This window comes from Mus musculus, chromosome 5 (assembly GCF_000001635.26).
Source record: "Mus musculus strain C57BL/6J chromosome 5, GRCm38.p6 C57BL/6J".
Lineage (NCBI taxonomy): Eukaryota > Metazoa > Chordata > Mammalia > Rodentia > Muridae > Mus > Mus musculus.
The window spans coordinates 5,434,046-5,506,134 of NC_000071.6; the positions used below are offsets into that span (position 1 = coordinate 5,434,046).

The following is a 72,089-nucleotide window of genomic DNA, read 5'->3' on the forward strand; positions in this document are numbered from 1 at the left end:
ATGTTCAGGGTCTGGAGAGATGGCTCAGCGGTTAAGAGTGCTGGCTGCTCTTCTAGAGGACCTGAGTTCAATTCCCAGCACCCACATGATGCTCTCTTTGCAGATGTACAGGCAGCAGAGCACTCATACATAAAACAAACTGTATTTTAAAAGTCATGTTTAAGTTGCATAATTAGAGAGTGATTTTGACAGTTTATTGAAGGTGACATAACTTATACCAGATAGCATACTTATTTTGAATGAAAATACTTACTTGGAAATTTTTTTATAATGAAAGGACAGAGAAATTTGAATTCCCCAAAAGACATATATTAGTGAGATTTTGAAAATGACCATATGAAGAGAATTAATTTCAAAAGGATATGCTTTTAACATCCTAAAAGTTAACGTATTTTATGACTTCTTAAAAAATATATTTAAGCCTTGCAAGAATAATTTTATAAATGCACAAAACTGAATAATCCTTTTATTTCTTCTTCTTTTTTTCTCCTTATCAATAACCTTACCTTTGCCTAGGATTTTGAGAAAAAAGCACTCGTTTGTGGCAAACTGAATGAAGCTTCACCTACCTGGACTCCACTCACCACATTTCCAAATGAGGGCTGAGGCCACTTGGCTTATACGACTGGCACAGACTCCAGGAATGCTTCTGGGCCCCACGCATAGGTAGCAGATGTTCAGCTTGGTCTTCATGTGGGTGCCCAACAACTGGATCAGGGGCTGCCTCTGACTCTTGCCTGCCTGTGGATCCTAATCCCCTAACTGTGATGCCTTGCCTGGCCTCAGGGGGAGAGGATGCTCCTAGTCCTGCAGTGACTTGATATACCAGGGTGGGTTGGTTAGGTGGGAACCTCCCCCTTCTCAAAGAAGGGGAGAGAGAGGGCGAGGGGACTGGAGGTGGGGGTGGACTGCGACCAGGATGGAAAGTGAATAAATAAATAAATAAATAAATAAATAAATAAATAAATGGGAAAAACTTCCCCCAAAGGAGCTATAAAGACTAACCGAGAGCCCTATGATATTCTTTGACAGTGAAGATTGGGATTCATTCTGTGACATCAGACACCAGCGTACAATAGTGCAAAGAAATGAGACAATGGAGAGGCTACTTCAGTTGACTAGATGGCTTCTTACTCAGTAGGGTAGAGTAAGCCCCAGGATTCTGGCTGAACAATTTACTTAAATTCAACTTGCATGCTTCAATCAGTCAAACAACATCAAAGTTCCTGCCTGTGCCTGCTATAATTTGGATCTTGCATATAAAAAGTGGGATTACCAGACTATACAGCATCTGAAAGGTGGTAGAATTCATACAAGGTGGGGCTTCATGGAAGGTCCTTGTAGAGTATTTTCTAAGACACTGGGACATGGTGCCTCATCCAGGAGTGAACATCTTTCTTCTAACACATAATTCCCACCATGATGTTCCCAAGGCAATAAAATCATGTGACCATTGGCTAAGGACTCTAAAACTGTGAGATAAAATAATCCTTTTCTCCATTTAAGTACAAAATAATAATTATTATTTTTAGATAATTTGTGAGACAGCAACAGAAAATTGATGCGTAAAATAGCTAGTAAAAATCCTGTGAAAGAGTTGGGGGTAGGACTGAGCAAGCTACAGGCATCAAGGACGTCACAAGAAGACCTATAGATCAACTAGCTTGGGCCATGGGCGCTCACAGAGACTGAACCACCAACCAAAGGGCAGGCAGTTGCTGGACCTATGCTCCCTACACTTTTGCAGTAGATGTGCCGTGTAGTCTTCATGAAGGTTCACTAACAATTATGCTGGAGGCTGTATCTGATTCTCTTGCCTGCCATCAGATCCCTTCCCCTAGCTGGACTGCCTAGTTGGACCTCGATGGGAGAGGATTTACTTAGTCCTGCTGCAACTGGATGTCCTAGGGCAGGCAGGTACTCAAGGGATCTCCCCTTTCTCTGAGGAGAAGAGGAGGGGGAGATGGATTTGTGCAGGTGGGACTGGGAGGAGAGGAGTGAGGGGGCTGCGACTGGGATGTGAAGTGAATGGATGGATGAATGAATGAATGAATAAATAAATAAGTGGAAAAAATAGTAAAGCCAGTGGTACACACCCTTAATCCCAGCCCTTGGAAGGCAGAGATAAGTGTGATCTCTGTGAGTTCAAGATCAGCCTGGTCTATCCAGGGCAATATAGAGGAACGCCACCTCAAAACAAAAACAAAAACCCAAACAACTGACCAACCAACCAAAAAACAAGGAAAAAATGCTAAAAAATGGTGCATAATAAAGAAATTTGTCTTTGATCCAGTGCAAGACACGTCTTGCTTCACGTGCACAAACTTCATGTTTTTTCTAGCTTAAAAAGCCTAGCTTCATCATGTTGGCTAAAATCTTAGAACATACACAGAATCAAGCTTCATTCTTCCCTTTATTACAGCGGGTAGGTTTTTCCCGTTTTTAATGCTCCATTATCTCTACCCTGAAGCTCAGCTGAAGCCTGTGAGTTTAATACTGAAGTAGTATTGTAAGCAAAAAGAATTTCAATTTTTGCATAGTTTGCCTAACAAGTGGAAGATAAATAAAATAAAAAACCAAAGAACAAAACAGTTGTTGCCTTCAGTCATAGATTTGTTATCATTGTAGGCATCCAGTGCCCAAAGGATACCATGCTATGAGGGACATGGGAATTTTGGCAGCAGAACATTATATATGGTGTTGTGGAGACTAGAAGCTACACTCCTCCCAATTATGTCCATGGCATGACTACCTTGGTCAATATGGCCTCTGTCAAGCATCTATCATCCAAGAAGAAAACTGGAGGACAAATGAGAGTCTTCCGAAGAAGTTTATCAAGGCATGAGAGTAGGATTCAGTGTGAGCGTCACATAGATAACAGGGCATCGATGACCAGCAATAGGTTGTGGGCACAGCCATGCTCCTTGAGGGTCTCCCTGCCCAGCTGTGATCTCTGGGAGAAGCTCCACCCACACACTGACAAAGGGTGGGTGGCTGTGCAGAGAAAGATGGCATGTAATATGGTCAGCTACATCTCAGCTTCTCTGCCCAGTAGGATTTTGGGAAGGAGGAGGAGCAGGAGCTGTCGCTCATTCAACTGCCACTTCACACAACTCAGTGCTTTTACTGGAAGCCACCATGTCATTTACCTCTCAGAGATAATAAGTGACCAGCTAAAGTGGGAAAAGTTCATGAAGCAATTTTTAATGGATAAGTGGAGCATTATCAAATGTTAATGAAAGAACTATTTAGTGTTAACACTAACCTGCTATGGTATTAGTCCATTAGAAGTCCTCTAATTTGCTAAATTGTGAAGAGCTCTCATACCTTGTATTTTGGAAAAAAGAAATATATGTGTGTTTTTAAAGGCTATTATTGATTTGATAAAAAGTTCATCAAATTCTAATTATGTGAATTATTTAAAATTTACTATTAGAAGAAGGGAAACTTTGAATAATAGAGCCCTTTTATAAAAATGAATGTGAGCAAAAATAGAGTATTTATTGTTACTGCAATGATGGGGGAGGAAGCCAACAGAGCTGAACCCATATGAAAACCGATGTGCCAAATGTATGGATAACTAACATCTACAACACTTCCTGTCCAAAAAGCAAGACTGCAAAGCTTAGCAAACCAGTCTGGATGAAGATGACTCAGAATCTAAAAACAAGCAGAAAAGAAGGCCCAACTCTTTTCAATAATGACAAAATCTTGTTCAACCCAATCTTAAATTAGTAGACAAGTCATAATGTCTAAGTAATAAAATACTCTGCACAATATTCAATAGAATTCAAGGTTTTTAATTTAAAGGAATTTTGATGTTCAATCATTCTCAAAGTGTTTGTAGGCATCATTAAAATCACAGTGGGAGCCTGAAAGGAAAAGGACACAGTAATTACTGGACACATCTAATACAATGTTAACTCAAGTTGTGTGTTATTTTTGGGAGAAGTGTAGTATTTTCCAAGCCGGAGTTTATCACTTGAAAAGCTTGGGCATGGTCACAACAGTTACAAACTTAAATTAGTCACACACAGTGGAGCAAATTGAGGACGTAAAAGTTCAAGTACGCAAGCGAACACGAATGATTTCCTTTCCTTCTGCCAACATGACAAGGATCAAGTTAAGTGACTGTGAAGGATTTACTCAACCCACCCTGAAGTGTGAGTGCACACTCAGTATAAAGACTCCCAGACTGCCGGGCGTGGTGGCACACGCGCCTTTAATCCCAGCACTTGGGAGGCAGAGGCAGGCGGATTTCTTGAGTTCAAGGCCAGCCTGGTCTACAAAGTGAGTTCCAGGACAGCCAGGGCTACACAGAGAAACCCTGTCTTGAAAAAACAAAAACAAACAAACAAAAAGACTCCCAGAAATAATCAACATGGCAAAAGAGAAGCCATCTGTTTCAAATGGATGCAGTGAGAAAACCCAGGAATGGGTACACAGCAGCAAAACAGCCATGGCGGCCCCTGAGCACACAGTCTCCCATCCCAGGGCAACTGCGCAGCCTCATTAACTGATTTCTCATCTCCCTGAAACTGTTCTAAACCATGACCGCAAGGCTTTCCTTTTCCACCTGAAATGTCTGCTTCCACACAGTTCTCAGTGCAAGTCCAGCTGGACAATCACGCACCCTATCACGTCTGGGGAAACCTTTGCCTCTGAACCACACTGCCTGCTATGCCCTTCCCAACTCCTCTGGTTCACCCCCCCCCCCATATCATAGTTTGGGGTGTTTTCATTATTGCATATTGTTTATATGTAACAATAGCTTTAATTATGATATTTTTCATACATATATACAACAATGTTTGTTCACATTTACCTTTTATTGCACCCTCCTCTCTCCCACAGTTCCCTAAGCAGTCTTCTACCTGATATCTTTTTGAAAAGCTAGACTTTGCACATGTGAGAAGACACAGGGTATGCAGTATTCTGAGTGTTGATTAAGCCCCACTCCTCCAGGGACACCTTCCTGCTGATCTCAAGTAGAGCACCTTATCTGGGCCCCTATTTCTGTCCCTTCTTTCCTTCCAATGCTGCCACAGCTTTCAGGCATTTTTCCTTGCACTTTACTCTTTCCGATCCACACTAGAAGAGATCTGCTCCCTGAACATAAAGAGTTTTTCCTGTCTTGTCTAAGTTGTATTCTTTTTTTTTATTATTAGATATTTTATTTGTTTACATTTCAAACGTTGCCAGGTGGTGGTGGCGCACGCCTTTAATCTCAGCACTTGGGAGGCAGAGGCAGGCAGATTTCTGAGTTCAAGGCCAGCCTGGTCTACAGAGTGAGTTCCAGGACAGCCAGGGCTATACAGAGAAACCCTGTCTCAGGGAAAACAACAACAACAACAACAACAACAACAACAAACAAAAACAAAAACAACACAAACAAAAAAACCCATTTCAAATGTTATCCCTTTCCTGGTTTCCCCTCTGCAAGCCCCCTATCCCATTCCTCCTCCTGCTGCTGCTTCTATGAGGATGCTTCCCTACCCATCCACCCACTCCCTCCTCACCGCCCTAGCATTCCTCTACACTGGGGCACTGAGCCTTCACAGGACCAAGGGCCTCCCCTCCCATTGATGCCAGATAAGGCCCCTTCAGCTCCTTCACTCCTTCTCCTAACTCCTCCTTTGTGGTTCCTGTGCTCAGGCTGATGGTTGGCTGCAAGCCTCCTCATCTGTACTGTTCAGGCTCTGGCAGAGCCTCTCAGGAGACAGCTGTATCAGGCTCCTGTCAGCAAGCACTTCTTGGCATCAGCAATAGTGTCTAGGTTTGGTGTCTGCCTGTGGGATGGATCTCCAGGTGGGACAGCCTCTCGATGGCCTTTCCTTCAGTCTCTGTTCCACTCTTTGTCCCTGTATTTCCTTTAGACAGGAGCAATCCTAAGTTGTATTCTTAATGCTTGACATACAGAAAAGAAATCAATAGCTACTCAATCAATTCCATTCCACTCTGATCTAGCCCATGCCATCTTCCTTTATTCTTATCAATTGCACAGCAAAACAAACTCACTATCTACTCGGTTTCATTATTGATAGTCAAATCAATATGCAGAGATATAGGCCAGGGTCTGGGAGGTGCTGCTGTCAGAGCTATCGTATGCTCACAGCCTCTGGTGTAGAAAGTATTTATCGTGCTTTGCATGTCACCACTTCAACCATGTGGGCACGCAACTGTCTTAATCCTGATTTCATAGGCAAGGAAATGGAGACTGAGAAAGGTTAACAATGTGCTCAAGACATCACAAGCAGTGAGAATTCTGTATCCTACAAGGAGAACTGTAGTGTTTATTCCACCATGAGTACCAGGAAGGGGGTGGGGGGGCAGAATAACATGAGCTGGGCATTCAAGAGAAAAAAAAATGTATAGGTCAGGGAGGCCAGGGTCATTTGTAGGAAGATGAAAGTTGAGTTGAGCTTTGAGAGAAAAAAAGATTAGGGTTTTAATGAGTGAACACCCAGGAACTGCTTTAAGGGCCCTTATCAGAAAGTAAACAGTGAGAACAAACCTACACAGGAAAAGATACTAAAAGAACATGAGGAATGTAAAACAAGAAAAAAGACTAAAGATGAGTTGAGGTTTGAAGGTTACTGTGATAACAACAGTTGACCTGTTCTCTAGTAATACCCCTTGTTTTTTCTATCTGCTTCTGGTCACTACTACCAGTTATTATAAAAGCTTTTTGATGACAGGCACTATCAAAATTTCATACTGTCATAAGCAGGGCAATGAAAGAAAACTCCGACAAAGTCAGCAGGTGAGAAAAAGATTAGCCAGGGAGAGCCGAGAGAGGCCAGGCTCAGGCCCAGTCAACGACGATGGTACAGAGAGAAGACAACCCTGGCCTTTAAAGTCCTTATGTTCTTAAGCAGACCTGACTGCTGCTATACAGTACTGCAGCAGAGAAAAAGCAAAGGGTCACAGCTCTCAAATTCTGCAAAACAATTCTGCAAAACAAAATTATTTAAGAATTCATGCTGGGGTTAGGAAGATGGCTTGGCTGGAATACTGCTTAGTGTGCAAGCATGCCTATCCAGTTTAGGATTCCCATGCCTACAGAAACAGTGGCACATACCTAAGCCCGGTGCTAGTGGTTGGAAGGGGCAGGGGGATAGACAGATCCTTGAGACTCCAAAGGCCAGCTAGTCCAGCTGCTGTCTCAAAGACCAACGTGATAAACAGTAGATGAAGACTCCTAACATTGACCTCTGGCCTCTACATATGCACACTCAGGCAAATGCACCCATGTACACCTGAGCACACATGCTCACCTGCCATACACACACACACACACACACACACACACACACACACACACAATGTTTAAAATAAAAATTAATTCCACAGCTAGAAAGATGTCTCAGCCATGAAAGGTTAGGCCCACAACCCAAAATGCAAAAAAGTAGTTCCAATAGTTATCTAAGTTAGTCATATTTTCGAAGGCATTTATATAAACATTTCAATACTAAAACTAGTATTTTCTAAGATAAATGAAAATAAAATAGAAAATAAAAGCTGCACATACTTATTTATATAGAGTAGGGAGAAGGGCACCTGAATTTATTAATGTAACTGGGAGAATCCCCTTGGTGAATAATCCAACTCTGAGTTCGTTTTTCCTGGCCCCTGTCTGCGGCTTTCTGTAATGAAATTTCTTAACCTGAAGAAACTTAACTTTCGCCCTCTTTCAGTAGAAAGCGATTACCTCAATTCTCCTTACACACACCTACCATTTTCCCTTAAGTATTTCCCTAATTTCCTAAATAGGTAAACACACACACACACACACACACACACACACACACACACACCACACACACACACACAGTGGGCGGGGTGCAGGAGAGAGAGAGAGAGAGAGAGAGAGAGAGAGAGAGAGAACCCAGTGCATAATTCTGCTGTTTACACAACCGAAGACAATGATTTCCACTCCTGTACTTTAGAAAACTCGACGTTCCCCTGTTTATGGGAAGTGAGCACTGGAGAACTTCACAGCTGCAAAATTATAGAGACTTGCTGCTCTCCCTCTTTGTCCTCTGTCTTCTCTCTCTCTCTCTCTCTCTCTCTCTCTCTCTCTCTCTCTCTCACACACACACACACACACACACACAAGTCAAAAACGTGTGAATGTACTATTAATAATCACACAACTGTGGAGTGCAAACAGTACCTTAGGAAGCATCAAAGTGGGGGGGGGGGGAGGTGTGACTTGGTGGCGTGTTCCCTAGTCTACCACCTCTAGGCACATATTGCTAGATCACAGTATTCCTTAGCACAGACCATATGCATGGCTTAGATTCCTTTACTGCCCGATGCTTCAGGTAGCCACTACGTTTTAAGATAAAACATTTATTGTGCATGGCAGCCATTCTCTTAGTGCACAAGACGCACCCTGTAACTCGAGGCGCTCTAGGAAGCTCTAGTCTATTTTCAGCTCCCATAGAACCTATTATTTGGCACAGTGCTTCTTAGTAGCTTGAAACACTACTAGTTTAAAAGCATTACTGCAGTTTATAGAATAGACTGTATAAACAGCTCTTGCCTGGGCTCTGGGCTCTTTAGCACCGTGCTCTGGCTCACACACTCCAGGCATGCCACCTCCCCATTCCCAGTCCCAGCAGTCTCTACAGCCTCTTTCTGCATTTACAGATTAGGGGCCTTGAAGGACACACTCCCATCCTTTCTATCTCTGCACAGTCCACACGAATTCTCACACACATTGAGGACAGCATGCATTATTTTTTCATGTAGGCCCACAGCCTAAACGTCTCCAGCTCCAAACCATCTACCCCAAGTCCCGATTGGAGCTTCAATTTGCACATCTTTCTGTTACTACAATTTCAATGTAAAACTTTCATTCATCCTTTTGTCTTTTTTTTAACCAGGAACTGACTTATAGCTGCTCGTGTGGAATCTGCATCTTTCCTACCTTTTTTCAGAGCTCATTCTGCTGCTTCTTACAAAACCCCACTCCTGTCAGAGATGGAATTTTTCCTGTTAATATGCTATGCCCTTCCTTGCTTAGCTGGGATGCCAGGACTGCCTGCTCTAAGCCTTACCTGATCCCAGATGTATATATTCTCTACCCTTTAACTTACCCCTTGGACACCTACCAATCTCAGTCATGGGACTTCCCAGAGTACATTTGGTACTATATAAATTTGTCCTCAAGTTTTATTTTTCTTGAAGGGTCTTAAATGTCTTTTAATGTTTGAAAGTTCTCACAGAATTACGGTGGCATAATAGGTTCAGAGAGCTAAAATAGGGTCATTTATAAAGCACCTACTAAGAATCAGTTACTAAAACAGTATTTTACATATAGTGCTCATTTCTCAGACAACTTTTTCAACATTTTCTCCTTTCATCCAGGGAGAACTCAATAGTTTAAGTAATTATCTTAAATAGCAAACAAAACAAAGAAAAATGATAGAAGCAAAAGCCATCTGAGATCTTCCTGGTTCAGAGTTCTTCCTATTCTGTGCCAGTTAGTACCATGCCTGGCTCTTCCCCAATCTCAGAGCTACCCTTCCCTGATTGTGTGCTATATTCCAGGGGATATTCTTATGTGAGCTCCATCGAAGATAAGAAATCAAGGCCTGGAGACGTTGAACAACTGCTTCAGGTGCCTCAGAATTAGTAACTTCCACGTGTAACTTATAAGCCTGATGCTAGAATTCTTCTTCATTAATAGGATCAAACTGATTGTGTAAATGTGTTAATATGTAAACAATTGATCAAGAACACGAAAGATTTGCAACTACCATTTTTCATTATTAACTTCACTAAACCATTGCATTTTATTTTATACTTTATTGTATACAAGTGACTTGGAAAAGTCAGGATAAAATGCACCCCACAGGAATAAGTAGCAGTCTGCTCCCCCAAAGGAATATTAAACTAAACACATTCACAAGGAGCAAAGGGAGAAGAAAGATGCAGGATCAGAAGTAACCACCAGCTTTTAATTTACTGTAAGAAGATAATTTCAGTAAAGAAAAAAACGGGGAGAGGCTTAATGAGAATAAGTATGGTGACGGCTGAGGAAGACTGTGTTCTGACACATGAGGAACTACAAAGGTAATGAAAAGTCCTTAAAGTAGACACATCATTTAACCTGACACGATTTGAACACTGCTTTTCAATTTTGTCAAGGACCATTAACTTGATTAGAAAAATCCCTATTGCTTTTTAAATATATATATGTGTATATATATATATATATATATATATATATGTGTGTGTGTGTGTGTGTGTGTGTGTGTGTGTGTGTATAATGAAAAATATTGAACAAATTATTTCCAAATAAATGACTCTAAAATTGTCCTGCTGGTTCTGACAGTGTTAGTTTCTAGAGCTCCCAAAGTCGAGCTAGCCTGCAATGCATTATAAATGGGTAATTAACATTCACATGGAGGAAGGAAGCTGGTGAGTGATGTAAGGAAAATCATTTTATTACAGCTAACCATAAAGCAACCATTTCAGACAATAATAATCTAATTTACTGAGCCCCATTAACAAGGCTATTGTTATGCTGCCACTCACCCCATGTCTTTAACTGGCACCGTCTACCAGAGAAAACAATAGGTTAGATCTTTCTTCATGATTTTCAATCACAATTTGTTCATTAGGTTCTGGCACGCTCAGCGTATAATTTCATAGGGTTTGTTTATCAAAAGATAGCCAAGGAGTGGAAAGGTTTCTCTTTAATTCTATTTCAGAGTAAAATTATCAAGTTATAAGATCACATCTAAATGATTGTTTTTGATCATTTAAACAAGGTGTCCACAGATCATGGCTTATACGCCAAAAACACAGACCTTGTATGTATTTGTAAAACAAAGAACCAAAAAAAAAAAAAAAAAACAAGGAAGCAAACAAAAATCTTGATTGGCACACAGATACGCATCCATTTTTGTTGTGTGTTTGGGGCATTCTCACCACAACAACAATGCAGTTGTATCAGGAATTAGAAATCTCCCAAAGCCTGAAATACCTACTGGTCCTTTAATGTAAACAGTCAGCCAGTTTCACCTCTTGTTGTTCTAGGTGAAACACCATAACTCTGGATAGCCTCATCTGTTCGCCATTCTGATTCATTAGTCTGTTTTTAACTTACTTTACCCAAAATTATTCCATTTAAACATTTTTGTTTCCTGGTAAATCTCCCATCTCCTATTGGTGTATATTTACCTTTTTAGTAACTAGCACAATTAATTCTATTCTAAAATTTATTAAACTTGAATATTATAAATGTCAAATATGTCCCAGTTTCTGCATGAGATTGATTTTAAAAATCAACTCAATAATGATAAAAAAAATAATTGGAAGAAATGTAAAGCTTTACTTAGTGCCCTAGCTAAGGTTTCTACTGCTGTGATGAAACACCATGACCAAAGCAACTCAGGAGGAAAGGATTTACTTGACTTAAACCTCCACAGCAGTGTTCATCATCAAGGAAGTCTGGACAGGAACTCAATCAGGGCAGAAACTTGGAGGCAGGAACTGAAGCAGAAGTCGTGGAGGAGGAAGGCTTACTGTCTTGCTCCGCCTACTTTTCTCAGCCTGCTTTGTAGTCGAACCCAGAACCACATAGGGTTTGCCCCCACACAATGGGCTGGGTCGTTCCATGTCAATCACTAAGAAAATACACTAGGACTGGAGAGATGGCTCTGTGGTTAAAGGCACTGGCTGCTCTTCCAAAGGTCCTGAGTTCAATTCCCAACAATCACATGGTGGCTCACAGCCATCTGTAATGTGATCTGGTGTTTCAGTAACAGCATGCTCATATACATAAAATAGACCAATACATTTTGAAGGAAGGAAGGAAGGAAGGAAGGAAGGAAGGAAGGAAGGAAGGAAGGAAGGCAGGAAAAAAAAGAAAAGACTATAGGTTTGCATATAACCCAGTCTTATGGAGGCATTTTCCCAATTGAGGCTCCCTCCTCTCTGGTACCTCTAGCTTGTACCATGTTGACATAAAACTAGCCAGCACACTTAGGCTTTAAAGAAAATACTAAAGAGGGGGAAGAAAACACTACCATCACCCCAGAACCATTGTCCTTCACATTCCTCGAGAGAATGGTTTTCAGCCTAATGCTGCAGTTCCTCCTCTCTGCTTTTTAGGGATCACCATCCTGGTTTCCATAACAGTTGGTCCAGCTTGCAATCCCACAGTCATCCTCCCAGCATCTACTAGTGCTTGCTTTCTTGGGCATTTCCAGCCTCTGTGATTCAATCTCATTCATTTTAATTTGTATTTCTTTGATGGCCAGTAAGGATGAACACTTTTCCATTAGTTTGTTGGACATTTATAGTTTATCATTTGAGAGTTGTCTATTTCATGAGAGCATGCATTAGAGTAGGTGGGTGTTTTGGTATTTAATTGGTTATATTTTAGTTATATAATTATAACTAATTATAAATATAGTTAGTACAATTATCAATCTTCCGTCATCCAAGACCATCTGATTCAAAACAAAATACTCTGCATAAGCAGAAAGGATGAGAGATACATTTTAAACTCTTAAAACTAAGTTAGTAAAACTAAGTTAAAATTCAGTTTGTTTAGCAAACTTTTGGGGAGGATATGTTGTAAAAGAGAGAGGGGATGGAAGAAAATGGAGGTGCAAAAAGAAGAAAGGGGGAATAGAAAGCAAGAAAGGAACCAAAGTGAAACAGATCTTAAAAAGATACTGTTAATTCATGCTTTTGCTTTGTATACAGTATCTCTGAGAGCTACTGAATGGATATATCCAGAGACTTTGTATTTAGCATTGAAATAACATTGGAAGAATATAAATAGTATACGTGAAATTAAAGTTAATAAATGGGGTATAAAACTCCCATGAAAGGAGTTACAGAGACAAAGTTCAGAGCTGAGACAGAAGAAAGGACCATCCAGAGACTGCCCCACTTGGGAATCCATCCCATAAACAACCACCAAACCCAGACACTATTGCATATGCCAGAAAGATTTTGCTGACAGGACCCTGATATAGCTGTCTCTTGTGAGGCTATGCCAGTGCCTGGCAAATACAGAAGTGGATGATCACAGTCATTTTTGGATGGAACACAGGGCCTCCAATGGAGGAGCTAGAGAAAGTACCCAAGGAGCTGAAGGGGTCTGCAACCCTATAGGTAGAACAACAATATGAACTAACCAGTACCCCCAAAGCTGTGTCTCTAGTTGCATATGTAGCAAAGAATGGCCTAGTTGGTCATCAATGTGAGGAGAGGCCCTTGGTCTTGCGAAGATCATATGCCCCAGTACAGGGGAATGCCAGGGCCAGGAAGAGGGAGTGGTGGGTTGGGGAGCAGTGCAGGGAAGGGTATAGGGGACTTTTGGGATAGCATTTGAAATGTAAATGAAGAAAATATCTAATGAAAAACAGAAACAAGAAGGATAATGTAAGATATGGGATAGTTTAATTCCATCAAAATATTTAAATTATGCAGGGGCTTCGCAGTGTGACTATCATGGTACTAGGGAATGATCAAACAGATAAGGGAATGGCAATGAATAGATGTGTTAAGAAATACGGGGCTGTGGAGATGGCTCAGTGGAAAATGCTGGCTGCAGAAGAATGAGACCTCAGCTTGGGTCCTCAGCTCCCACATAGAAGCCAGGTGTGTCAGTGCTCATCTGTAACTCCTGGACTGAGAAGGACCCAGGCTGGCAGAGACAGGGGGATCCTAGGGAATCACCGGCCAGCCAGTCTAGCTAAAACCACAAGTTTCTGATTGAGTGAGGAACGGTGTATCAAATGATGAAGTGGAAATTATGGAGGAAAACACTATTGTTCACCTCTGGCTTTTTCAGGGAGTATACAGGAAAACACACACACACACACACACACATGCATACACACATACCATACATGAACACTATATATGTGTGTGTATGTGTATTTGTACTAAAATGTGAATAGAAATTATATTATGAAAAAGATTCTATCTCATGTAACTGATATAAAATAGACTTTTGAAATAAAATCATGTTAACATCTTTATTATTACACAAAGAATACCTTTGTCTCATCTTACAGTGCCTCCTTTTTCTAGGGTCGCAGGTCTCTTGTACTGTATGTTGGCCTTAAACTCACTATGTAGCTAAAGATGAATTTCCAATTCTACCTCCATTTCCCAAGAACTGGAATTGGAGACATGTATCCCCACACCCAGTTTATTCAACATAGGACTAACCTCAGGGCTTTGTGCATGGTAATCAAGAATGCTACCAAAAGAGCTCCAATACCAATTTTAGAGTTGCATTTTTTTTTTACTAAGTTCTCTTTTGTATGGTTTAAGTATAGTTAGCTTTGTTCTCTTTCAATTTCCATTTGCATGGAATATCTCTCACCACATGTTCTTGTATCTCTAAAGGGGAAATGGGTTTCTTGTAAACAGCTGATAGCTGGGGTTGTTTTTAAATCAATTCAATACCTTTTGAGTGTAGAGTTTATTATATTTATTTCATGATCACTGATATTATCTTGATTAGTGTCATTGTATGGTAACTATGTAGTGACAAAAGAGTTAATTCACCAGGAAAGCATAAGGATTGTTAATACACAAACATCCCTCATTGGCATATCTGAAAATGCAAACAAATAATAAATAAATATGAAGTGAAAGAAAATAAAAGGGAATTTCAATATCCCAGTTTCAACAGTGTATACAGTATGTATACAGAAAATCAATAAGAAAATGTGGGGTTTGAATAATATTTTAAACTATGCAGACATGAACAGAACAGTAGCAACAGAACAGTCATGGTCAAGAACCCACGAGACATTTGACAGGATAATTATGTTTGGGCACAAAAAAAAAATCATATCAATTATCTTTTCTGACCACAATACTATGAAACTAAAAATCAAAAAAGAAAATTCACAAGTATGAGAAAATTAAGCAACATGTCCCGAACAATAGCAGATCGAAGAAGTCAAAGGGAAATCAGATTTATTGAGAAAGAAACATACAGAAACGTGTAAGGTCAGCAAGTAGTTCTAAGAGAAAAGTTAATAGCAATGAGGGACCATTGCTCTAAAAAGGAGGCACCAAGAGTAGACCACTAAGGTTACACACGAGGGAAACAAATGAAGTAAGCATGAAGTTAGCAGGACATAATATAAACAAACTCAAAGACAAAAACCACATGATCATCTCGTTAGATGTAGAGAAAGCATTTGACAAGATCCAACACCCATTCATGATAAAAGTCTTGGAAAGATCAAGAATTTGAGACCCATACCTAAACATGATAATCTACAGCAAACCAGTAGCCAACATCAAAGTAAATGGTGAGAAGCTGGAAGCAATCCCACTAAAATCAGGGACTAGACAAGGCTGCCCATTTTCTCCCTACCTATTCAACATTGTACTTGAAGTCCTAGCCAGAGCAATTAGACAACAAAAGGAGACCAAGGGGATACAAATTGGAAAGGAAGAAGTCAAAATATCACTTTTTGCAGATGATATGATAGAATATATAAGTGACCCTAAAAATTCCACCAGAGAATTCCTAAACCTGATAAACAGCTTCAGTGAAGTAGCTAGATATAAAATTAACTCAAACAAGTCAATGGCCTTTCTGTACCCAAAGGATAAACAGGCTGAGAGAGAAATTAGGGAAACAACACCCTTCTCAATAGTCACAAATAATATAAAATACCTTGGCGTGACTCTAACTAAGGAAGTGAAAGATCTGTATGATAAGAACTTCAAATCTCTGAAGAAAGAAATTAAAGAAGATCTCAGAAGATGGAAAGATCTCCCATGCTCATGGATTGGCAGGATCAATATAGTAAAAATGGCTATCTTGCCAAAAGCAATCTACAGATTCAATGCAATCCCCATCAAAATTCCAACTCAATTCTTCAACGAATTAGAAAGGGAAATCAGCAGATTCATCTGGAATAACAAAAAACCTAGGATAGCAAAAACTCTTCTCAAGGATAAAAGAACCTCTGGTGGAATCACCATGCCTGACCTAAAGCTGTACTACAGAGCAATTGTGATAAAAAACTGCATGGTACTGGTATAGCAACAGACAAGTAGACCAATGGAATAGAATTGAAGACCAAGATGGAAGTAAATTAAATACTAGCCAGGGAAAAGACAAAAGGATCCACCAAGCAAGCTGGTTTTGTGAAAAGACACCCTTTACCAGCAGCCCTTAGATAGTCTAGGTCCAGATTAAAACAGAAACTCCCTCGTCTCCACCTTCTGATGCAGTCTGTGTCCAGAGATTGAGAATTGTCCATAGAATTTATATATTCTATGTTTCTTTCTCAATACTAATTATATATGCCTGAAAAGCTATTTTATAGAAACTTCAGGCACAGAAATTCCCTGCGGTGTTCCTGAGACTCTTACCATGGAAGAACATTTCCCTCTCCCTCTGGGAGATTTGTCTTGTCAGCTATTTATCCGTAATATGCTATGGAAATGCAAAATAAATTCACCTTTTAAAATGTTTTCCACAAAATTCAACAAAAGCATTAAATGTTTAACCTTTAAAATATTAACCATACAGATGGTAAAAATGTGCTTACCCAAGGCGACAGTCCTCTGAAGAACCCAGTTACAGGTCACCAGTCACCTGAAGATTATAGAATGTTATCAGAACTATATTACAAATTATTGTCACAGAAGCTGGACACTCTAAAAATATTTACTTCTACTTTACATGTGGGTGGAGTTTTTTGTTTTTGTTTTGCTTGTGTGTACATCTCTGTAAAGCATGAATGCAGAACTCAGAGAGGCCTGAAGCGAATCCCCTAGAGCTGGGGTTACAGATGGACAGGCGTTTCCATATGGGTGCTGAGAACTGGAGTTGGGTTCTCTGCAAGAGCACTTGGTGCTTTAACTGCTGAGCGACTTTTTCTTTTTTTCGACTTTCCTAACAGGGTTTCTCTGTACTGCTCAGGCTGTCCTGGTACTCACTCTGACCAGGCTGGCCTTGAACTCAGAAATCTGCCTGGCTCTGCCTCCCAAGTGCTGGGATGAAAGGCGTGAGCCACCACTTCCTGACTGCTGAGTGACTTTTAAGTCAAGATGTAATCAAACTTAAGATTTCCTTTTTTTTTTTTTTGAGGTTCAATAAAAATCTATAAATTAAAAAATATTAACCATAAAATGTACACAGATGTCATAAATACACTAAGGATTTGTGTGCTGTGATTTTAATGTTGCTGCTATTTTAATATCTAGGGGTCAAGAAGTATAAGATGTCATTTGCCTGGGTGGAAATTGGACAAAGAGGAAAGGGCTAAATGTTTGAGGAAACCACAAGGCTAGTTGTCCTCTGTGACAGAAAATCCGTGGACATTCAGTGACTCTCTAGGCCAGGAAATCATCCAGATACATTTTTAGGAAAACAGTGTGTGCACCAGAAATCTCTTTCCCACTGTCTTTGTGAGAAGCGCTGTGCCTAAGCCATGCTGTATAAACTCCGTATTTTCCTACTCCACAGACCACAGGCTTGCTTAGTCTCTGCCTTGTATAAACAAAGGTCACCAACCAGGGAAGCCACACTGAGTCCTCTGTAAAGGAGAAAGTGAGAGGAAGCTGGAAGAACCTGGGGAAGATTTGGCTAGCCTAGAGTACTTGGTGAGATGAAGGGCAATGACCACAGGATTCCTTAAAACAAAGGTCTCCTTGAGTTTCCTCAGTTAAGTGGGAAGGAAGGAAAAAGAGAAGTAATTAAATCCCCAGGTGAATTGAAAATGTTTAATAACCCACTCCAATGTTCCCGATTCTTATTAGAATTACTATTTTGCAAATCCCAGTCTAACTATTAAGGATATAGAAGTGTATTTCAAAATGGGGATAAAATCTGCTGTCGTGTTTCCCACATGACCTTTAACTCTGTGGTCTGCAGGAAGAGCATGAGTTCTGGCTGTCAGTCACTGAAAAAGCCTAGGAGCGCCTATCAGACGGATGAAAGCACTTGCCTGGAGCATCCCAGTTGTAGACGGGAACTTGTCCATGTCTTGCATAAAGGGCCATATGCCTGTTCAAAATGACGGTGAATATACAGTAAGTTTTAAAATGGTTATAGCTGAAGTTATCCTAAGTCATTATGTAAAGTACAGTTATATGTTAGCATCTTCGCTTTATTAACTTGAATTCTTTCATCTACTCATCAGGAGAGTTAGTACATTTTATTAAGAAAAATACAACTGAGTTAAATGGAATGCCATCTAAAAATCAATTAACAATAAAAACAACAGTTGCTTCTTTACTCATATCTGTCCTACATAAAGGCAGAGTATTGGACTTTTCCTAATTATGTCTCTAATGACAGAAACATGCACTGCACAACACATAATTATTCTGACAAAGAAGAGATGCATTCAAGAAAATGTTAAGTATAATAAATATCTATATTTTATTAATATTTAAAACATTTAAAAAGTCATTTAATTTTTATATGCTAACAAAATTATATCAAATTAAATAATAAACATTTCTAAAGTAAAGACTGATGTACTATAAGAATTTCTTTTCAGTGCTGTGACTTGAACCCAGGGCCTTATGAAGGCTAGACAGTGCTTTTCCACGGTGCCACACATCCAGTGATGCACTAGAACCTAGAAGGATGATTAGATTATCAAGAACGTCTCCTTGGAAGAATAAAGTTCTCTCGTAAGTCCTATGGCCATGCAGTTAACAAAGGCAGAGAATGCCCATGCTAGAAATTTAAAATGAAGACGGACACTAAGCTAAATTACAACTAAATACAATTGTCAGAACATGTTTACAAATCTTTCTTTTACACTGTCAATGAAAGATCTTTCAGCAGTGGTTTTTGCTAAGGCCTCTACTCTTATGAGTGTCATTTGCTGTTTTGTACATAGTGACTACACAAAAAAATAATAATGTAATACACCATAATCTTTTTAAAAATATAGAAAATAGTCTCTTGCCATGCAACTACTGTGCCCCACGAGTTCTCCTCTCTTCATTGTTCTGTTGTTTCTTTGAGAGGAAAGGAATATGAACATCTTACTCTGTCTTTTACTGATATGTTAATAAACCCCTGATACCAGAAAAAATACAATTTTCTAAACAAAGATGCTAAACAAGCAAACTTTAATGTATATATGTACATATTACATATTTTTAAATATATGTATATTTAATATTACACATATTAAATATGTATTAAATATTTTTAAAAATTTGTAAACATGCTCTAACAGGTATACACACACACATATACATATATACACATATATACATATACATATATACATATATATGCATATATGCATATATATGCATATATACATATATACATAGTCTCTTGCCATGCAACTACTGTGCCCCATGAGTTCTCCTCTCTTAAGTGTTCTATTGTTCTGTTGTGTGACAACAGAACAATTAAGAGTATTATCTTCATGTATATATATATATACATATACATCTTCATATATATATATACATATATATATACATATATATATATATATATATATATACATGAAGATAATCCTATCTGTGTGCATCTATTTATATTTGATTCTACCTATCTTATCTAAGGATTCTTCTTATAAAAGACATAAAAGACATACAATCTGACAAAGGAAACACCAGGTTATAAAAGAGAGGGAAAAGACAGGTTGGTAAGAAACTATGAACTATATGATTATTTTTTAAACTCTGCAATGCCCCTTTGGAAAAGGACACTTTATTCTACAGGAAAGGAAAAAGGGAGTGATCTCAAAAGAAGACAGGAAACCAAAATACTCTAGTTACGTTATGAAAAGAAACTTTTTGTTAACTAAAGTAGGGTGCTGGTGAAAACACACTGAGGCCTATTAGATACATGGAAGGGGAGCAGGGTAAGGGAGACAGAGGACAGGGGCGAGCATAAGAACAAAGTATAAGAACATACTTATAAAATGTCATAGTGAAAAATTACGTGTATGCCAACTTAATTAAAAATTCGCAATAGGATGTCAGCAAAGTTGTTGAAGAGTGACTGTAGGAAAAAAGATTTTATGAAATATAAACTTAAATAGTTAGAATAAAAATACTTGTTGTTTTTTTGGTTTTTTGGTTTTTTTTTTGGCTTATTAAGACAGGGTCTCTCTATGTAGTTCTGGCTGTCTTGGAACTTGCTCTGTAGATCAGGCTGGGCCTCGAATACACAAAGATCCCCCTGTGCCTTCAAGTGCTGGGATCAAAAGCATATGCTACTGTGCTTTGGTACATGTTTTAATAACAAGAAATAATGAAGCTATTTTGAAAATCCAAGGGGGCCAGTTAAACCCCTGGAAATACAAAGGTAGACTAAGAAAGACACAGTGTATAAGTGAAACAAGCTAATAATGGTGTGGATTTAAGAAGTGGGTGTAAAGAAAGAGAATTCCATTTAGAAGGCCACTGGTAATTCTCTTTCAAGAAACGTGGACTGGTGGCACATAGAATTATATTTTCTATTTCCACTTTGAGTTTTTTATAGAATAGTTATACAGTTGTGTCTCTTGAATAGTTACAAGTTTTAGACTTAAGAAGTGAACATTCAGGGATATAATTAAAGACACAAAGTCGTAAAGGACAACTACATTAAGTCACATGAACGAGAAAGCTTACAGAACTGGGGGTATCCAGAAAAGGGGGAGAAATGACATTAAGTATCGGGAATCAAAAAAAATTTGAGGCACGGTCTCTCTATGTGGATCAGACTGGACCCTGATTCAGAGATGCCCCTGCCTCTGTCCCTGAATGCTAAGGTTAAAGATGAAGATTACCACTTCTGGCAATCAAATTTTGTATCTTAAATAAGAAGAGAAAGAGTCAGAAAAACAGGATCCAAAGCACTGAGTGAATTCCAAAAAATAAGCAAGATGCAAATATCAGTAACCTTAAAGTTACTGATGGCACACAGGAAAAATAACTAAACATCACAACATAACATGTAAAATAGCAGAATAGCAAAACAAGAACAAAAAAAGGCCATCACAAGTCAAAAGTTCTAGTCTTCTTGATGGGGAGCTAAGGGTAACGTGTCGTGTCAGTGTGTCAGGAATGATTCAGTCATCCAGATGAGCTACATGGAGATCATCAGCAGAGACACAAACAGCCACTGAAGGATGGCTTCTACAAAGGACAAGCTAGAGGTGGAGGGGGGACAGGAAAGTAAGTCATGCTATCTTTTCATCTCATTATGTTGTATGCTCCTTTTAATGCTTCCTTACCATCTGGATAAAGTATTTGCTCTTTTTTCCAACATAATATTTTTATTGATTATTTGGGAATTTCACATCACACAACCCATCCCACTGACTTTCCAGTCATCCCAAGTCTAACTCTCCAGTTTTGAGGCCCCCCATCTTCCCCAGTAGAAAAAAAAAAAAAGGAGAAGGGGGAGGAGGAGAAAGAGTAGAAGAGAAGAGGTAGGAGGAAGGGAGGAAGATGGGGAGGAGGAGGGGGGGAAGATGGGGAGGAAGGTTGGAGGAGTGGGAGGAGGAGGAATAGAAGAGGAGGAGGAGAAAAACAAACCCAGTTTTTGTTGCCTATATACTCACTGGAGCAAGGTCAAACTCCCAGTGGCCAGCCCTATAAAGAAAACCTATTCCTTCCCCACCTGCACCCCCAACAGAAACCATCACTTGTGGAGAGCTACACTTCAGCATTCTTACCACAATTTTTAAGAGTTCTCTTTGATGGATTCCTGTCTAGGCTGTTACTTTTTGGGGGGTGGGATGAGATGAGGGGTTGTAGGGATTTTCACAGAAGCCTTCTCTGTCCCGCTTAGACTCTTCCTGTTAACTTAGTATTTTTTTAATGCTACCATCCCTAAGTGAATTCTTAGGAAGAATAACATGACATACTGTTGCATGTAGAAGTAATAGGCGAGGCAATACCAGAGGAATGCTAGTGCTAATATTACAATCAGTATCAGCATCACGATTCCAAACAGGTCAACTGAAATTGAAGAAAAGAGACATAGCTTAATGGCACATCAAAAGTTTTCTTGTGCTTTTTTAACTTTTCTAGTTTTATGAAGTCTTGATTCTTGCCTATATCTTCTCAGATCACTGTTGAACATAAGGCCACAATAACATGTACAGTACATTCTCATGAGACGACCAATTAGTGCAGCAATCACTGCTGTGAAATTCATCTAGATTTAGAAGAGGGAAACAAATCTTTGCATCTTTCTTCTCTCTTCATCTTGCCTTCTATTTAATTGTTGGTACTTTCTCCACAGGTGAGGCAGCTGTGGAGGGACGTGTAGCCAACACAGGGTGGCTTATTGTATGGGTGCCAACCTTCTTATTAACAGAAACAGACCACACTTGCTGAGAAAGTCTGGTGAATCCCATCCCCCTCCGACTAGATAATGACTTAGCCTAGTGTACAGTGGAACGAACTAGGAGGGAAAACATCAAATAGAAGATCGGAGTTTCTGTTCAGACTGAATGCAAAGTTTTTCTTAATAAGGTGCAAATACAGATGATGTAAGATCTATAGAACTTGAAGCAAACAGAGATTCAGGGCAAAATTAAATAGTTTCACTTCAATTGAGAAAAAAAATATTAGACAACTGGTTGATAGATGGAATTTTCTCATAAGAGTAACATTCTCTTGGAAAATCCCCTGTTTTAGGTTCTCTGGAAATTTCACTTAAAAATACAAGAACATTTTTTTCTACTTTGTTAACTACCCTATAATATGTCCAAATTTGACATTGCAAATGGAAAGGTTCGTTTTGGTAAATGGTATTTGCTGTTTTAAAGCGTCACTATTCTTAGTGATAATTCTCAATATAGACTACAGTCACTAAGGAAAGATGTTACAGGACCACCACTGGACTCACTACATGTGTATTTCAGAATTAGCATGTACACACCCAAACACACACATACACACACTTGTGCACACATACACAATACACTCTGTCTCAGTTTCTACAACATTAGAACATAAACATCCCTTAAGTAGATTATGAGTATCATACAATAGACATTTTTACATATGAATCTCTAAACTATCAAGTATTAAGGTAAGAGCTCTACCTGACTCAACTTATATCAACACCACCTGGCACAACCAATGTGCTTAGATCAGAGGGCAACAGTGAACCAAAGCCCTGAACTAGAGAATTTTATCAAATTCTCTAGCAGATATAGTTGTTTACAATCCTTTGAGTGTAACAAAGTTCTAGTATTTGCAAGCCCATTGAAATGAAGTCACAAAAATTTAAAGGAGAACTCACCATTACAGTTTGCCCAAAATATAGAATTGAATTTACAATCAGAATATGGAAAACAGTACTTTTTGCAAACCTTTTCTTCTCGGCACCAAATACACTGTATGTGGGAAAAAAAAAAAAAAGCAGTGACAAAGTGTAATAATACCTACAGCAAGGATTTGAACTAGTGCAATACGTATTCAATAAATACCAGCCATTTTCAACATTGTTTTGGTTATAGTAGACACCATTGGTGGTCTGTAGATGCCATTGGTGTGCTGTGGAAGCCATTGGTGGTCTATGGAAGCCATTGGTGGGCTGTGGAAGCCACTGGTGGTCTATAGAAGCCATTGGTGGCCTGTGGGTGGCTTTTTTAGACTGGGGTTCTCAAACCACAGCAGCAGTGAATCCTAGCTGCCAAAGGCTCACAAATTCCCCTTGGGCATGTTTACTTTGGAGTGGCCAGCTTGCTCTTGAGGTTGCTATCCTCATGGACCAGTAACTGACTAGTATGGAGTTCCAAACAGTGACCCAATGAACTTCTTTGCTTTTAGTTAAAGGGCAATTTTGGCATGTGATTTTTTTCCCCCAACAGGTGACCCGTCAGGGAAATGTAGATGCAGAAACCTCATCCTTTCATGGCTCTTGTCCCTTATCTTCTTGGAAACCATTTATTTCCATGGGATTTCTGCTATACCTCAGTCACACCGATGTCCCCCACATGGAAATTCCTTTCTCTGATTCTGCATTTGGAGGACTCAACCCAAAACTTATGTCAGGAAATAGTATTGAGAGCTGCTTGAGATAGGATTAAAATGTCTCTAACGTCTTTCTGAAGTTCCTTTTCTGAATCATCTACGCTGTCTTCCAAGGGAGCCTTCCTATGTGACATATGGTTCTGGGGGTGCTGTCAATCAGTCTTATGTCACTTCCCTACACCTGTTCACTGATGATCAGGAAGTCTGTGCTCAAACCCCGTGTCAACATAAGGCAGAAAAGCTCAATGAAGACAACCACGCTGTGAGACAAGACCAGGAACCGGAAGAGGTGGACAAAATGTCAAGAGTGGAGCTGGAGAGATTGTTCAACCATCAACAGGCCAATGAAGGAGCTAGAGAAAGGACCAAAGTAGCTGAAGGGGTTTGCAGCCCCCATAGGAGGAGCAACAATATGAACCAACCAGACCCCTAGAGCTCCCAGGGACTAAACCACCAACCAAAGAGCCACATGGAGGGACCCATGGTTCCAACTGCATATGTAGCAGAGGATGGCCTTGTTAGACATCAGTTGGAGTAGAGGCCCTTGGTTCTGTGAAGGTTCGATGCCCCAGGGTAGGGAAATGCCAGGACAGGGAAGCAGACATGGGTGGGTTGGTGAACAGGGGAAGAGGGCATGGGATAGGGGGTTTTGGAGGGGAAACCAGGAAAGGGAATAACATTTGAAATGTAAATGAAGAAAATATCTAATTAAAAAAAAAGGAACTGTTACTCTTTCAGAAGGTCTAGATTTCAATTCCCAGTACCAAATCAGGCGGCTTACAGCCAACCACCTATAATCCAGTTCTAGGGGAGCTGACTGATAAACTGGCTGTCACATAGGGCTTAGCCTGTGATGGGGAGTGTTCTACGTCTTTCATATGCACTGATCCATTTTGGAATCCTGTAAGCTAGCTGCTACATGGGTGAGGACAATGAAGCACAGAACAGGCCACTGACTTGCACAATGTGATCACACAGCGAGTTAAGATCAGCCCAGTTCTGAACTAGGGGCTGATCCTGGATACACTTGTGCTATTGCTTGCTGCAGAATCCCAAAACTAGCAAAGGTGATGATTCGCCCACTATAAAGAATCACCTTAGGTGGTGCCTGAGAACAGGAGGTATACCACAGACCAGCTTTTGTTCCATACCTGCCAAGATCAAAGGTCAAGTTCAAGCAAAGCAAGTCTAAGACAGATGCCACTTAGGACACTGAACCTGTTACCTTAGGCTATGGTTTAAAGACAGGAACTACAAAGGCCAGGTCTAGGCTCAATGAAAAGAGCCTGTAGCTAGCCGTAGCCGTTAGTTCTTAAAGCTCCTAAGAGTCAAGCTCATGGAATATGAGAGAGTTTTAAGAGAGAGAAAAGGACAGAATAAGTGTGAACTAACTTGTTATTCAAGTGCTAAGATGATTGACAGGACCCAATAGAATGACTGTCCACAAGTGAACTCCTAAAGTAGTAACTCACTCCTCAAATGAGACATCCTCTCTCTCTCTCTCTCTCTCTCTCTCTCTCTCTCTCTCTCTCTCTCTCTCCCTCTCTCCTCTTTCTTTCTCTGCATAATGGAGATCTTTAGGAAGCCTAGTCTGGGTATCCACATATTTGGTGAGCAAAGAATTCATGGCTTGACTTGAGGAGCTCAAGATGAGCTCACAGTATGCCTCGGTTTGTTACAGCAGCACTAACCACTACCTTCTCTGAACAGGAGTTTCATCCTCTGTTATCTTGATTTAGCTTCCGTGGTGATTAGTGAGTTCTGGGGAGTTGGTTTTAATGATTACGTAGCTTACTTGATGGAGTATGGAACATGAAAAGCCACATCCAAACCCAGGATTTGTTCATGTCTCTACGAAGGTCTAGACTTGGGGCTGGAAGCAGAGCTCACAGTGACTATGAGTTAATGTAATTTTTAGTGAGAACTGGTAGCATTATTTTGCCAGGGATATTTTTTTAATAATATGGGGGGAGGGTAAAATGAAATGTGTGTCCCAAGCAGGCCGAGCCTAAAATGAGGCAGAGGGAAGCAGATTGTTTTGTTTTGTTTTTAATGTTTGTTATCTGTGTTTCCACTTCTGATAATCTGTACTTATAAGCATCTTCAGTCAATGCTATGTAGCTGTGAAGCTGTCAGTCAGTTCTTTGCTCCTCTCTTACAACCATAGTGACACTAAGGGAAGTTCATGCCCTGACCAGTCTATACTGCTGCTCTCAGTGAGTGAAGTGCCTAACCCTGCAGAAACTTGGGGCCCCAGGGAGTTGGAAGGCCTGGGAGTAGTGGGGACATCCCCTTGGGGACAGGGAAAGGAGTAATGGGATGAGGAACTGTAGGAGGACAGACTGAGAGGGGGTTAATGACTGAACTGTAAAAAAAAAAAAGTAATAAAACAAACACAAATACCTAAATAGGGACAATTAGAACTTCCTTTGGAGTTATAGACATTGGAGTGAAGGGCTAGCAGGGAGCCTCTCCCTTGCTTGTTTAGAGACTACCCATTACTGTTGAAGGAAATGAGGTCACTATCATGATTATTGTGGCTGGGACTGAAAGCAAGGAGAGAAACTGGAGTGTGACCTGCTTTGAGATTGAGCTGAGTATGAAGCCATGCACACCCAATTTCATGAAGGAGTGAATCTCCTCTTCTATTAAATTATTTTGCACTGATTTTCTACCACTTATCACAAAAAGAGATATGCTACCTTAACTCCTGTACCTATGTCCATAAAGTCTTCAAAGCACAAAACTTCACATTTGTTGCCCAGAGGAACAGTATTATATACTGAGCATCTCTAAGTTGGTATTCTATAATTTAAGACAAATTACATGGGATTTTCCTGGTAGCTAAGGAGGGTGAACCATGTAACTATGAGAACTTTTCAACTTCAACCTCTTATGTGACAACTGAGAATCCAGCTAAAGGTTTTTAGTCTCCACAAGAAAACTAAAATCTTCATTTTGAAGTAGAAACCTATTTTAATAACTTTCTGTAGACATAGAAATTACTATTTTATATGAAATGTCATTAAAATGAAAACTACAGGTAGGAGAGGGATACGATGACGATTAGTGGGTCATTAACATTGTATTTAAAAGGGCCCAACATCATGCTACCAGACAGAGAAAATGACTGTGAGGAGGCAAAAAAACAGACGGAGGTTTACAATAGAGATTCCAGATGTAGCAGAGATTACACAGATCAACAAAGCATGGTTTCTGCTTCTTGGAAGGCACAGTTTACCATTTGTTTATCTCTGAATCTCTTAGCTACTTATCTCTGAATGGATGAAAGTCATCATTTCAGAATGATCAATATTTAAAATGTGATCGTTAACAAGAGAAAGTACTCACTTTGATTCGGAATGACTGGATAAGATTTTTTTTCAAACAATATGGGAAATATATCTTGAAGAACAAATGTGTAGAGAAGAGATAGAAATGCAGAAGACACAGCAGAATACTAAGACAAAGATCATGATGGAAAAGTGAAAACTTATCCTGGTAGCTTTTCATATTGCCATTCAGAAAGATGTTGTCTTGTAATGGGTTGTGATAGGTTATGACTGTCAGACTAAGGAGCTTATATTTTGTTTTATTTAACAACAGAGACTGAATTGGATTACTTGGAATTCAAAGGTGACTTTATTTAAAAAGCCATAATTTTAGTGATAAGGTATGAGAAGAGACTGAAGGGGCAGGGGTGGGGTGGGAGATAGAGTAGCAATTTTAGAGGTCTAGTATTGCTTCATTTGAAAGAAAAGAATGGACAGATGTTTTATGGAAGGCACAGGAGCTAAGATTTTTTAAATTAGGATTCTTGAGGAATGATGCCAGGAATGAATAAGGAAGTTTTAAAAATTAGCATTTTGGGGAAGACAAAGTGATAAATTTAGAGATACTTTAAAGTTTGAGGTGACTAAAACAGATACCAAGAAGGAAATGTCAGTCAAGCAACAGAGAGCGTGATTAGGAGAGTTAAGGTAGGTGTTATGGTTTCTGGTAGAAGCCATGACTGCAGAGAAGGGAGCACAAGATGGTCATGAAGCATAAAAATGTTCTCCTTGCAGTAGATGGTAAAAAACACAACTGGACAATGTGCAGAGGCCGAGAGACTTTGGAATGCTCTGTCCTAAATGGGATGTATTTATGTCCATCTCCTCAAGGCTCAGAAGTATATGCAGAAGAGCAAGCAGAAAGATTGTAATGTCTGGAGGTGGTGAGGGACTCCAAAGAAGCAGTGTTTTCCAGATGCAACTTTGCCTATTACATACGCTCTACACACATTTCTATATGCTCACTATCAGAAAAAGGGAGTATTAAGATGGATCTCTTGGTGCAGTGTGAGTTACAGCATTTGTAAGCATGTTTGACAGTCATATGATAATGAAACTTTCATGTGAACTACTCAACAAATAAGGTAGATTGCAAGTTCCCTTTAGCTTTCTGTAACTTCATTTCTTTCTGTCCTGAACAATAATCCATATCAGGATGCAATGAACGAGAAAGATTTGATTTTAGGGAGACTCTATAATGTCCTCTGAGTTTTTTTTTTAATGCATTGCAAAGTTCTGCCTTATAACTCTCAATAGTCAAGAACAATACTTACTTAACACTCTCTGACATCATTACTGACAACTATCATTTCAAAGACTCAACAGTGATATGCAAAATGTTAAATGGCGACAAAAAGCCAACAAAGAATATTTAACCTGTCTTAGTTGGCATGGTTGTTGAAGTTTTACTTTTAATGGAACAAATATATCAACGTTTGGTGCATGAGTTTGTATACATGTATGTTCAAGTGTGAGTGTGCATATGAATGAATGTGTATACCTATAAAGGCCAAGATTCAACTTTAGGTGTTGTTTTTTAGGAGGCATCTACCTTAGTTTTGACACAGGATCTATCATGGGCCCTAGGTTGGCCAATTAGGCAACCTGACCTAATTTCTAGCTGGCCAGAAATCCCCAGAGATTTGCCTGTATCAGCTTCCAAGTCTTGAGATTATAAATCATGCCACCATGTTTTTTCCATGGGTCCTAAGGATCGTAACTCAGTTCCACATGTGTCTCAGCAAGCACTTCTGTCACTTTTCCAACAGCCTAGCCCCACATTTTGTTTTCTCTATGCTGTGTTTGTGAGTAGTGAGTTAGTGGTAAGGTTTTTATGGACTTGGTTTTGGGAAGACAGTTTTCTAATAGTAGGAAGGCTGACCCTTTGCTATTAGACTACAAGAAAAACATGCAGCCAAGATCTAAAAGTTCTCTTTCACCTTAGAAGAATAAACATGGACTCCACCAACCCTGACTCTAATGTTCAGGGACAATTTCATGCTGGTGTGAATATTTTCTTGAGGTAAGTGAAAGAATGAACATAATAAAGTAAGGCAGTCCAAGGTGTGCCAAACACCTTTCATCCTGTGTGCGTCCATGGAGAGCTTAGATATCCTTGGTTGGTTTAGGAAGTGCCACTTGGAAACCTAGACTTTTGTGTGGTAAGTGATAAATACTATGAGGGACAGCCACTGTGCTTCTGGTTTCTGGGAGGACAGAGAATCTCCTTTCCAGAAGACCATATACTGACTCTGCATTGACCATACATAGCTATCCTTTCATTACTTCCTATGGGCTTCTGGGAATGGTTTTCACATCATCTCCTATATGCATCTCTCCAGACATGTCACAGTGGTTTATGTGTGGAAATGTTTTAGGATAAAATTCTCTACTTATTACATTAGAGAATGTATCGAATGTAATTCAAGCTTATTCTAATAGCTCAAGAGTTAATTCAATAGTTATTGAATGCTTTTCACTCAACTAACTGGAAATGTGTGAAGTGTATTGACACAAAGTTGAATAAAACACCTACTTTGTCCATGGGGGACAGAGAATAGAGGAAATGTGACAGTAAAAATGTATATTGTATGAAAGAAAAATTTAAAATACATAGACGCAGTATGGCAGAACTACAGAAGGCATTAACCCTTCAAGGAAAAATGAAAAGGATATGTAATTCTAAATAGGACTGACAACCTTTCTCTAATTCGGTGAGTGAAGTTAATACCCAATGCCTTTTTTAATCTATAAAATCAAAGATAAAGTCACCTATTAAGATTGAGGGGTGCTGGATAACATTGGTACTTGAAGGGTGGTTACAAAGTTCTGGAATTACTACTATCGCCATTCTTAGGAAGTGCTGATAACCAAAAAAGAAAATAATAGGTAGTGTTTGGCATCAGGTGTACTTTGGACAATTTAAGTCTGGAGCTGTATTGATGAGGACTTTGATGTAGTGTGCTTGCACAGTAATCAGCCCATAATGCATAGCATAGAAAGATCAGAGGACCAATCAGAGTCAGGCAGTGTAAGCAGCATCAAACATGAGGCAAGGATGTTAATGTAGTTAGAGTTTTTGCCGCCCCCAAGGATACAGTGGCTACAGCTAAAGAGAATATCATTTCCTGAGTGATATCACCAAAGACTAGACCATACACTCTCGGCTCTCTAATGAATCCTCATCATGAAATATTGCTGCCAAACATCCCTAAAGAATCTGAGCAATCCCTTGTATCTAGTTATAATCTAATAAAAACAAAAGGGGGGGGGGAACAACATGATAAAGCTACCTTAGTGATGGGATGTGATGAGCAAAATCCAGCCCATAGGAAGCTCAACAGGACAACAATCTACTCTGTAACAAATACATTTCAATAAAAGAAAAAGAGAGAGGAAAAGAATATTGAGAGAGACCCAAAGGGTCATAAGGTATGTATCAACAAATTACAACATATGGACATGATTTAATTGTTTAAATCATGTACAAGTATGAAACAAATTAACTGGGTAATTAGTTAATTTTTAGATGGGATTATAGATGTAATACTGTAATATGGAGGGTCAAATACTTACAAAGAAATTATGGTATCCATTTAACTATTGACTTCACAATAGTCTAATTAGAAGGAGAAGACATTCATGAGACAAAGCTATCCAAGATGATCTTTGGTGGTATAAAATTTTATTATACTATCTCATGTATTACCTATTAAAGATAGGGTTCTTTTTAGTTACCTAGGCTGGCCTTCAAATCCTGGACTCAAGGGATCCTCCCACTTCACCTTCCTCAAGAGGACAGACAAGGAACTCATGCCTAGTCCCCAGGTATGTTTCCTCTACTTTTATATGTTTGAAAATTTACACTTCAAAGCAATTAGCAACAAAAAAGTAGGGGAATGAGCTCAGGTGAATAGCCATTAGAATTCACAAGAAAGAAGAGAAACCATTAAGGCCAAGCACCTGCAGGAAGAATGGGAGGCTTGAAGGACTGGGGGGAGGGGCAGGTAGCTAGTGTTGCTGAGGCATTAGAATAGGTGCAGTGTCAAGAGAAGAGGAAACAACAGATGTCATAGGTGATTCATGACTCAGAATGAGCTGTGTCATAGTTAAAGAAGTAAGGAAGGGCAGCAAACCAGTGTGGCCTGTGGAAAGCCTGCAATGTGGTAGGAACTGGGTAGAGAATTCAATGAGCCAGAAGCCCAGGTCCTCATTAAAACAGAAAAGTGACATGGAAAAGGAGAGGAGGCAGATGATAACTTGTCTAGATTACTACAGCAGGTATCCAGATTGTATCCGTTTATTATCAGCCATTCCCACTTGTCTTTGATGTGGTCAGGTCTCCTAGAGAGGTTAGAGAAACCATTCTGCAAGAATAAGTTTTCAAGTGCTACCATAAATTGATACCATTTGCTTCGTCACTGTTGGTTTGGGTTTTTTGTTTTTTTTGTTTTTTGTTTGTTTGTTTGTTTTGTTTTGTTTTTCTGTGTTTGTTACTTTCTTCAAAGTTGTAAGTGAAAAAACAATAATAAGAGACATTTAATCATCAGAGAGGGTGGCCTGAGTTACCCTGAGGTTAAGGATCAGTGTGTCATTCCTTCTAGTCTTTAGAGACTAGAAATAGCAAAGGAAAATGTCATATTTCAAAAGCAATATCTTTCCCTTGTTTACAAAAATTCTTCCAACATTTTGGTGTGATTTCCCTTTTTATTAATTATTTTCTTTATTTATATCCCAAGTGTCGCCCCCTCCCAGTCCTGCCTCAAAGAGTTCTTCCCCTCATCCCTCCAAAGTTTTCTTTTTCATTATATGTGTGTGAGTTGACCTACGTGTGCACTATGTATATGCAGTGCCTGATGAAGCCAGAAGATGTATCAGATGCCCTGGAACTGGAGTTACAGATGGCTGTGAGCCATGAACAATCGTGTGGATGCTGGAAACTGAACTCAGGTCTGCTGCAGGAGTGGTATGTTCTCCTAACCGCCGAGACATCTCTCCAGTGTTTGATTTCCATCTTCAAGCAAAAACCTGTTTTCTTTTTTTGATGTATAATTTTCCAGATGGAAGTACATGTTTTTACTAAATTATTTATATTATTTATTCTAGACCCACAAAAACCAGTTCACAATAAAGGAACATATCTTCATAGCTTTCATTCATTCTTGCTATAAAAAGTGTAGAAAACAAAACTTAATATATCTTTGAGATGACAACTGTCAATGGGTGGGTTTATAATATTCCAAGGAAATTTTTTTCATAAGAAAATTAACTTACTCTCTTATCTCGAGTACACACTGGACATGTTTCCTTTTGAGCACATTCTACAAGAAAAAACATAAAAATTAAAAACAAAACCAATTTATCACTGTTTTATGTAAAAGTACATTTCATTTAGTCATTCTTGTTTCAAGCCATATTCATCTGTATTCAAAGGTTAGTCATTTCTGTTTTCATACACCTAGATATTTTCTACATGTTATAGTTTAAATAAGAACAGCGTCCATAGATTCTTGTACTTGAATGTTTTGTCTTTAGTTGATGGAACTATTTTGAGAAGGATTTAAATGGGTGGTGTTGCTGGAGTAGGCGTGGTCTTGTTAAAGGAGGTGTGTTAATGGGTGTGGGCTTTTAAAAGCCCACACCAGATCCAGTGTCTCTCTCTCTCTCTGGCTCTTGCTTGTAGATCAGATGTAAGCTCTTAGCTACTGCTCCAGTGCCATGCCTGCCTGCCTTGTGCCATGATTCCCACCATGACGGCCATAGACTCACCCTCTGAAACTGTAAGCACATCCCCCAACTAAATGCTTTCTTTTATAAGTTGCTTTGGCCATGCTGTCTCTTCACAGCAACAGAAAAGTAACTACAACACCGCACCAGTTCAATTTAATCTTCATCTCATTTGATTAGCAGCCTCCTAAAAACAACTTCCCCAAAACACTCAAAATAATCACATTGCCAGCGTTATCAGACATTTAATACAGCATACTTTAAAAGCAATTTAGTAGTCATGACTCGAGCCCCGGGCTACCTTGCCAGCAGAGTCTTGCCCAACACCCGCAAGGGTCCACACAGGACTCCCCACGGGACCCTAAGACCTCTGGTGAGTGGATCACAGTGCCTGCCCCAATCCAATCGCGCGGAACTTGAGACTGCGGTACATAGGGAAGCAGGCTACCCGGGCCTGATCTGGGGCACAAGTCCCTTCCGCTTGACTCGAGACTCGAGCCCCGGGCTACCTTGACAGCAGAGTCTTGCCCAACACCCGCAAGGGCCCACACGGGACTCCCCACGGGACCCTAAGACCTCTGGTGAGTGGAACACAGCGCCTACCCCAATCCAATCGCGTGGAACTTGAGACTGCGGTACATAGGGAAGCAGGCTACCCGGGCTTGATCTGGGGCACAAACCCCTTCCACTCCACTCGAGCCCCGGCTACCTTGCCAGCTGAGTCGCCTGACACCCGCAAGGGCCCACACAGGATTCCACACGTGATCCTAAGACCTCTAGTGAGTGGAACACAACTTCTGCCAGGAGTCTGGTTCGAACACCAGATATCTGGGTACCTGCCTTGCAAGAAGAGAGCTTGCCTGCAGAGAATACTCTGCCCACTGAAACTAAGGAGAGTGCTACCCTCCAGGTCTGCTCATAGAGGCTAACAGAGTCACCTGAAGAACAAGCTCTTAACAGTGACAACTAAAACAGCTAGCTTCAGAGATTACCAGATGGCGAAAGGCAAACGTAAGAATCCTACTAACAGAAATCAAGACCACTCACCATCATCAGAACGCAGCACTCCCACCCCACCTAGTCCTGGGCACCCCAACACAACCGAAAATCTAGACCCAGATTTAAAAACATTTCTCATGATGATGATAGAGGACATCAAGAAGGACTTTCATAAGTCACTTAAAGATTTACAGGAGAGCACTGCTAAAGAGTTACAGGCTCTTAAAGAAAAGCAGGAAAGCACAGCCAAACAGGTGATGGAAATGAACAAAACCATACTAGAACTAAAAGGGGAAGTAGACACAATAAAGAAAACCCAAAGCGAGGCAACGCTGGAGATAGAAACCCTAGGAAAGAGATCTGGAACCATAGATGCGAGCATCAGCAACAGAATACAAGAGATGGAAGAGAGAATCTCAGGTGCAGAAGATTCCATAGAGAACATCGACACAACAGTCAAAGAAAATACAAAATGCAAAAGGATCCTAACTCAAAACATCCAGGTAATCCAGGACACAATGAGAAGACCAAACCTACGGATAATATGAATTGATGAGAATGAAGATTTTCAACTTAAAGGGCCAGCTAATATCTTCAACAAAATAATAGAAGAAAACTTCCCAAACATAAAAAAGGAGATGCCCATGATCATACAAGAAGCATACAGAACTCCAAATAGACTGGACCAGAAAAGAAATTCCTCCCGACACATAATAATCAGAACAACAAATGCACTAAATAAAGATAGAATATTAAAAGCAGTAAGGGAGAAAGGTCAAGTAACATATAAAGGAAGGCCTATCAGAATTACACCAGACTTTTCACCAGAGACTATGAAAGCCAGAAGAGCCTGGACAGATGTTATACAGACACTAAGAGAACACAAATGCCAGCCCAGGCTACTATACCCGGCCAAACTCTCAATTACCATAGATGGAGAAACCAAAGTATTCCACGACAAAACCAAGTTCACACAATATCTTTCCACGAATCCAGCCCTTCAAAGGATAATAACAGAAAAGAAGCAATACAAGGACGGAAATCACGCCCTAGAACAACCAAGAAAGTAATCATTCAACAAACCAAAAAGAAGACAGCCACAAGAACAGAATGCCAACTCTAACAACAAAAATAAAAGGGAGCAACAATTACTTTTCCTTAATATCTCTTAATATCAATGGACTCAATTCCCCAATAAAAAGACATAGACTAACAGACTGGCTACACAAACAGGACCCAACATTCTGCTGCTTACAGGAAACCCATCTCAGGGAAAAAGACAGACACTACCTCAGAGTGAAAGGCTGGAAAACAATTTTCCAAGCAAATGGACTGAAGAAACAAGCTGGAGTAGCCATTTTAATATCGGATAAAATCGACTTCCAACCCAAAGTTATCAAAAAAGACAAGGAGGGACACTTCATACTCATCAAAGGTAAAATCCTCCAAGAGGAACTCTCAATTCTGAATATCTACGCACCAAATGCAAGGGCAGCCACATTCATTAGAGACACTTTAGTAAAGCTCAAAGCATACATTGCACCTCACACAATAATAGTGGGAGACTTCAACACACCACTTTCTTCAAAGGACAGATCGTGGAAACAGAAACTAAACAGGGACACAGTGAAACTAACAGAAGTTATGAAACAAATGGACCTGACAGATATCTACAGAACATTTTATCCTAAAACAAAAGGATATACCTTCTTCTCAGCACCTCACGGGACCTTCTCCAAAATTGACCATATAATTGGTCACAAAACAGGCCTCAATAGATACAAAAATATTGAAATTGTCCCATGTATCCTATCAGACCACCATGGCCTAAGACTGATCTTCAATAACAACATAAATAATGGAAAGCCAACATTCACGTGGAAACTGAATAACACTCTTCTCAATGATACCTTGGTCAAGGAAGGAATAAAGAAAGAAATTAAAGACTTTTTAGAGTTTAATGAAAATGAAGCCACAACGTACCCAAACCTATGGGACACAATGAAAGCATTTCTAAGAGGGAAACTCATAGCGCTGAGTGCCTCCAAGAAGAAACGGGAGACAGCACATACTAGCAGCTTGACAACACATCTAAAAGCCCTAGAAAAAAAGGAAGCAAATTCACCCAAGAGGAGTAGACGGCAGGAAATAATCAAACTCAGGGGTGAAATCAACCAAGTGGAAACAAGAAGAACTATTCAAAGAATTAACCAAACGAGGAGTTGGTTCTTTGAGAAAATCAACAAGATAGATAAACCCTTAGCTAGACTCACTAAAGGGCACAGGGACAAAATCCTAATTAACAAAATCAGAAATGAAAAGGGAGACATAACAACAGATCCTGAAGAAATCCAAAACACCATCAGATCCTTCTACAAAAGGCTATACTCAACAAAACTGGAAAACCTGGACGAAATGGACAAATTTCTGGATAGATACCAGGTACCAAAGTTGAATCAGGATCAAGTTGACCATCTAAACAGTCCCATATCACCTAAAGAAATAGAAGCAGTTATTAATAGTCTCCCAACCAAAAAAAGCCCAGGACCAGATGGGTTTAGTGCAGAGTTCTATCAGACCTTCAAAGAAGATCTAATTCCAATTCTGCACAAACTATTTCACAAAATAGAAGTAGAAGGTACTCTACCCAACTCATTTTATGAAGCCACTATTACTCTGATACCTAAACCACAGAAAGATCCAACAAAGATAGAGAACTTCAGACCAATTTCTCTTATGAATATCGATGCAAAAATCCTCAATAAAATTCTCGCTAACCGAATCCAAGAACACATTAAAGCAATCATCCATCCTGACCAAGTAGGTTTTATTCCAGGGATGCAGGGATGGTTTAATATACGAAAATCCATCAATGTAATCCATTATATAAACAAACTCAAAGACAAAAACCACATGATCATCTCGTTAGATGCAGAAAAAGCATTTGACAAGATCCAACACCCATTCGTGATAAAAGTTTTGGAAAGATCAGGAATTCAAGGCCCATACCTAAACATGATAAAAGCAATCTACAGCAAACCAGTAGCCAACATCAAAGTAAATGGAGAGAAGCTGGAAGCAATCCCACTAAAATCAGGGACTAGACAAGGCTGCCCACTTTCTCCCTACCTTTTCAACATAGTACTTGAAGTATTAGCCAGAGCAATTCGACAACAAAAGGAGATCAAGGGGATACAAATTGGAAAAGAGGAAGTCAAAATATCACTTTTTGCAGATGATATGATAGTATATATAAGTGACCCTAAAAATTCTACCAGAGAACTCCTAAACCTGATAAACAGCTTCGGTGAAGTAGCTGGATATAAAATAAACTCAAACAAGTCAATGGCCTTTCTCTATACAAAGAATAAACAGGCTGAGAAAGAAATTAGGGAAACAACACCCTTCTCAATAGTCACAAATAATATAAAATATCTTGGCGTGACTCTAACTAAGGAGGTGAAAGATCTGTATGATAAAAACTTCAAATCTCTGAAGAAAGAAATTAAAGAAGATCTCAGAAGATGGAAAGATCTCCCATGCTCATGGATTGGCAGGATCAACATTGTAAAAATGGCTATCTTGCCAAAAGCAATCTACAGATTCAATGCAATCCCCATCAAAATTCCAACTCAATTCTTCAACGAATTGGAAGGAGCAATTTGCAAATTCATCTGGAATAACAAAAAACCTAGGATAGCAAAAAGTCTTCTCAAGGATAAAAGAACTTCTGGCGGAATCACCATGCCAGACCTAAAGCTTTACTACAGAGCAATTGTGATAAAAACTGCATGGTACTGGTATAGAGACAGACAAGTAGACCAATGGAATAGAATTGAAGATCCAGAAATGAACCCACACACCTATGGTCACTTGATCTTCGACAAGAGAGCTAAAACCATCCAGTGGAAGAAAGACAGCATTTTCAACAATTGGTGCTGGCACAACTGGTTGTTATCGTGTAGAAGAATGCGAATCGATCCATACTTATCTCCTTGTACTAAGGTCAAATCTAAGTGGATCAAGGAACTTCACATAAAACCAGAGACACTGAAACTTATAGAGGAGAAAGTGGGGAAAAGCCTTGAAGATATGGGCACAGGGGAAAAATTCCTGAACAGAACAGCAATGGCTTGTGCTGTAAGATCGAGAATCGACAAATGGGACCTAATGAAACTCCAAAGTTTCTGCAAGGCAAAAGACACCGTCAATAAGACAAAAAGACCACCAACAGATTGGGAAAGGATCTTTACCTATCCTAAATCAGATAGGGGACTAATATCCAACATATATAAAGAACTCAAGAAGGTGGACTTCAGAAAATCAAATAACCCCATTAAAAAATGGGGCTCAGAACTGAACAAAGAATTCTCACCTGAGGAATACCGAATGGCAGAGAAGCACTTGAAAAAATGTTCAACATCCTTAATCATCAGGGAAATGCAAATCAAAACAACCCTGAGATTCCACCTCACACCAGTCAGAATGTCTAAGATCAAAAATTCAGGTGACAGCAGATGCTGGCGAGGATGTGGAGAAAGAGGAACACTCCTCCATTGTTGGTGGGAGTGCAGGCTTGTACAACCACTCTGGAAATCAGTCTGGCGGTTCCTCAGAAAACTGGACATAGTACTACCGGAGGATCCAGCAATACCTCTCCTGGGCATATATCCAGAAGATGCCCCAACAGGTAAGAAGGACACATGCTCCACTATGTTCATAGCAGCCTTATTTATAATAGCCAGAAGCTGGAAAGAACCTAGATGCCCCTCAACAGAGGAATGGATACAGAAAATGTGGTACATCTACAAGATGGAGTACTACTCAGCTATTAAAAAGAATGAATTTATGAAATTCCTAGCCAAATGGATGGACCTGGAGGGCATCATCCTGAGTGAGGTAACACATTCACAAAGAAACTCACACAATATGTATTCACTGATAAGTGGATATTAGCCCCAAACCTAGGATACCCAAGATATAAGATATAATTTGCTAAACACATGAAACTCAAGGAGAATGAAGACTGAAGTGTGGACACTATGCCCCTCCTTAGATTTGGGAACCAAACACCCATGGAAGGAGTTACAGAGACGGAGTTTGGAGCTGAGATGAAAGGATGGACCATGTAGAGACTGCCATAGCCAGGGATCCACCCCATAATCAGCATCCAAACGCTGACACCATTGCATACACTAGCAAGATTTTATTGAAAGGACGCAGATGTAGCTGTCTCTTGTGAGACTATGCCGGGGCCCAGCAAACACAGAAGTGGATGCTCACAGTCAGCTAATGGATGGATCATAGGGCTCCCAATGGAGGAGCTAGAGAAAGTAGCCAAGGAGCTAAAGGGATCTGCAACCCTATAGGTGGAACAACATTATGAGCTAACCAGTACCCCGGAGCTCTTGACTCTAGCTGCATATATATCAAAAGATGGCCTAGTTGGCCATCACTGGAAAGAGAGGCCCATTGGACTTGCAAACTTTATATGCCCCAGTACAGGGGAATACCAGGGCCAAAAAGGGGGAGTGGGTGGGCAGGGGAGTGGGGGTGGGTGGATATGGGGGACTTTTGGTATAGCATTGGAAATGTAAATGAGTTAAATACCTAATAAAAAATGGAAAAAAAAAAGCAATTTAGTAACACCTTTGATGTCAAAACAGTTTTACAAACACATTCCTGGCTAATTAATTAATCCTTTAACTATTAAAATATTCAATGTTCCATTCTGTTTTATCTCAAAACTTAAAAATTGTCTCAGATGAATTTTTTCCTTTTTCTTTTGTAGAACAGGGAAAATAGCAATACCACTTATATTTGAATGTTATAGAATAAAAACTGAGTTCAAATTTCAAAACTCATCTTGATGGTTTATTTTATTACTCTGATGTCTTCTGAAAGATAGCTTCTATCTGATGCTCTTGTTTTATGATACAGGAAGAATAATGTCATTCTCCTTATTGTTTTGTGTTAGAATTCACAGGCTTTGTAAGAAAAGTCTATTTAACTTGAGATTACCTAATTGCTGCAGATCTCACATGGCTGGGAAAAAAACCCTTACAGTTTAGTTTTCAAACTAAATCCTGTTAACCATCCATTCCTTTCTGCCCTGAGAGAATGTTAAACTTCCTGGAGGAACTTTAAGACAATGTAAAAGCAAAGTAAATAGAAAAGATTATATGGCTTCAAGTACATCCAAGATGCTGCTCCAGGCTTATTTCAGGGGAAATAACTGTTATCCAAGCTCCAATTGCTTCTTAAGCTTGTTTTGTTAACCAACACTGTACTGTGAAATGATTTCAGATTTCAGGAACATTTTGAAGATAATATAGGCATTCATTTGTACTCTGGAGCCATTTGCTCCGTTGCTAATATCTCCTACTACAAATCATACAAGGAAACTAGGGCCAGCAAATTGGGCTCAGTGAGTACAGGTACTTGCCTTGTAAGCCTGGAGACCTGAGTTCAAGGCCACTCAGATGTGGAATGAGAGCTGACTACACACAGTCGTTCTTTGATTTACACTATGGCATGTGTAGACCTGTAGATACACATCATACTCCCAACAATAATACATTAAGTTTGGTAAACTTCTAAACCTAAGAAACCAAAATTAATGCATTGCTTTGAACTAAACTCCGGATTTTCTCAGGATTTACCTATATCTTACACTAATGTCTTGTTTGTGCTCCAAGATCTTATGGTATATTGCATTTAGTCAGCTTGTATCCTTAATCTGCAACAGGACTTAGTGTCTGTTCTTGTTTATCATGACCTTGGCGTTTTTGATGAAGGCTGGCCAGCATTTTATGGGACACCCCTCAATTTGTATTCATAAATGCATGTGTGTGTGTGTGTGTGTGTGTGTGTGTGTGTAAGGTTCCCATACACCAAGGACATATGTGAACCTCAGAGCACAGCCTCTGCTGTTGGTCCTCACCTTCTGCCTCGTTTTGAGGAAAGTCTCTTGTTTACCATGTCATATGCCAGGTTTATTGGTCATGAGCCTTCAGGAATGGACTTCCATCTGCCTTCCATCTTGCCACAGATGGGGGTTACGGATGTAGGCTACCATGCGGTGATGCTTTACACGGGTTCTCCTGATCCCTGATCGTAGTCCTTACACTTGTATGTCAGGCGCTTTACCCGCTTCACATCTTCCAGGTCCCAGTCTAGGTCCTTGGGTTTATGTCTTCTGATTGGTTCCTTCCATAAAATCACATTTTTCTTGATTTCTAGAGCATCACTTTATCCTAGATTTTGTGGAATCTTGTTGCCCACTCTTTCAAGTCCTGTGCCAGTTTCTTCTACTCCATAATGTTGCTGATCCAGCAAATCTCATCTTCTTCTATGAGGGATACAATTACAAATGTCTAGAAACACCTGACCTTAATATTTGTGTCTAATTAACTATGGACCAAATCAAAACTTCCTTTTTATTGCCATTGCAATAAATAAATTATTGTTACTTAGGGAAGAAATTTTTTTCAAGAACAGCTAAGAGGAAAAAAAAGATAAACAATATTCTATTTACTAAATTCCTAGATGCTGAGAACTTGAAACTCTGATATTGCCACTTAAAAGTTAAGGGGCGTTCCTAGATATATAGCTTGCTTCTGCAACTGCTCTAGAACATGTGGGCACCTCGTATGCTTAGGAGCTACAGCAGCTGTCAATGCTGATAGCCTTGTCTAGGATATAAATATCTTCTATTGTCTGTTGATATTTTCTCAGAATAAAGACCTTTCCCACCCAGACTGAAAGGACTTAAGTAGCTATTCACGATAATTAATTCCCCCATCCTCTCTCCTAAGATCTTGAAGATAGGGTTGCTTAAATTTGTGAACTACTAAAACTTAATTCTCTTCAAAGGACAAAAAAGGTTACGATTTTCAACCTCCTCTTGTTTTTCATTTAGTATATTCCAGGAGTGAATTCCTTCATAGAAATCTTTTATGCTTTCCTCACTAGTATTTTTTTTTTATAACACTATGAGGGAATCTTACTCTTAAACTCAGAAGCAAAATTAAGGACAACTGTAGTATAACACCTGATAGCTCCAGACATGCTAACAGCAGCCCAAACGACCTGCCAAGTGCTCGCAGAAAATGTTTTTTGTGTTATCTAGGAAACAGCAGTTCCAAACTAAGGTTTTTGCAATGCAAGGATTCCAGCCAACTCCTACCACAGCATCTACAGAGCTATGCTGAGAAGGTGTTATTGATTAACCACCCTGCCTCCATCTTAAGCTTAGAAGCCATGTTTTAGTAGAGACAAACCGGGTTCATTCATGTTTATGATTAAACTCTGGTTCTCAAGGATTGAGCTATGCCTGATCTGTCAACTTAATTATAAATGGTCCTGTACTGCCTGTTCCAGGAAATGACAACTATGCCTTTGTTTCAAAAGATGATTCTGACCACCTGCGGTTATGACCACCTTATGCCCACCTTATAGCCATGACTGTTTCAGAGCGTTATGACTAAGTTGTTCTGCTTCTATAGCCCTGCCTGGTTCCCTACCAAATCCCCCAGTTAGAACCCTCTGTGTCTGAGGTTTAAAAACCTTGTTTTCCTCATGTCCAGTGTTGACCTGTCGAACTCCACCTTAGGGGGAGGCAGCCCATGTACATGAATAAGAACGCTTGCGTTATTGAATTGCTTGCTTTAATTATATGGGTCATGATGAGTTGTGTCAGTGACCTTTCTCCTGTCATCTTTGGGACTAACAGCTCTGGCCCTCACAGGCAGGGATCATATATAGTATATAGAAGTTGTTACAGAAGGCAAGTCATCATTTTTCACTGTGAGATCACAGTTCTCAGGGGTGATTTGAGTGAGGGAATGGGGCAGAGAGTGAAATTCAGAAGGCCTTTGCAAAGGCTACAAAGTTAGCATATGAAAAGAACAAGGTGGCAAAAATGAAGGCCAGAACAGCCTCCTTCTAATCCTTTCCCTTACTCCAATCTCTAGAGACCAGGAGACCAAGGCCAACTAGATTAGCATAGGTGGAGAGGCACTCTAGAGAGCCTAGATTATTACAATACCAACACGGTCTCCTGGATGGCATTGAGAAGCTAATGAGACATGAAGCACACAAAGCTGTGCATAGAACTGCATCAGGAGAGGAAAACCTACACTCTGCAGATGACACCCCAAACCATGTGCTAGCTGGTGTAAATACCCCAACTCTTTTCAGCTTGAAGTGCATCTTTTCTTAACAAACTAACTGTCCCTGCCTTTGTTGGAAAATGTTCTCTGCCCCAATGCTGCACTTGATCTGTTGACTTCCCACATAAATGTGTAATTTGTCAGATGTTCTTTCTTAAATAGTGCTTTTGCTGTATCCATTTTAAAAACATATTTTAGGTAAACAAGAGGTCATTAGTGTGTCATCATGGTTTGTTGAACTTCGTGCCAATATAAAATGCCACAGGCTCTTTTACTTGATTTTTAACTTGAAATCTCTCTATTTAATTTTAAAATTGCTATGCTTTTTGTTTAAGCTCAAGAGCAATCTTATTCATGTTTAAAAGGAAATGAACAGTGGCTGGAGAGATGGCTCAGTGGTTAAGAGCACTGACTGCTCTTCCAGGGGTCCTGAGTTCAATTCCCAGCAACCACATGGTGGCTCACAACAACCTGTAATGGGATTCAATGCCCTCTTCTGATATGTCTGAAGACAGCACAGTGTACTCACATACAATAAATAAGTAAATCTTTAAAAAGGAAAAGAACAAAACAATGCCCAAGGGAGGGAAGCTATAAATCTCAGTAGTTGGCCAAAGAAGGACAATGGAGAAAAGAAGGAAAAAGGACATGCTATTTGATCCAGCATGGAGGTCAGATACATGGCTGACACACAGCCTCACAGTGGGAATAGGAGAGGCCTTAGAGAAGTCAGGAGCCCAAAGTGTTGGGGAAAGCACGCTTATAAAAAAGAGATGTAAAGAGTTCAGGAGAAGTGGTCAGACTTGAGATTCACGCGTGCAGCTTTGTGAGCTGCTGCACCTGGGCAGGTACTCTGGGAAAACAAATTACATCATTTCAGGAAGGGACTAAGTGTTTTGTCTCTCTCTCTAGCTTGGCTTCCTAGGGATAGCCCCTTGGCCTGATGGATAGCCCCCTCAAATGGAATGCTGGGTCTCTACCCAAGCCATAAATTCCAACCTCTTGACCAGAAGTAATTTTTATCTTAATCTGTCTTTCCTGGTAACCCTAAAATCACATAGGAACCAGAATAAGTATGAGAGGTCCCCCAAGCAACATGTCTGGCCTCTGGCAATGAGGGAGTTGTCAAGATGGAGAAAATGGTCACTTTTCTTTGAAGTTCTTTTTTTTATTTTTTTTATTTTTTTTTTTATTTATTTATTATATGTAAGTACACTGTAGCTGTCCTCAGACACTCCAGAAGAAGGCATCAGATTTCATTACGGATGGTTTGGGAGCCACCATGTGGTTGCTGGGATTTGAACTCGGGACCTTCGGGAGAGCAGTCAGTGCTCTTAACACTGAGCCATCTTGCCAGCCCTGAAGTTCTTTTTATATTAAAACGGGTAGCCAGTTTATACCTCCAGCTCTCATCAATACAGTTTAGGTAGTAAAAGGAAGAACAAGTCCAATATTAACAAGATTTCCCCCAAAACATAAAGCTCCCTTAAACATGTCTTACCACCACCACCAAAAGGCAAATTTTGAAACGGACAATTGAGCCAGTCAGGATACCCCAACCAAAAAGCCAGTGGGGTACAGCCATAGCACTGTGCCTGATTTCACAAGTCACTCACCCTTTTCAACGTATTTTGCTTCGATTTTCCGCTTCCAGTGATGGTGGGTTTTAGTCTTATGGTCAGATAAGTTGAAAATCAGCTGGATGAGAGCTACAGAGAGGAAAACGGGCAGGAGGATGTGGCTCCATGCCCTCAGCCAGCACATGGCTCCTCTCCCCCTTTGGGTACCGGACTAGACAGGATAATCCTGCTCAGGGAACCTGCCCAGCCCTGGGCGCTGGGCCCTCCTGTTCTGACCCTTTCATGCCAGCATAATTAGCAGAATCTTAGAATGTTCTGGCTAGAATAAGAACTTCAAGATCACACTCCGGGTGTGCACTAGTCTCAAGCCCTGAATACCACGTGCAGTTTGTCCGCTGGACTTGATCAAGGTCTCTTTCTCTGCCCTCAAAGCCTACTTGGTTTGTTTGTTTTGTTTTTCTGACATATTGTTGATTTTTGATGAAAGGACTAAGTTCTAATTTCCAATGTCCATAATATATAAAGTGGTTTGCCATTCAGGATAGCATGCCTCAGATATAAATGAATCTCTACGATCTTACCCTGCTCGGTGTGGTACACAGGAGGCTGTGAAACTCACTGTCTGAAAACTTCTAGTCCTGCCCTTGACTTGGCTGGGACAGTTGGTGTGTTCTAATGCAGTTGGTCAACATATGGTGTGTTTTAGGTAGTATACAGATGAACCTCTTATTTTCATAATCTTTTAGTAGTTAAAATATACAATGACAAGGATATAAACTTTCCCCTTTAAGGTAAATCTATGTTTTAAAAAAATGAACTTTCAGATATATAATAATTGTACACAATTAAAGGACAAGGCAGGCATTGGGGGAGGTTGATCCAGAACGACTGGGCCTGGAGCACTCCTGACTCCGTGTGAGCATGGAGAGTGAACGCTAAGTGATGGGAGACGATGGCAATGTGTCCTTCAGCAATGACCATTCTGTTTGTTTTTAAAAATGGATGATGGAATGGTTTCCCATATTCCTCACATATTTATGATCTATATTGTGACTTACTAATGAAGTATCTACTATTGACCCGTAAGAAAGGAGGAAAGACATGATCAAGAATTCGGTTTTTTCCTTGTCTATTAGGCAGACATGAAACAGAGCACTGTTTGCTGTAATATGAAATGTGTTCTCACAAGCAGGGGAGACACAAATGCAAAATGAGAAAATGAGCAGGGATATCAAGAGCCCATTTATAGAAAAGTAAAGTCCAAGTAGGAAATAAATCCCGAGGGGAAAAAATCATAGCTAGTACAAAAAAAAAAAAAGAGTAGTAATGAACTGTGATGCTGTGTTCATCGGGTGGGCAACCGTTTACAAAGGAAACTAACCCTGCTGCTGGACATGTGGGGCAAGCCACCTTTGGCACAACTGTGAATTGCTAGTGCCTTTGGAAAGCAACTGGAGTTAGCTGCTACATACATACACATACATACATACATACATACATACATACATACACACACACACACACACACACACACACCCTTCCGTCATCTCAGGAAGTGTGCTTCTTGCTGCTCATTGGCTCTTATGGTGCAGCTCCTGACATGGAAGCAGAACCTGAAATGTTAGAACTGGGAGACTCCAGGCGTTGAGTTCTTCCTCGCTCAGGCCTGGGCAAATGATTCTAAGTGTATCCAATTTAAGACACTCTTAGAGCTTTTACAGAAGGCTGGAGCAAGGATGCATGTCTCCTCTGGTTTCAGACTTGGAAGGATTTGATCTGCTAAAAGCCACCATGACATAGAATCGGGCCGTGAATGCCCAGATCAAAGCACACGTGCGTGGTGAGCTCAGCTGTTGTGACGCAGACTCCTGCGCTGTATTCATCCGCATGCTGTGCTTCCTGCAAATGGCTCAGTCAAGACTAAACACTGTAGGGATGCTAATAGGAGTGGGAGATTTTGGCTTACAGACTACCCATAAATCTCTCTGAAACTTTCTTGGAACTGTGAGGTGTTCTGAACCCCTGCCAACCAACACTTCTGTCTTCTCTGCTTCACAGGTGTTAGTGCTGTACGAGGGTTTAAAGGTTCTCCATGCCTTCTCTGGCCCTTCCCTTTTCATCTTTTCCAACAGTGCCCTAATGGATAACCTGCATGTATTTTGGCAGATGACTCTTCGAGGACCCAAACTAACACAAACACTGCTGGAAGAGTTCTGGGACGTGGTGCTGTGTTCGCCAACACTACTTAGCCTCACTCTGAGTGATGGTTAACTGGTAACTGTAGTCTGGGAGGGTGCTTTAAAGGAGAAAGCACAGATTGGTTGACTTGAACACAGAATGGTTATAGTTCTAGAGGTTATACATCTAAGATCAAAACGGAGGCAAGGTTGGCCTCTGCTGGGGCTTCTCTAAGTTTCTCGAGTGGCGCCTTCCTGGAGCTTTTCTCACATCTCCTGGTAGCTTCTCTCGGGGCATGCAAGCCCCTGGCAGCTTTTCTTCCCATAAGGACGGAAGTATTCATAGCTTTGGATCCACTTTTATGATCACATTTAGCCATAATTTGATCCTCGAAGTCCCTGTTTCTAAACTGTAATACGGGGGATAGGACTTCAGCACATGAATATGGAGGGAACCCATTCACTCCCTCATAGTTTGTCACAGTTTGAAGGGTTTCCCTGTTGTCATTCAGCTTACTGGTTCTTTTTTTTTTTTTTTTTTTTTTTGATCAGCGTATTCTTTGTCTTTCAAAATTATTCCTGGTCCCCGCCCCACAAAATCATTCCTCGTGCTTGTACAAACCCTGCTTCCTCTCTCTTCCCTGCTTCAGAAGTAACCCCTGATCTTGCCATAGTCAAAAGCAAATGTGTGCCCATTAAAGTAGTTCCCAGGCACTTTTTTAGATTTTTGCATTGATCAGGTACAGAGTCAATATTTCCAAAAGGTGGAAATAGCCAACAAACAGAAGAAATCCTGTCCATAAATTTCAACGTGTGACAACTACTGCCACCTGTTGGTAGCAACAGTAATGGTGTGTTTTTTAGTTTAGTTTGTTGGGGACCATGGAGAGGATGGGAGGGTAAGGGTGATGTAATATCTCTGTTACTCTTTGCTGTTCCTTACCCCTCTGCCTCAGTGCAGAGCCAAGTTGAAGAATTCATTAGAATGCTTAAATAAAGGGACAAAATGCAGAGGTGTGGCTGAAGTTACAAGAACAAAGGACAGTGATGCACTTAGGGGTTAGAGTGAAGGCAAGATGCTACCAGATACCATCAGCAGGGACTACACAGAACGCTGGATCAGAAACAGCCGCTGCTCGCTGAATGAGAGCTGTGGTCTCAAGGCTGCAGAAATTCGTTTGTTTGATAGAGTAGGAGGGGGACATATATCACAATCTCTCTCCCTCTCTCTCTCTCTCTCTCTCTCTCTCTCCCCTCCATTCTTAACCCATGCCAGAGAGGCAAAGAAACTTGGGCAGTACCTCTGCGAAGGACAAGGCAGGGCAGGGAGGGATGGAGGGTGGATTTGGAGAGTTAACCAGCACTTTACCAACATAACCAGACCCATTCCTATAAACAGATGAAAATCACCTCATATTGTGCATATTTACTTTACATGTCTGATACCTATATTAACCTAAGATTAAGTTATCAAATATCTCATCTGTGATGGTGATACTCCTGTACCTCGTTACAGAGGAAATCAAAAGTATTTTTAAATAAATGAAAGAATGAATAGACTCTCATTTTCTGACTTCAGTTTAGCGTCTTGCTGGAGGGAAGGCTTAATGCAGCCTGTGTTAAGTATGAATGCTCGGTGACTTTCTATCTTGAGTTCAACATGCCAGCATTCCAATTTTGAATGATACATATATCAACAAAAGATACAAGGTAAATTCTCCTAGATCCTGGTTGTTGGTTTATGTGAGGAACAAATATGAATACCATTTTCTATGACTCTTCCCCCCCCCAGTGTGTCTTTTTGAACATAAAGTATATAGCATATTTTAAAAATAGTCTACTATATTTATCTCTAACCTGGCTAAACATTCACAACAAAGGCTATAAATGGAAGTGAAAGTCACCTTTATCTCTAAAGGCAGCAGTAAGATCAACCCCAACTGCATTCAAATGTGGCCAGACAGCTGAACTTTTAAATAAATAGCCTGTCAAAGGACAGCAGATAAACAGTACCCCATCTGCTTACAGCTTAATCAGTGGGTATTGTTATAGTCAGTGCCTACATCTCTTCTCCTAAAGACAGAAAAACTACGCTTGCAGTGACTAATGTCCTTCCCTTTCCTCTGACCATTGTAAAGGTACTATACCTGTAGAAGGTGCCTGATCGGACATTTAAGACAATCAGACAAGGATCCTCATCATGACTGTCTAATTACCATGTTGACAGAATGACAGGATCACATCAATATTTTAGTAGTATTGTCAATCTCTAAACCCTGGAGCAGTTAGTTCTCTCTCCAAATGTCACAGTCCTTGGACATTCCTCAGAAGGGTGGGGGAGAATAATGGAAATTGTTGGTACTCTGTTGTTAGAGAAAAAGGAATGTTTATAATCTACAAGGCATTTCTGGGCGTGCATATATAGCATGGAAAGGCGTTTCAGTGGAAAGCACATACATTCTGACGGACGAGTGTTGCTAAGTGCACGATTCAGCAAATGTTCCACTATATTGAGTTTCAGGCATCGGCTGAATTATATTATGGTGAGATTTGTGATTAAGGTATGTTAACTCAAAACGACAAGCAAGGGCATTTAAAGCCCACATTTCAATGAAACCTGGCAGCCCAAAAACAGCTGCCTTAAGTCCACTCCTCTAGTATTTCAAAGGAAGAATATCAACGGGTTTCTGATAGCATATGTGCCAACTGCAGAAATTCTAGAGCAGTGTGAGAGACTGTGGGTGAAAGGTCACACTGCCTTGTACAGATGGCACGTTTAATTATTAAAGAGCATTTTTCATCATTTAATCATCTCAGGCCTTGAAATAAAAGGTCTTCTTGGGTATCCTGAAGTTTATTGCAACCTAAACTCCACTCTCTGACTTGTGTGAAGCCAGTAAGTAGCATATGTTATTTCATACCCTAACTTGATTTACATTCTCATGGGAGTTGGATTTGTTTTGCAGGCAGGCTCTAAAAGACATCTCATGGGGGAAAAAAGATGAAGGTCATGTCTTTGGCAGAGAATTTTTAAATTAAATCTTTGTTTCAGTCTTAAATCTGGCTCAAATTCCACCGGAGAATGGCATCTTCTTCAAAATTACTTGTATGTCTGCTACACAATTTCTTCTCTAACTTCAAAATGTTTTGAAAAATAGTCACTGCAAATTCTGTCTACATACACACATACAAAAATCACATAATACTGTTAGTCTGGTATGTGATTGTCTTACTTTACCTGCAGCTGACAAGAATGCCCTGCCTGGCAAAAGAAACCTCAGCAGAAAATGTGAATTTGGCTCCCAGTTTGAGCTTACAGTCCATCATTCTGGGGAAGGCACAGCAGCAGGGGTGTGGTCAGCGCTGGTCATCTGTCCTTGAGAAACAGCGAATGATGAAAGCTTGTGCTAGCTCATTTTATTTTTCCTATCTAGTCCAAGTCTCTGGGAATGGTACCATCCACAGTGGGTGGGTCTCTTTTCCATCTCAATTAACATAGTTAATTATTAAGGATAATCTAACACATGCATGCCCAGAGGTCTGTCTCCCAATGACTCTGAATCTCCTGTCCTTGAACTGAAGTCAAATCTCACGAATTTAGTAAATCCCGGGCTCTCTCACCTTGTTAAATACACACATTTGCATGCAGGTGTTGGGTTCACACAGATGTGGTTTTAAACGGAAGATGTAGGATAATGGATGTGTTTATTTCATTCCTTAAAAATCAAAATCCATCAGGGAACTTTTGCCATGCAAGACTAGTTAAAAAGCACTCCTTAAAGGAATGGCAGCAACTCCCGGCAGGTGCTGAGCAGGATTGAACTCTCGGAGCTGACCTTAGCCCTATGAAATGAAAAAAATGATCAAGCAATACACTTTGTAAAAATCTGACTCACGTCCTGTTTTTGCTAAGTGGTGGGAACAGTGACTTTACAGTCACTCATTTAATACCCAAAATTGTCACCAATACTCTTGGGCTAAAGACTACTGGGGTCTCCTCTGTACTTGAACAGTGAGGTTTGCTCCTTGTTACAAGAGAGAGAATTCACAGCATGGGAAAATGTGAGTTGTCTTAGTAAAAAGGTGTTAGGAAGCTGTATCCCAGAATTTAGACTTGTGTTAGAAATTTGAGAGAAATCTAATCTTAAGGATTTTCTCCTCAATTGATTTCTAACACAGAGTGGAGTTAATCTTATCTAGAAGGAAGACTATAGAACATCTGACACTGTAAAGGGTAATCAGAAGGATAATGCCAACCAGAAGAAAGGTAGTAGAATCAGGATTTGAAGTGGGTGCCTAGCTATAGCCTGCACGTTTTTCTTGTTTCCAGACACTGTCAACAGAAGCAGCAAAGAAGCAAAACCGAGTAGGAAGGATGTTCCACGATGCCTCGGTTTCACAGTCAAACAAAGGACAGGAAGAAGAGCTCAGTGAATAGATTCCCATCAAGTTTGCAAAGTCTTGGCCTTACGTGATGCAGTAATGAGACAGGGTGATTTAGACAGCTGACATCCACGATGCTAGCCTGGTGCCTCCTTGGAGTTTGTTTTTACTCTGGTCTCTTTCAAGGCTCCTAGATCTTTTTGGTATTATGTGGGGAGGTTCTGTCAGGCGATGGCTAAATTAACTCTTGATGAAAATGCATAGTAGGAGAATTGAGCACAAGCTGTGTTCTCAACGGCAGATCTTTCTGATCTTGAACAAGAAAGCCCTGGCTTCTTCTGGGCTAGCCTGCCTTTGCTCACTACACACAGTTCCAGAAGCTAGTGACAGTCATGATTTCTTCCTTGAGCCAAGCCATCAACATATATATGAAGGAGAGGCCTCTTGGCACCAATCAGTAAGTCCAGTGGGATGTGGTGTCATGTGACTACAATACCAGCACTGGAGAGATGGAGACAAAAGGATCAGGAGTTCAACCTCATGTAGCTTCAGAGTAAGTTCAAGGCCTCCTACGCTACATGAGACTTTGTCTCAATACAACATCACAACTCCCCCCTTGGAAAACAGTATTTCTCTATCCAGATCCTGGGGTAGAGTGAGAGATAGGGGGTTAGAGTTGACAGGAGGCTGCTCTCTGAGGAGATTGTCTGTTCCTTTCACCAAGATCCCCAGAGCTTTTTTTTTTTTTTTTTTTTTTATGACTACAGAGGCTTGGCTTTTTATTTTTAGATTTATTTATTGTATGTATATAAGTACTCTGTCTGCATGCACACCTGAATGCCGGAAGAGGGCACCAGATCGCATTATAGGTGGTTGTGAGCCACTATATGGTTGCTGGGGATTGAACAACCTCTGGAAGAACAGACAGTGCTCTTAATCGCTAAGCTGCCTTTCCAGCCCCAAGCTTGCTTTCTTGAGGTCTGATTCTTCAGTGTTTTTGTTTTTTTCCCCCCTGAGTCCTTTCAGCTTCTCAGAATATTTCCAGAATTTTCTTCAGGCTTTGTTGTTTGTATCCAAAGGACCCCATGTGACAGATTTATTGCGGAATGTTTTCTATTTCTGAGAGTTTGGGGACAATGTCCTTTAATGATGTCAATTCAACACAAGAAAGGACACCCTGGAAGCAGTGGCTTTCCCATTCTTAGGGAAATGGGATGACATCCCCAGGGTCTCCTGCTCTGTGGTGATTCTGAGAGTCTCCTCTAGCACTGAGAGGTGGTCAGCTCAAATGCTGCAGGGAGAGAGCCGGCCCTCATCTTTATTATGTCGCTTTTTTCAGTGGGAGCAGAGGCAGTTGAACACATGGTGCAGATCCAGCTTATGTTATCGATGCTCAAAAAGTGGACATCTCTACTTCCATCTGTTTATGCAGAGAGCTGAATAAAAGCCTTCATCTGAAAAGCATCTCTCCACCGGTATGTGAAATTATAGTTTTTCCCAAGTGAGGTGACATGTATTTCCTCAAATAATGCCAAGCCTGTACCTCCAGTTACATGGCTTTCTAGTGTACCGTTTGAAGATGCACTAAGAAATTCTTGGGAAATGATCTTTGGACGGCAGATAGGTGGGGAGAGACACACTTATAATTGTATCCCTGACAAAAAATCAGGATGGAGAAGAAAATGAATCTTCATTGGAAGGTAGATACTGGAGAGTAGTTTTACCTTAAAAGTACAAGTCATGATGAGAAAGGTGGCCATTCTAAAACCACCTGTCTTGCATTTCCAGATGATTACCCACATAGCAAATCAAACAAAACAAAACAAAAACAAAACAACAATAGCAACAACAACAACCCCTGCAAACAGCTCAGACTGATAAATGAGTTCAGAAAGGTCCTTGAGTACCAGTCATGAGGGAATCCTAAGTGCTAGCCATGATAATTAGAAAACATGCTTGGGACAAGATCCTATTTGCAGTATCACAGAAGCTAAAGGTATGCAGCTACTGGCTCTAAGTAACAGCATACATTTCAAAACAACATTGGATGGAAAATATATGTTGTGGAGCAATACTCATGAGATATACAAACGATGAATTCGTCACTTAAAATGAGGCAAAATCTTTTTATGTGCACATGTGTATGTGTGTGTGTGTGTATGCACGTGTGTATGTATGTGTGTGTATGTGTGTGTATTTGCATGTGTGTATATGTGTATGTATGTATTTGTGTGTGTATTGTGTGTGTATGTATGTGTGTATGCGTGTGTGTATTTGTGTGTGTGTATGTATGTGTGTATGTGTGTGTGTATGTGTGTGTATGTGTGTGTATGTATTTGTGTGTGTATGTGTGTGTATGTGTATGTATGTATGTATGTATTTGTGTGTGTATTGTGTGTGTATGTGTGTGTATGTGTGTGTATATATTTGTGTGTGTATGTGTGTATATGTGTATGTATGTGTGTATGTGTGTGTATGTGTGTGTATGTGTATGTATGTGTGTGTATGTGTATGTATGTGTGCGTATGTGTATATATGTGTGTATGTATTTGTGTGTGTATGTGTGTATATGTGTGTATGTATGTGTGTGTATGTATTTGTGTGTGAATATGTATTTGTGTGTGTATATGTGTGTGTGTGTGGTATGTGTGTATATGTGTGTGTATGTGTGTGTATGTATTTGTGTGTGTATGTGTATCTGTGTGTATGTGTGTATGCATGTATTTGTGTGTGTATGTATGTGTATTGTGTGTGTATATATATGTGTGCATGTATTTGTGTGTGTATGTGTGTGTGTATCTGTGTGTATGTGTGTGTGTATGTATTTGTGTGTGTGTATGTATGTGTGTGCCTGTGAGCGAGAATGAGCAGCACATACGTGGAGATCAGAAGGCAACTTGCCGGGCTTGGTTCTTCCCTCCCACATTAGGTTACAGGGATCAAATGGAGCTACTAGGCTTGGTGGCAAGTGCCTTTACCTTGTGAGACACCTGTTTTTTTTTTTTTTTTTTAAGCCAAAGGTAAAGGTATTATGTAAACATTTATGGGTTAACATATAGAATGTAAATTAATGGCTATCTTTGGCGAATGCAACGAGAGAATGGGGTTTGAGACACGGTTGTAGGAATGTTATTGCTTAGAAAATATTTAAATAAAAATATATAGAAAGTATTAAGGTGCATTATATAACAGCAGGGTAGAATTGCTATTATTCTTTTCCTTATTCTCTATAGTTCTATTTATATTTCACAGCAAAATGTCTGTTAAGTCCTCTTGTATATCCAAGGAGCAGGAAGAAAATGTCCCCATACTCTGACTTAGTCAGAGAATCGTGAGCAATAAGATGGGTGAGAAAAGGTGCCTGCGTTTGTTGTTTTGCGGAAACCTCATCAGCACTGTGGCCATAGCATAAGTCATGCTTGCAACAAGCCTTAGCCACACATGGGGGCTTGGTGCCGATTGTGGAAATATTTCCCCTGATGGAGAAACTTGTTGTTCAGGTTTCTGCTCAGTGGAGACTGTTGTGACTGTGGGCTCAGGAGAAAAATGTGTGAGTTCCACCTTTGCCAGCTACTTACCCCTCTGCAGAAGTTCCTGTCCTGTCCTGTCCCATTTGTTACATAAGCTACTGTAGCAATTTTCTGGCATTCTTCTATACAGTTTTCATTGATTTCCAGGCTAAATTTCAGAAAAAGCCAACATGATTTAGGTGTTAGAAGATGAAAGAAGACACATTTGGGGGGAGGGGAGGCAGACAGAAACATCTGTGTAATAAATAATGAAGGCTCCAAACCAGGTCATATGAATGGGATTTACCCCTCAGGAGCCTCTTTAGGAAGGATAGACAGTACTCTTTTCTTCAGCTACCACGGGACTTCATTTGAGAGGTGAACTGAAATATTCAAGAGAAATGACAAATCCTTGGGAAATCTTACTAGCCCAAGCATATCGTCCAGATTTTCTTCAAGCTGAGAGTATCAGTTATTTTCTGAATTTGATCACAGATATAGAAAGATGGAGGCTAGAAGCTCAAACTCTGTCACGCTGGCTCGGAGCCACCTGTACGCAATGGACTGGGGATGGTGCTAGCACTCACCTTTTGGCCATAAGAGTTTCCAAGGTGACCATACCCCTCTCTCAGGGTGGATCTACACTTATGAAGTTCAAGTTGACAGAAATCAGGCACTAAAACAGCCACTTAGGCTCCTGGAGAATAGAGGCAGGAGAATTGTGAGTTTGAGGCTAGCTTGAGTTACATAGGGAGATATTGTCATAAACAAAACAAAACAAAACAACAAAAGGACATCCAAACAGTCCTTATGTGCAATTTAAGAAGAAACAAGAGGAAAAAAATGTCCATGAAAACTCACTGTGTAGTCCAGGGGTAGTGATATAGTTTTTATACCAACACTTGCGGGGCAGAAGCAGGAGGATATCTGTGAGTTCTGAGTTCCAGACCAGCCTGCTCTACATACTGAGTTCTAGGACAGCTAGAGCTATATGGAGAGACCCTGTCTCAAAACAAACAAACACTCAACCAAACCAAACCAAACAACAGAACAACTACAGCAAAAACTTGCTATGTACTCAAGGCTAAACTTACATTTCTGATCTTGTCTTCACTCTTAAATGCTAGAATTTCAGGCAAGCACAGTTTTGTGCTGTGCTGAGGACAGAACCCAGGGCTTCATGCATGCTGGTGGGCAGGGGCGGGGGGGGGGGGGACGGGACTCTGCTAACTAAGCCTCCAAATCTAATGGATTAAGAAATATCTTCAAGCTGAGTGTGGTGGTGCACGCCTTTAATCCCAGCACTTGGGGGGGGGGGGGGCAGAGGCAGGCGGATTTCTGAGTTCGAGGCCAGCCTGGTCTACAAAGTGAGTTCCAGGACAGCCAGGGCTATACAGAGAAACCCTGTCTTGAAAAAGAAAGAAAGAAAGAGAGAGAGAGAGAGAGAGAGAGAGAGAGAGAGAGAGAGAGGAAAGGAAGAGGGAAAGGGGGGGAAAAGGGGGGAAAAGGGAAAAAAGGGGAAAAAGGGGAAAGGGGGGGAAGGGAAAAGAGGGGAAAAAGAAAATAAGGAAAAAAGGAAAAAAAGGCAAAAAAAGGGAAAAAAGGAAAAAGGAAAAAAGGGAAAAAAGGAAAAAGAAAAAAGGAGAAAGAAAAAAGGAGAAAGGAAAAAAGGAGAAAGGAAAGGAAAGGAAAAAGGGAAAGGGAAAGGGAAAAAGAAAAAAAAGGAAAGGGGAAAAAGGAAAAGGAAAAAAGGGGGAAAGGGGAAAAAAAGAAGGGAAAAAAGAGAAAAGGGGGAAAGGGGAAAACGGGAGAAAAGGGAAAAGGGGAGAAAAGGAAAAGGGGAGAAAAGGAAAAGGAACAGAAAATGGAAAAAGGAAAAAGGAAAAAGGGAAAAAGGAATAAAAGGAAAGGAAAGGATAGGAAAAAGGAAAGGGAAAAGGAAAGGGGAAAGGGAAAGGGAAAGGGAAAGGAAAAGGGAAGGAAAAGGGAAGGGAAGGAAAAGGGAAGGGAAGGAAAAGGAAAAAGGAAAAAGGAAAAGGAAAAAGGGAAAGGAAAAAGGGAAAGGAAAAAGGAAAAGGAAAAAGGAAAAGGAAAAAGGAAAAGGAAAAAGGGAAAGGAAAAAGGGAAAGGAAAGGGAAGGGAAGGGAAGGAAAAGAAAAGGAAAGAAAAGGAAAGAAAAGAAAAGAAAAGAAAAGAAAAGAAAAGAAAAGAAAAGAAAAGAAAAAAAGAGAAAAGAAAAGAAATATCTTTAAGGGGCTGGAGAAAGGGCTCAGCAGTTAAGAGCACTGACTGCACTTCCAGAGGTCCTGAGTTCAATTCTCAGGAACCACATGGTGGCTCACAGCCATCTGTAATGGGATCTGAGCCCTCTTCTGGTCTGTCTGAAGACAGCTACAGTGTACTCATATACATAAAATAAATAATTCTTTAAAAACAAAAAAGAAAATGTCTTCAAAGTAACAATTTTTGTTACATTGTTCCTGCCTTTTTTTTTTAAATGGCTTTGATGTCTACAAAGCTCAAATGTGCCTAAAACGTGTGCCCTCCCTTTCAACTCCAGAGTGCTGGAACTACAGGTATGAGCCACCACACCCACAGGAGGCCTCTTTTTACGGATAAAATTATTAAACAGGGAAGAGAGAATAGCAGTGTGCCATATTTAGGAACATACTACTTGAAATTAAAGCATTCTGAAGAGATCTATGCATATAGATTAGCAACGAGTGATTCTTCCCCCTTTTCTGGTCTCAGGTGTCTCTCCAAAGTCACTGCAGACATTTCTGTGCAGATCCACTCAGCAATTTTTCTTTACATAGGAATTTTTCCTGTTCTAGGGCGGTGCTTTATTCATGGCTTTATGGCTTGTTTTGCAGTTAAGATCTTAAATACTTCCTGTGTTGAGTTTTTGTTATCGTAAAAAAATATCTGAGATAACAAAGCATCAAAGACAAAAGGCTTGGCTCACAGTCCTGGACCAGGCTGCAGTTCTGTGTGCAGGGGGCACAGAGCTCTGTGGTTGGCTGTAAGGCAGAGCATTGTGGCAGAGCACATGCTGGGGGATCTTCCTCATAACCAGAAGGAAATCAAGAGGAGACAAGGAATGGGGTTAGGGTCCCACTCTAGCCTTTCAAGGCATGCCTACAGTGCCAAGACCACCTACTGCACCCCGCTTCTTAAATATTCCACCTCTTCCTCCATGCCCAGTAGGGGACTGTGCCTTCCTTTATCATCTGGGCCTTTGAGGGACATAAAAACGCAAACTCTCATATCTCCCCATGCTACAAGATGCTCTTTAAACAACACTTTTGATAACATAAGTAATGCTTGCTCATGACAACATGTTCAATAGGAGAGAACTATATAGACTCAAAGGTAAAACACTGCTAATCTTGCCAATGTCTAGCGTGCACTCCTTAGAAGGAGTACATATTGCCTGCATGAAGGTCTGTGCACTGCCTGCGTGCAGTACCCACAGAGGCCAGAAGAAGGTAGCAGATCCCCTAGAACCAGAGCTAGAAATGGATGTGAGGTGCTGTGCAGATGCCGGACAAGCAGCTAGTGCTCTTAACCTCTAAGCCACTTTTCTAGCCGCACACTAACAATAGTCTTAGGTGCATGTAACCTTGACTAGCCTGTGTGTGTGCCCTTTCAGATATTTTTTCTGTGTCTTTGCAGGTACATAGATTTTCTGCATAAATGGAATTATATTATTAATATCACTCTCATATTTACTGTCCTCTTTTCCCATCAGAATATATGGGTCCATACTACAGTGTTTCTTCATAGCTATATTTAGATTTGTCAATCATCTTTACATTGATAAGGAAAATGATGTTCTGTCTCTATATTTCTTATTATTAAAATTTCTGAGATGGAAGGAAGGACCATCCAGAAACTGTCCCACCCAGGGATCCATCCCATATACAACCACCAAACCCAGACACTATTACATATGCCAAAAAGATTTTGCTGACAGGACCCTGACATAGCTGTCTCTTGTGAGGCTATGCCAATGCCTGGCGAATACAGAAGTGGATGCTCACAGTCATCTATTGGATGGAACACAGGGCCCCTAAGGAAGGAGCTAGAAAACGTACCCAAGGAGCTGAAGGGATCTGCAACCCTATAGGAGGAACACTATGAACTAACCAGTACCCCCAGGGCTGTGTCTCTAGTTGCATATGTAGCAGAGGATAGCCTAGTTGGCCATCAATGGGAGGAGAGGCCCCTTGGTATTGTGAAGATTATATGCCCCAGTACAGGGAAATGCCAGGGCCAGGAAACGGGAGTGGGTGGGTTGGGGAGCAGGGTGTGTGTGTGTGGGGGGGTTATAGAGGGCTTTGGGATAGCATTTGAAATGTAAATGAAGAAAATATCTAATAAATAAGAGAAAAAAAAGGAAAAAATCTCAGGTGATGAAAGGTTTAGATGAAATAAAATTACCTAAGTATACATAGCATGGAATCTATGTAAACATATATGATATTTTATTCTTATCATCTGAAAGAAGAGGCAGCCATATAATGTATGAGTTGAAAGTACAATTATATATAATTCTCATCGCATGAAGAATTACAACTACCCAAAGCAAAATGTAAGGCTAGAGCTCCAGACTCAGCCTTTGACGCGGCATAAACTAGGTATAATGCACACTTACAGTCCTGGAGCTCAGGGGCAGCGAGAAAGATTACAAGGCCAAAGTTATCTCAGATTGGCCTGAGCTAGAGGTCTGGTCTCACACAAAAGAACCCACTCCCAAAATAAAATTCAAAGCCAATAAACGACAAACATGTTTTAAATGCAAGGGATATCACACACTTACAAAGATGGGATATAGATAGGAGTTGGCACTTCATCGATGAATACAAATGGTCAAACAAAATTAAACACAAAGAAGGAAAATATGAATGATGGTCCTCCCGATTTAGAAATGAAAGGTTAAGGGAACTGGAGAAATGGCTTAGCAAGAAGGAATGCTGAGTGTTCCTGCAGAGACTGAGTTCAACAGCCACAGCGGGTGCTTACAGCTACCTGTAACTCCAGGTACGTGGATTGGCGGCCTCCTTTGAACTCATGAGCACTGTATTTACACATGCAAATTCCCATTCACAGACACACACAGAATTTAAATACAAGTCCTCATCGTCATCTCTCCTCGTCCTCCTCCTCTTCGTCGTCGTCATCGTCCTCCTCCTCCTCCTCTTCCTCTTCATCTTCATCTTCATCTTCATCTTTTGTTGGTTTTGCAAGACAAGGTTTTCTTTGTGTAGCCCTGGCTGGCAGGGAACTTGTTCTAATACCAGGATGGCCTCGAACACAAAGATCCACCTGCTTCTGACTCTTAAATGCTGGGATTAAAGGCTAAATAAATCTAAGATTCGAAAAAAAGATTAATACTAAGACTATCATTGGATGGATGCAGAGAACTATTCTAAGACTGTGGTGGAATAAACTGGCGTGCATCATAGGGTGAAATGGCAGGGAAAATGTCCTAGGTTTAGTATACTCTGGTTTCCCTTCACACTGAATAAATTATTTTTTTTTTTTTAACTTCACTGGGAAAATTCCTTGTAATGACTTGACTTCTCCACTAGATGTCAGGGTTGTTCCACACAAAGAGAGCAGCAGGCTCGGGGCTCTCACGCAAGCCAGTCAAGGCAAGTGAAAAATGGGTGCGTGAGACTATGAAAAGCTACATTTCGTAAGTTGATCTACAAATTATTCTTTAAAGGTATCTTCATATAAAGAGAAGTATTAATTTGGTGGATTTTTAAGATTCATTAGAGTTTAAGCAAGAAAAGTCTGCACCCCTGTAAAAGGAGCGCAGGACAGCTGAGGCGAGGGCGCAGGAGGAAGACATGGCTCTTACCTGGGTTTCATATGCCTACACACCGCCGTCTATGTTGAATGCTTTATACACGCTCTCATTCATCGTGGTCTCACCACCATCTTAGGAAACCCCAGGCCCTGGGTGGTACTGGCCTTATTCATTCTCTCAGGCATATCTACTGCTACCTTTTGAGTAGACGTGCACACTTTATGCTGATCTAAAATGGATAAGCACAAATATGCTAGCGACTGGGTAACACTTGTTTCGGTGCTAATCAACTAATCACTAAATCAAATATTGAAACCAAACCCACATTGGGCTTCTGATTAAGGAATTCCAAATATAAGAGTTTCTTGTACACATGAGGCAAAAATCAGTGTAAAATGAGACCTCTTTAAGGACACAAACAGGAGGCTAACCAGGGTTATGTCAGTGGTACTTATCCGCGCAACTGCAAAATACAGATATGTGGTTGTGCAATATGTTTGGCCTATGGGGAGTGGCACTATTAGAAGGTGTGGCCTTAGTGGCTAGTGGTAAGAGATCCCCGTTTCTGCAGAGCCATGGACACAGACATGGCTCCTGGTGGCAGTACAGGACTGGACCCCACCATGGTCCCAGATGGCAGCACCAGCTACTCACATTAGGCTACTCCTCACAACAAAGGAAAATTTTAATGCTTTTACCCTTTCAATTCCAACCCCGACATGAAATAACAAAGAGAACTTCTAAATATCCACTGCCCCCTGGAACTGAGAAGAAACATGACCATTACTGGTCTCAACTTATAGAAGAGAAAACCAAGACGCACCAACAGGGAGTTCCAGATGCCAACCCAAAGCCCTGCCCACAGGATGAAGGCTGGTGCGAGAGGTTCCCAGATGCTCCCACTTCATATGCTTCCTGCTGTGTCCTCTTCAGAATACAAGGGATATGGTCTAGTCTGTACAGATATGTATTTAGTTTTGAGATAACATGTTCCTATATAGCCCAAATTGGGCTCCAACTAGTCATCCTCCTGCCTCAGGCACTCAAGTGTTGGCTTACAGAAGTAAGTTAATGTGTTATCACATCCAATTTGTGTGGATCTTGAAAGACAATGGGTTCGTTTTCTCTTTGAGTCCATCAAAGCCCTAAAAATTGTTGCCTCTTAACTTCTGTTCACACTTGATCATCGATGCAGTATCTATAAATTAGCCTTCTTACAAAAATTCATTTGTGACCCAAGGCAACACTCTCTTTGCTTTCATGGACACAATGAGACAAGAGCAGAGCTGAGAAACATTTCCATGGGTGGAGTCGGGGAGTAAGAAGGAAACTCTGCCTTATTGTTTCCGCTCTCATACTGAGAACAACCATCCTTTCTGTTGCCTGCTTACTGTGTATCTCTCTCTCTCTCTCTCTCTCTCTCTCTCTCTCTCTCTCTCTCTCTCTGTGTGTGTGTGAGAGAGAGAGAGAGAGAGAGAGGGAGAGAGAGAGAGTTTTGGTTTTTTTTTTTTTTTTTTTTTTGCTAAAAGCCCCCTGCCTCTGAGGATAATTTGGGATTGCTATGCAGTGTTCACAAGCAGAAGAGCATGGCGTGTCTGCAGGAAAATGAATGCATTAGATAACATTTCTTTCTTATTGAATAATAATGCTGCCAGGCATGAGTTATTAGTGAGACAACATACCCTCATAAATAATGTATCCTTAAGCAGAAGCACAAACAGAATAGTTATGAATTGACCAATTGATTAAAATGTAGCTCGAGGTTCCCAGGCATCCTCTGGGTGCAGTGGCTCAGGATTTGCTAATTCAGTGTCTGTGTTGACCACATTAACTGCCACGGGACAGTGAACATGGGCTATTTAGGCACAATCTCATGTATTGGCTTGAGGTACATGATCTCAGTCCCATGGAATGTTAGGGTTTGTACTAGCCCCTGCCCTTTTCTCCTGTGGGAACTACACAGCTGATTCGGGTGGGACTGAAGATTTGGTTTCTGTTCTGGCTGGTTTTATGTCAATGTTAACCTAGCTAAAGAACCTCAGTTAAGAGAATACCTCCATAAGATACAGCAGAAATATAGGCATTTTCTTAATCAATGATTGATGGAAGAGGTCCCAGGCTATTGTGGGTGGTGCCATCCCTGGTCTGGTGTCCTATGATCTCTAAGAAAGCAGACTGAGTGAGCCATGATGAGCAAGCCAGAAAGCAGCACTCTTCCATGGCCTCTGCATCAGCTCCTGTCTCCAGGTTCCTGCCCTGCTTGAGTTCTTGTCCAGACTTCTTTTGATGATAAACTGTGGTGTGGAAGCATAAGCCACATGAACCTTTTCTTCCCCAACTTGCTTTTTGGTCATGACACTTCACTGCAGCAATAAAAACCATAAGTCAGTTTCTCTTTGGCAAGTTGGTGCTTCAACATCATTCTCTGACAGTGATGGGCAATGAGCGATATGTCTTTGGCTACAAACATCTGGAGGCAGGTTTAAAATGAGAAGCGGCCTCATGAGAAGCTGCAGCTTTGATAGTGGGAACAGTGGGGAAATCTTAGGCACAACCAGAAAAAGAAAAGATACATAAACAGATATGTCGAATCTCATATTTATTCTATGCACTTTCTTATTTCCACGCTTGTCTAAATGAATCATTAATGGTATGACTGCATTGCAAGAGGTAGCTAATATTAAAAGGACCATTAGCTTTCTTCATCTCCATTACAGCTGATATCATGGCCATTAGAAGCTATGGAGATCCTTGTGATAATACTGACCATCTAAGTCCATAGCTCCCTGTAAAACAGAGATCTATTTCTCTAAAGGTATGCATTTTGTGACCAGCATGAACATCAGTGGGGCCTAATACACAGACTTGCTTTTATTAGTAATAAGCATAATTAAGATTCACTCTACCACATGTCTTTTCTGCATCTCCATGATGTCTAACCATGACATCATATATTATGCCAGGAGGATCTGGGATTGTATGGCTGCAGAGGAGAGTCCGGTTTGCGTGGGATAAGTACCCTTGAATTGCACAGCATGAATGAAGAAGGTGTGGCAGAGTCCCAAGTCTGCCTGTTGAAAGCTTATATGTTGCCTTCCCCAGAATCGCTTTACATAATAGTCTACCATAATTTGTGCATTCCTGGTCAAAATGAAAGTTTCATGACCTCTTCAGAAATAAAAAATTTAGGACAGTAATCATACAAGATTGCAACAAGGGCCCTTAGAAGGGTTGGAGTCTGTGACTATACAGGTTTTTTTTTTAACTTTCTAAAGTTTTTTGATAACTTCATACATACATGTGTACTGTATATACACTCCTACAACCCCTCCCTCCTTCCCTGTTTGTTCTCTCTCTCTCTCTCTCTCTCTCTGTGTGTGTGATTATTTCTTTCTTTTTATTGGATAATAATAAAATATAAGATAGAACAAAACCAACACATCAGAACTGGACAAGACAAATAACATTAGAAAAAAGAACCCAAGAGAAGGCACAAGAAGAGAGACCCTCTCACTCAAACACTCAGGAATTCCATAAAAACACTAAACTGGAAGCCATAATATATAGTCAAAGGACCTGAAGGGTAAAAGGAGAGAATCTAAATATTTACATTGTAGGATAAATAACGGAAAAGCCTTCACATGACATTATGAGACAAGGAACCTCCAGAGATGTGACTGAGTTCATTTTCTATTGGCCATTTACAGCAGGGAACGCAGCCTACCCTTGAAAGAAACAAGTTTTCATTTGTAAGTTGTTATCTATTGAAGATGGCTCCTGGGCTAGGGATTGGGGGCATGTGTCCACTTCTTTAAGCTTAGGGCCCCATCTGGTCCAAAGCCATGCAAGCCACTGGCATACTGTCTCAGGCTCTGTGTGTTCAAAAGTGCATTGATCATGATGATTTAGAGGGCCTTGTTTCCTGGGTATCTTCCATCCCTTCTGGCTCTTACACTTTCTGCTTCCTCTTCTGGGAGGTTCCCTGATCCCTGAGAGATTTGAAGAAACTTCTCTAATGATGGCTAAGCAAGGTATTAATTTATTAGGAGTCATTTAATTGCTATTTTTTAAATAGTAGTATTTGGATTTACCCTAGGTCCCTGGGCTATTTAGTCTCAGGTTTTTGGTCACCCAAGCAATGTTGGGTTTGAGTTCCATCTTGTGAAGTGGACCTTAATTCAAACCAGATATTGGGTGATCACTCCCAGAAAGTTTGTGCCACCATTATACTAGGATATCTTGCAGACAGGACAGCACTGTAGATCTAAGTGTTTGTGGCTGGGCTGGTGTTTATGATTCTCCTTTGGTAGTAGAGTGCAGTATTTCTTCTTGTAACAGTGATGCTTATGAGTGAAGGCTCTATGTATACAAAAGGTTAACTTCTCCATGATCACTGAGTTGTGTGTTGGCATCAGTAATGGCGCCTTGCCATCAGTTTGTGGAGAGTAACCCATAGACTGGCATCAGTAATGGCGCCTTGCCATCAGTTTGTGGAGAGTAACCCATAGACTGGCATCAGTAATGGCGCCTTGCCATCAGTTTGTGGAGAGTAACCCATAGGCTGGCATCAGTAATGGCGCCTTGCCATCAGTTTGTGGAGAGTAACCCGTAGACTGGCATCAGTAATGGCGCCTTGCCATCAGTTTGTGGAGAGTAACCCGTAGGCTGGCATCAGTAATGGCGCCTTGCCATCAGTTTGTGGAGAGTAACCCATAGGCTGGCATCAGTAATGGCGCCTTGCCATCAGTGGAGAGTAACCCATAGACTGGTAATACCCTCCGTTGTTTGGGGGTTTCCATCAGACCCCTTTGACCAACAACGCAATGACGTAACCCAATCCTGGTAATGGAAACTTCACTTGGTGACAAGAGATGGTCAGTTGGGGCTCTGTCTCCCATTATTTGGTGATTTTGCTTAGATCACCTTCATATTTGAGTATATATTTTAGGAAGCTCTACTCCATTAGATTTCTATACTACCTGTACTGGCTATTTTTGTGTCAACTTGACACAGCTGGAGTTACCACAGAGAAAGGAGCTTCAGTTGAGGAAATGCCTCCATGAGATCCAGCTGTAAGGCATTTTCTCAATTAGTGATCAAGGGGGAAAGGCCCCTTGTGGGTGGTGCCATCTCTGGGCTGGTAGTCTTGGGTTCTATAAGAGAGCAGGCTGGGCAAGCCAGGGGAGGCAAGCCAGTAAAGAACATCCCTCCATGGCCTCTGCATCAGCTCCTGCTTCCTGACCTGCTTGAGTTCCAGTCCTGACTTGGTGATGAACAACAGCAGTATAGAAGTGTAAGCCGAATAAACCCTTTCCTCTCCAACTTGCTTCTTGGTCATGATGTTTGTGCAGGAATAGAAACCCTGACTAAGACACTACCCCTCAAATGGCCCTTAATTTTAGCAGTCTCTCCCTGTATCCCCTCCTCTCTCACACTTCATTTGATTCTCCTGTCCCAGTCCACCCCCTCCCATCCATCCATAACTTTCTATTCTTTTAACCTTTCCTAGGGCGATCTTCTCCCCCTAACCCCCAAGTCCCTTACTCTAACCTATTTCTGTCGTTCTACAAACTTGGTGAGCACTGACATAACAACTATATCCACATACAAACAAATGCCATAGTTGTCCTTCTGGGTCTCGGCTACCTCCTCACTAGGGATGACTTTTTTTTTTCCTAGTTCTAATTACCTGTGACTTCCATTATTTCATTTTTTAAGTAGCTGACCAAAACTCCATTGTGTAAATGTACATTTTCTTTATTCATTCACTTGTTGAGGGACATCTAGGTTGTTTCCAATTTCTGGCTTTTATAAAAGAGCAGCAATGAACATAGTTGAGCAAGTGTCTCTGTGGCAGGATGAAGCATCCTTTGGGTATATGTCTAAGAGTAGTATAGCTGGATCTTGAGGTATGTCAATTCTCATCTTTCAGAGGAACTGCTGTACTGATTTCCATAGTGGCTGTACAAATTTGTACTTCCACCAGCAAGGGAGAAGTGTTTCCCCTTATCCTTGGCAGTATGACTTGTCCCTGATTCTAGCCATTCTGATGGGTGCCATTTTGTTTGGTTTGTTTGTGGTTTTTTTTTTTTTTTTTTTTTTTTTTTTTTTTGGTTTTTCGAGACAGGGTTTCTCTGTGTAGCCCTGGCTGTCCTGGAACTCACTCTGTAGACCAGGATGGCCTTGAACTCAGAAATCTGCCTGCCTCTGCCTCCCAAGAGCCGGGATTAAAGGCGTGCGCCACCATGCCCAGACTGATGAGTGTTAAGATGTAATCTTCAAGTAGTTTTGATTTGTAGGCATAATGTTTTGTGTGCTATGTAAAGATTATACTTGTATTATTCAAATTTTGCTTTCTCTTCCTCCTTATCTTGTTCCATTCCGGACACGGCACTGTAATGCTTATGTCAAGAATCTCCTGTCTCAAGTTCGTGTAGACAATGCTTACCATCTATTCTCTGCTTTGTCAAGAAAGGTATTCACCCAATGGCTGAGCAGAAGGAGGGACTTTCACCAGCCAGGGGAGGGAAAGAGAGAACTGTAAAATAGATTGAGCCACAAGGAGGGAGGAGACAGGAGACATGACAGTTCAGCTGGAGCATGGAAGATCCTAAATGCAAGTGTTATGGGAATTTTGTCTGGAAGGTAGCCAGATTAGCATAGAGGGCTGAGGTGGATCAATGACTGCCTTGGTATTTCAGTAAAGCTCGATTAAATCTTGGTATCGCTTTGTTGTTATTGGGGAATTAGCTATAAAAAAGTAAAAACAGCCACTGTATTAATTTACTGAATACATTTATATTAAAAATCGCTGTTGCAATAATTTGCATTTCCCTGATGACTAAGATGTTGAACATTTAAATGTTTCTCAGAGATGCTGGCTTGGCCATGCTCATTGCTGCTCTATTCACAATAGCTAGGAAATATAGATAACCTAAGAGTCCTTAAACTGTGATTGCACAATGTTCAGAAAGCCCCCAAAGACAGTTCCAGTAGAGTTAGGGAAGTGTGTAGTAGTTTGTATTTGGCATTGGCGTTATTCATGCTGTGTCATTCATTGCTAAATTCTTTGGCAGTCTGAGTGCCTTTGCTTGGAACATAGATTTCAGAGGCATCTGTCAAAACCAAAACAAATATTTCAGAGTGGAAACACAGGCTGCCAGACTCTTGACATGTAACCGATAACAGAGGAGATTTTACAAAAACAAACAAACAAATAAACAACAAAAAACAAACAAGGGCAGAACTTTGTTCCTCAACATTTGAATTGAAAATAACTTTAAATTTTCATTTCTTGACTCTTAACACTTGCTTTTTTTCTTGAAATAAACGGAATTTGCATCTATCCTTCTTTTTTGGATACAGATTTCCTTTGTGCTGGGCTACAGATACTTGCCCTTCCCACAGTGTTCAGAATTCCTGACTTCTGCTCTGTTCTTTGTCCCAGCCCGCTTACTACCATGGGCACTATGGTTCTCCCACTGTCCTACTCTCCTGTCAAGGGGCTCTGTGTCCTCTCTGGACAAGTGAAGCCATCTGATTTGATGTTAGGAAAACAATCATTAAAGGTTCCCTACTAAATCACAACGTCTCAGCTTCCTCCTCTGAATCCTTTGCTCACAGCTGCCACAAGCTTTTATTGTATGTTTTACCAGAGGAAAGCTTGCTACCTCAACTGCTAACGCGTTTAAGAAGAAGTCATTTCCCTCTTCTGGATGACGAAACAGCCATGGTTCATTCATTCTCTTTCTTTTCTTTTCTTTTCTTTTCTTTTCTTTTTTCCTTCCTTCCTTCCTTCCTTCCTTCCTTTCTTTCTCTTCCTTCCTTCCTTTTCTTTCTTTTCTTTTTTCTTTCTTTTTTAAATATTTATTTATTGTATATGACTACACCATTGCTCTTCTTCAGACCAGAAGACCAGAAGAAGGCATCAGATCCCATTATAGATGGAGCAATTGTTACTCTTAACTGCTGAGCCATCTCTGCAGTCCACCATGGTACTTTCTTAAACGAGGGACCCCAGATACAGGTGGTTATATTAGAAATGTGTTTGAAAGATAGGAATTGCTTATCGCTCCAGTAACTGAATAGCATAATTGACCACAATCATGGTTGAGTAGCAGAGGCTGGGACATTTTCTTAGATATCTCTGATGCTTGTGTACAGGATGAGTCAGTCCTTAGTATGGATGGAGCTAGACCAGGAGTGGAGAAAGCAACACCTGTTAAGAGGCTTTTCTGGGGGTCCCTTCATCAGTTAACAAAGCGTTAAACTCCCAACTTTGGCTATGATTCCTAATTTCCTTAATCATCTCAAACTCAGCAATTTATTCTCTTCTGGGCAGCAGTATGCTAGCAAATTCCCAGTAACCAGCTGTCAGTGGAAAGACAAGCGGGCACTTGCAGCATTTGGCAATTGTGGTGGCACAAATGCTCCTACTATAGCCGATTTGAAGCTACTAATATGTCACTCCTCAGTGCCCTGGGAAGCAAGGCACAGTTGATTCTCAGGGACCACCACTTGGCCACTGTTACCACTGGGGTCTTAAAGCTGCACCCAGAAGCCTGGTGCCCTGGCACCCTTAATCACACCTAGAAGGACAGAGGGAGGCAGGTCTCTGAGAGTTTGCGATCAGCCTGGTTTGCACAGTCACGGCCAACAAAGGACAAGGTGAGCCTTCCAGATACCTGCTTATCCGAGAGGAGGGCTGCCAGGTCTGTGACAGGCTTCTGGTCTTTCCACTTCACAAGATTATTTACTATAAATGCAGACAAAAGAGGAAAAAAAAAAAAAAAGAGTAGGGCAGGGGCTGGATAGTGGTTGAGCAGTTAAGAACACTGTTTTCCCAGAGGACCTTGGCTAGATTCCCAACACCCATGTGTCAGCTCGTAACCGTCTGTAACTCCAGTGCCAAAGGATCTGATGCCTTCTCCAAGCTTCTGAAGACTCCAGCCAGGCACGCAAGTGGTGACAGGCAAGATATTCATATACAGAAAAATAAAAAAGAACACATGGGAAGAGAAAACCCCATTTAAAGATGCTAGTGGCCTATCTTGATTTATCAGATTTTTTTTTTTTTTACTTTTGTAAGTGACTTGCTGTCATTTCTATCAGTATGGTCACACAGCTTACCTTACTCAATGAACTGCAAGCCCATTACTGTCATTCATTGCTATGCTCAGTGTTTCAGGTTTGGCTAGTGGGAGTTCCTTGAGTTCACTGCTGTGTACTCCACCTCCATGGCTCTCAGAGCATTTTCTTTCTTATAGCAAGTGTGCTGTCTGGCCCCAATCCTGAAATTGCCTTATGCACACTTCAGATAGTGAATGCAAATGATGTGTATTTTCATTTCTGGCTAAAGCCCAGACTTTTGTGATCTGGTTAGCATAAAATGTCTAGCATTTGATCACCTTCAACAAAGCTGAAGAGCTGAACGCAGTCTCTGGATTAGTACACTTTAGTGTCGCTGGCTGGGATGCTCAATTTGAAGCTGCTTCTGATCTTTGGTGCAACATATGGTTGTGCCACCTAAAAGTGCATCATAAACCCATGAGTTTCAGTGGGGAAGCTCATCTCTGCAATGGCTGTAATTCCAAACTAAAGGTTCATCACTGGCTTTGCAAAGTGGTAGCAGTTTCCTGTAAACCTCTAGCTTTGAATAAGGGAAGTTGCCACTACCTACAGATTTCAAATTCCCAATCACTAGTCTACCCACAAAAGTTCACTGATAAAGAAAATTTGGCCAACGACTTTACTGAGGGCTCTTCTGTGGACTGGTAAAAAGCCCACTGACTAGGGGGTGTGACCCATCTAGAGGAATGACGCCTTGTTCTGCAGGAGCCCTAGCTCCCCAGCTGCGGGAAGCGGGTGCAGCCGCATGGGCCATGATGTTTACTGCCTTGCCCGAGCATGCGCAGTGAGGATGCATGCGTGGGCTGCCTGCCAGGCCGGACTGTTCCTCGTGACCAGGACCTGTCAGCCTATTGGTGATTGACCTGAGCTCGTGCCTGGAGCGTGTGAATTCTGATTGGATGAGGTGGGGTGGAGCTAGATGAGGTCAGTTGGTGTGAGTATAGGAGTTTGGTTGTTGTTTAGCCCTTGCCCTGAGTTGAAGCGAGCTGTTGTAAGAGAAGCTGCTATAAGTGAGGTAGTGTAAGAAAAGCTGCAAGAAGGAGTAGAAGAAGAAGCTGCTGGGGAAGAGAGCTGTAGGAAAAAAAGCCACAAGTAAAGAAGTTGCTGCGTGAACCCGACTTGGTGTCCGTGTCGTTCGTGTCTCCGCGGAGACCAGGGCACGCAGCCATGGTCTTTAGGAGTGCTTTATTTTCGTTGACATACACATGACAAATGTTTTCCAAAATATTTAACCTTAGAGCTGAGAAAAGGACAGAGACAAACTTGTAAAAATACATCTTTTAATAAACATGAGGCAGCACAGCACACCCACTGAGGATTCTACCTTGTGGTTTACAGCACACACTATCCGTCATAGGGCGTATGTACAAGCAGAGTGAACTCAGAATCTCAGGTTTATTCTTCTCCCAAAGCTGGGTAACAGAAATTCTATGCACCGTCTCACATTCAAGGTTCTTTGCCTAACTGGCTCCTTAGAAGGCCTTTAAAATCAACAGCTTTTTAGCAACAAAAGAAGTTATCCACCCCATCTCAATAACAGCCCCAGTGACTCAAAAGCATTGTAAATACGTGCTTTCCTTTGATGGCTTTAAAAAACAGCTATTTATGCCCAATCTGGAACACTAAAAAGATAATACAGAAACAGCTGTTTCTCTTCCTGAGTGAATTCATAACAGTAATTTGAGGCTATAGATGATAATGCCGAAAGATTCTCATAAGAAAGCTTAAATGTTTGTAGTTACAATCCTGTGAGCTGAAAACTGTCTAGTATTCTCATTGCTGAGTCCACTTTTTCTAATTGTTTTTAAAGACAGGTTCTCACTGTGTAGCTCTGACTGGCCTGGAACTTGCTATGGAGACCAGAATTTCCAGAAATGCACCTGTCACTGCCTCCTGAGTGCTGGTATTAAAGTCAAAAGCCACTACACCTGGCCCTACTTTTATCTCTGTATACTAACACCAAGGCATGGTAGAATTCCATCTGGAAACAGTTTAGTGAGAGAAGAACTAAGATTAATTAACAAAGGGAAAACACTATTATTAGTCTCAGAATTCGAGCTGCCACTGTCTTGGAATGACCAACACTCAGCTCCATTTATGAGTGAGAAGAACCAGAGGTGGAAAAGGCTAGAAGTTGTAATTTTAAAAAACCATAGATGTGCATGCTTTGTATTGACGGCGTTTTAAAATTATACAATTGGATTAACTTGCCTACATACAGTAGTGTTGGCCTACATACAGTAGTGTTGGACTTAGGGAAAAGTACTACATATCTCTACAGAAAGACTC

At 40.7% G+C, this 72,089-nt stretch overlaps 2 protein-coding genes and 1 long non-coding RNA gene across 17 annotated transcripts in view; 1 reads left to right on the plus strand and 2 right to left on the minus strand.

The window, feature by feature from the left end:
- Positions 1-3,781: 3,781 nt before the first annotated feature.
- Pttg1ip2 (PTTG1IP family member 2) lies at positions 3,782-45,098 on the minus strand. 2 transcript variants are annotated; one of them, NM_001200025.1, is made up of 7 exons: positions 44,821-45,098; positions 32,580-32,626; positions 23,240-23,333; positions 21,852-21,945; positions 17,964-18,022; positions 16,563-16,609; positions 3,782-3,872 (listed from the first exon to the last, which is right to left on the minus strand). In NM_001200025.1, the coding sequence occupies exons 1-6, from the start codon at positions 44,966-44,968 to the stop codon at positions 16,599-16,601; spliced, it is 453 nt and encodes a 150-aa protein (NP_001186954.1). In that variant the 5' UTR covers positions 44,969-45,098; the 3' UTR covers positions 3,782-3,872; positions 16,563-16,598. The 2 variants fall into 2 exon arrangements, with proteins under 2 accessions (NP_001186954.1, XP_006503657.1); XM_006503594.3 differs by lacking the exon at positions 21,852-21,945 and having other exon boundaries at positions 3,785-3,872; positions 44,821-45,096.
- Positions 45,099-45,121: 23 nt separating this feature from the next.
- On the plus strand, positions 45,122-60,025 carry Gm30325. 7 transcript variants are annotated; one of them, XR_868226.3, is made up of 6 exons: positions 45,122-45,224; positions 46,843-47,058; positions 50,206-50,429; positions 51,292-51,897; positions 52,684-52,819; positions 59,966-60,025. It is a non-coding gene; the product is annotated as a predicted gene, 30325 (long non-coding RNA). The 7 variants fall into 7 exon arrangements; XR_376717.4 differs by lacking the exon at positions 50,206-50,429 and having other exon boundaries at positions 46,843-47,812; XR_868225.3 differs by lacking the exon at positions 50,206-50,429.
- Positions 60,026-70,969: 10,944 nt separating this feature from the next.
- Positions 70,970-72,089, minus strand: part of Cldn12 (claudin 12) — a 9,962-nt gene continuing 8,842 nt past the window's right edge. For 4 of the 8 annotated variants that reach the window (NM_022890.2, NM_001193661.1, NM_001193659.1 and 1 more), the window contains one exon: positions 70,970-72,089. This exon is cut by the window's right edge and continues 2,320 nt beyond it. The gene's annotated coding sequence lies outside the window, so the exon portion shown is untranslated. The other 4 variants (XM_011240674.1, XM_011240673.3, XM_030254750.1 and 1 more) reach the window with 1 other exon arrangement.

Coding starts and splice junctions, on each gene's coding strand:
- Pttg1ip2 (NM_001200025.1), bottom strand. CDS start 44,968: ATGTGCTGGCTGAGGGCATGGAGCCACATCCTCCTGCCCGTTTTCCTC. Junction 32,627..44,820: donor AGCAAAATACGTTGAAAAGG/GTGAGTGACTTG, acceptor TTTTTCTTGTAG/AATGTGCTCAAAAGGAAACA. Junction 21,946..23,239: donor ATTTTGGGCAAACTGTAATG/GTGAGTTCTCCT, acceptor CTTCAATTTCAG/TTGACCTGTTTGGAATCGTG.